The following is a 70,393-nucleotide window of genomic DNA, read 5'->3' on the forward strand; positions in this document are numbered from 1 at the left end:
AGCATCTGTAGCAGTGTTGGTGCCATTGTTTTACAATCTCTTGAAATACTTACAGTCCGGCCAAAAAGGATGTGCTCTTGATGCTTCGATCATGGCGAGGGAATCACTGAAGCAGACATCTCTGAACCTGCAAAAAGGGAGATAATAAACATTGTTTTAGATTAAGGAAAAAGAGTTCCATCCAAGAAGCTCTGCTGAGAGAGGTTTCAGGAAGAGTTACTTTCCAAAGACCAAGGTGGCAATGGCAAGGTTGCTGGCCAGTATTGTTTGATGTCAGAATTCATAAGCAATGCTGTGTAGGGCGAGAAAGATACTCTCTTTCAGAAAACGTTAGCAGTAGGAACGGAAATTAACAGAATGCACATTTGTTCCACGATGAGCAGAACAACAGACGAAGATCGAGATAATAATAAGATAACGCCCTTAAACGCTGATCTCTGTTGTCTGTTGGCCCGTGGTTGCGACACCTAAGCCTTGTAAAATTTGGTGGAACGTGGATTGCCAATCTCAGCACATCCACGACTTCGTGTTTATATAGGCGCTATGGCCAGGATATACATGAGAGTTTGTTAGGATTACATGCAGAAGATTCTCAACTAAACTCACGCCTAACAAACTCAGGGAGAGTCCGGAGCACTACTCCGTTTACATTGGATCACAACTACTTCTAACACCCTCCCTCAATCTAAACTCCTCTTCTTCTTGAGGTTAAGATTGCACTTAAAGTCTTCAAGCTTGCCGACTGATAATGCTTTGGCGAATCCATCTGCCAATTGTTCATTCGTAGAGATCAAACGAATTTGCAGTAACTTATTACTTACTCGTTCCCTGACAAAATGAAAATCAATCTCAATATGTTTGGCTCTTGCATGGAACACAGGATTCGCTGATAAATAGGTTGCTCCCAAATTATCACACCAAAGTGTTGGCGACTGTCTAAGCTTGATCCCTAGCTCAACCAATAACGACTCCATCCAGATGAGCTCAGCAGTCGCATTTGCCATAGCTTTATACTCAGCTTCCGTACTTGAACGTGAAACTGTTGCCTGTTTTCTAGCACTCCAAGAAATAAGATTAGATCCAAAGAACACAACAAATCCACTCGTGGACCTCCTATCATCCACACTATCTGCCCAATCAGCGTCTGAAAAGGCACTCAACAGAAAAGTATTCATCTTTTGTAGACTTAATCCAACATCACAAGTCCCCTTAACATATGTCAAAATTCTTTTCACAGCGGTCCAATGAGCTGTAGTAGGTGCATGTAAAAATTGACATACCTTGTTCACTGCAGAAGCTAGACCGGGTCTAGTCAATGTTAGGTACTGAAGTGCTCCAACGATACTCCTGTAGCGCGTGCTATCTTCAGTATTAAGTAAGTCACCTTCAAATCTTGAGAGCTTCTCAGACACCGATAATGGTGTAGGGGCAGGCTTACACTTTATCATATTAACTCTCTACAATATTTCGAGTGCATATTTTTCTTGAGAAAGAACCAAACCATCTCTATTTCTCTGAACTTCAATGCCCAAGAAATAGTGTAGATCACCTAGATCCTTGAGAGCAAAGTCCTCCTTGAGATCTTGCAGTAAGGCTGTCACGTCATCACTTGAGGAACTTGTAACAATTATATCATCAACATATATAAGCATATAGATTGTTACACCAGCCTTTTGATAAATAAAAAGTGATGTATCTGACTTTGAAGCAACAAAACCAAGATCAATGAGTTTAGAACTAAGTTTTGAGTACTAGGCTCAAGGTGCTTGTTTGAGACCATAGATAGCTTTATCTAACTTACATACCTTATGAGGTTGCTTGGCATTCTCAAAACCTGGAGGTTATCTCATATATACCTCTTCTTCCAGAACACCATGGAGAAACGCGTTCTGCACATCTAGCTGCCTCAAACACCATCCTCTAGAAACTGCAAGAGACAAAACAAGCATGACAGTAGCAATTTTAATAACAGGGCTAAAGGTATCCTCATAGTCAATACCATATCTTTGCCTGAACCCCTTTGCTACCAATCTGGCCTTGTATCTATCTATGGTGCCATCAGCTTTTCTTTTTACCTTATACACCCACTTACAATCAATCACATTTGTACCTTGCTTCTCATTCATCAAATGCCAAATTTGATTTTTTTTAAGAGAGCATTGTATTCTGCTTCCATTGCCGCTCTCCACTTCGGATCATCAAGGGCTTCTTGTTCATTTTCAAGCTCTCCCGTAGCACAGAAGTTTCCATATCATATAATCCCATCATAAAACTTCTTGGGTTTAACAATACTTGACTGAAGTCTTGTATGTCTTCTGGGAGGCAATTGGTGCACTGATTCTGGTGTAGCATCTTGTGTTGACGACGCTGCCACACCAGATTCAGAACTCGAAGTAGAGGACCCCAACTGCTGCTGTTCTGCCGCAGCATCAAGTGCAGCACCAGGCGCAGGAGAACCACTTGGCATAACTGGAGAGGCCGGAGAGGCTGGGCCGTGCAGTCCCTGCTGGTCTGTGGGCGTAGAAACAATAGGTGAACTGTTGTCGCCTTTGTCATTTGCCCCCCCTATGCGCCGGAGACGCAGCAGTCTGACCCGGAGGCTGATTCGCCTGAGATTGACCGCCGGCAGCACCTGGTCGGGCGCCCGGATCATCTGCAACCAGCGGGTCCATGACACGAGGAAGACCTGCAAAATCCTCATGTAATGCACCTGTAGCTTGCGGCACACTGTCTTCAGGTGAGGCATTAGTAATATCATGATCAGTACAACTTACAACCCCTAGAGAATCAGGTAGGAGGAGAATTTCTTTTTGAAGGAGGGCACCAGCATTTGGATGAAGGTGAGCAAACGGAAAGACATTCTCATCAAACACCACGTCTCTTGATATGTAAACCCGGCCGGATGTGGGGTCTAAGCATTTGAACCCCTTGTGCATAGAGCTGTACCCAAGGAAGGCACAACGAGTGGATCTGAAGGAAAGTTTTTGTGTATTGTAGGGCCTAAGGTTGGGCCAGCAGGCACAACCAAAGGTTCGAAGAGAGGCATAATCGGGGGTTTCATGGAAGAGACGCTGAACAGGGGTGTCATAGTTGATAACTTTGCTAGGTAAGAGATTAATAAGATAGGTTGCTGTTAGGAACGGTTGATCCCAAAATTTCAAGGGCATGCTAGCATTAGCAAGAAGGGCAAGGCCGACTTCAACAATATGACGATGTTTCCGTTCTGCATGCCCATTTTGTTGGTGTGCATGCGAACAGGAGACGCGATGAGCTATCCCAATACGCTGAAAGAAGGAACCAAGCTTTTCATACTCGCCTCCCCAGTCGGTTTGCATAGCATGGATTTTCCTGCCAAATTTTCGCTCAACCAAGTTCTGAAAGTCCCGAAAAACTTGGAAAACATCTGATTTCTTTTTAAGAAGATATATCCAAGTATACCTACTATAATCATCAATGAAGCTAACATAGTAGGTGTGTCTACCCACTGATGTGGGAGCCGGGCCCTAGACATCAGACGAAATCAATTCTAAAGGAGCAGTAGCAATTTATTTGATCTCGAATAAGGTAGCTGATGGCTCTTGGCCAACTGACAGGAATCACAAACCGACTTATTGTTCTCATCACTAACAAAGGGAAGATTATTATCACTAAGAATCTGATCAACAATGGAAAAAGCTGGATGACCTAAACGACTATGCCATCTAGACAGGGACGGCTTTGTGACACCAAAGGCTTCCTTCCTCAACTCAACTTCAGGACGTGACAGAGCTAGAGGGTAAAGGCCACCACGACATCTACCTTTGTGCAGAATTGCCTTCGTTGCCTGATCCTTGATAAGAAAGAAATTGGGGTGAAATGCAAGGAAGGCATTATTATCTCGAGCTAACTTATGGACTGAAACTAGATTTTTATTCGCACTAGGCACATGAAGAATGTTCTTTAGATGCAGACCTCGACTAGGGGTATGCAAAGTTGTATGACCAATATTACAAATGCTCATACCTGATCCACTAGCAGTGTGCACTTGATCTCGCCTGTGTACTTGTCATGGACTGTCATCTTTTCAAGTTCACCGGTGACATGGTCTGTGGCACCACTGTCTGCATACCAGTTGGTGTCAAAGTCATAATCAGTGGTCATGGCGCCAGCCACCTTGGTGTTCTGTCCCTCTTCATCTTCATCATACCGGTACCAACACTTGTCCGCCTCATACCCGACCTTCTTACATATTTGGCATCGAGGCTTGGAAGATCGATCTCCTTGCTTGGGAATATTGGGGCCGGAATTACCTTGGCGGCCACCACCATTGCCGCTGCGACCAGCACGCCCTCGGCCATGGTTACCACTGCGACCACGGGACATGCCACGACCATGGCCTGCGATATTGGCGGATGACTGGAACTGTCCCCCTTGTTGATATGCCGCAAGACGGTAGTCATAGGACATCATCTGGGAGTACAGATCGTCGATGGAGATGGGATCTGCCCTGCTGAGGATGGACGAGACAAAATGGTTGTAATCAATATCAAGGCCATTCAGAATGTAAGCTACCACTTCATCATCTTGGATGGTCTTGCCGGCGGCCGCGAGCTCATCTGTGATGGCTCGGACCGTGTCGAAGTAGTCGGTGGTAGATGCACCGCCCTTCTTCAGATTGGCGAGCTGCAGACGAAGGTTCGTGACCCGTACACTCGACCGCACCGAGAACATCCGTTCTAGCGCCGTCCATGCTTCAGCGGAGGAGGTTGCAGTCGCCACATGGCCGAGCACCTCCTTGGTGATGGAGTTCATCAGATAGCTGAGCAGGGCCTGGTCCTTGGTCACCCACGAGTTGTAGTCGGGGTTCGGGACCTGTTGCTTCTTGTCGTCCTCGATGGTCTTCGCCGGCTCCTTGGTCGACCCATCAAGGATCCCCAGGAGCTGTGCGCCACAAACGGCAGGCAATAACTGCGCCTGAGACACTCGACCCTAGTTGGATCGGCGCCTGAGAGGATGAAGAAGGTATGAAAGGCAGTTGATGTGTTTAGGAAGAAACGGCTCTGATAACCACGTAAAACTTGGTGGAACGTGGATTGCCAATCTCAGCACATCCACGGCTTCGTGTTTATATAGGCGCTATGGCCAGGATATACATGAGAGTTTGTTAGGATTACATGCAGAAGATTCTCAACTAAACTCACGCCTAACAAACGCAGGGAGAGTCCGGAGCACTACTCCGTTTACATTGGATCACAACTACTTCTAACAAGCCTCACATACGCCTCTCATGTTACGATCAGACACAAGGCTAGGCCTCTCCGTGCGTGTCATCTCGGTAATTCTCAAGTGGAAGAATCGATTCTCCAAACATACTTTGTGATGACTGATTAGAATACCCCTCCTGCCTCGAACCGAACCAACCTGCACGGAAGTCTAGCACTCCTCTGTCCGAATCCTCTGATCTCTTTCTAGCGCTCTCCGGCAGCATCTCTTGAAACCTTTGTGATGGCGACTAGTGGATTATATGCCACGTGCTCTATTCCGAGTTTGGTCGACTTTTTTAGCTGCTATTTTTTTAGAAACACAGTACAGACGCATACGCTTTTTTTAGCTGCTATTTTGATCCTCTCAAACTTTGCAATACGCTTTTTTTAGCTGCTATTTTGATCCTCTCAAACTTTGCAATCAAAATACTGTGTGATCATGTGAAAATATGTAAAAATATTAATAGTTACTCCCTCCGTCCTGAAAAGAATGTAAATCTCGCATCTTGAGGAGTCAAAAAATCTTAAGTTTGACTAAATTTATAGAAAATAGTATTAATATTTATTTTACAAAATAAATACCATTAGATTAATCATGTATTATATTTTTATACTAAATTTATTTACTATTAGTAATTTTTTGTATAAATTTGGTAAAATTGTTTGATTCATTGAGAGATGTGAGATTTACATTCTTTTTGGGATGGAGGGAGTATAACTGCATACTCCCTCAGTTCTATGAAAAATACAATTCTATTTCTTCAGTTCAATTAGTGGTGGTGTACTGGTGTGAAAAGACTCACCTTTATTTGTTGGCCGCATGCAGCTAGTTTTAGCATGCAAATCAAATCTGACTATTTAATTAAGCAGATAGTTGAGATCCAATTTATATAATTTACTTTTTGTTAGATTTTTTATCAAATACTAGGATTTACTTTTTATGAGATGGAGGAAGTATATGTACATACTACAGTACCTTCTCCATGCTGATTACGTGAGCATTAGGAGACACTGCGAGCAAATATTGATAATATTGGCAGCTTGATATCAATTGGCACACCAATATTATTACTGATTAAAAAAATAAATATTGACAGGAAAATCATCTATCATAAAAAAACAGCATCACTGATATAGAATTGAATCTAGAAGAATACAATCACCCCTATTGAATGTAGAATTTGGATATGGTTGGGCACACACCATAAACCTAATATAGGGTAATAGCACAACTAACATTTTAACCCCTCTCCACATCTTATTTTTTTGGCTAGACCAAAGTATTTGGACCAAGTTATCATGGTGGGTCCCATAGTAGGTGGTTAGTAGTTATTAGGGCACATCCAAAGGGCTGATACCAAGGTGCTACAAGAGCTCCACATATGAGAGAGAAGAGGTGAGGGAGAGAAATTGTGGATACATCCAGTGACTCTCTGTAGCACGTTCTTCCACGATAAGCAGGCCCACCAACATGGTTTCCAAGCCGAGCACAGGGAGAAGAGCGTGGGGGACGCGAGCTTGGCCTGGAAGGAGGCGGGCTCTAGTGCGCGCGTGCGCCAAAATTTGTGTCATGTGGGTCCCGTATTGATTTAGTGCTAAACTAAAATGATTGGATAGACTCTCTATAATATTTGCTATATGTTATGTGGATATAGCTATAGAGAGCATCTCACTGTAACCATTGCGGGTGCCCTTACACACTCTACAATGATTAGTTCAAAAGCTAGTAGCTGTGGGACAGAAAGATAAAATAGAAATGAGAGATATAGATAGTGATGGGTGGAATGAGAAGAATAAAATAATAAAATAGTATTTTTATTGCTTATGCACCCCTGGTCTCATAGATCAAGCTCAATCATTACCATTCTGTTCAGCTGACTGGTGGCTGATGCTGATTTACTGTGAAAGAAAAATACTGGTGGCTAGCTGGTGGCCGGTGCCCTCTGCTTGTTCTCCATCCACGAATCCTTCAAACATCAAAACTCTAAATTCCCAATCCTGGGTCCTTTTGAAACCCACAAATGCTTAACCCTAGCTAGCTGAAGAAACCTAATCTTGCTGTGGATGAAAGAAAGAGGTCGCAGATTGAGTGAAAATGAAAATTTATGATGCTAGAAGAGCAAATACACGATAACAATATCCGCTGCAATTTTCAAGTATAACCTCTTATTTTCTATGAAATTTATTTATGTTTAACTATCCTTTTTGTTGGCGCAAGTTGGCAGAAAAAGACATGAAGCAATGGACCCGTTTACTTTTTCGTCGTCATTTTAACCGGGCCCACTCCCCACTTCCCCATCCGTCCTCGCCCAAGCTCTCGTCCTCACCAAACGGCTAGACCCGCCGCCGCCGCGCGCGAAGAAACCAATGGCGGACGCCGCGGAGCTCGTGCGCCTCCTCCGCCTCCGGGCCGCGCAGCGGCCGTCGCCTCCGCAGCGCCCCGGACCGTCCCCGCGGGCGCAGCGCCTTCTCAGAGCTCTCCCCCGCCGCCGCCGCCCTCCGCTCTCGCTCCGTTGCCGCGCGCTCGACGCCAGCGGGCCGGCGGCGGTGGAGGGGGAGCGTGGCGAGGAGGACGTGTTCGAGGACGAGGAGGAGTCCTACTTCTCGGTCACCTCGTCGGGGCTCTCGCAGGTGGATTACCTTGGGCAGAGCACCAGGGGGGATTTGAACGTGCGGAGGGAGCGCCTCGAGGCGCTTGGTGAGCTCCAGTCTCGTTAATTTTGAGCTCATACGGTAGTTGATGTTGGTTCGTGGATGATACTACTGTGCGATTTCTGAGTAGGGCAATATGCGATAAAAGCTTGAGCCACTATATATTCTTATGTGATTAAGTAATGGCTTTTCGTAATGGGTGGAATATACCGCAACAGCATCAAAATTATATTATAATTTCTCCCAAGTGCTTCGATTTTACTAGGTGGGAATGGCGAGTCAACACTGCATGGTCCTATTGAAGAGATTGCATGGAAAGAAGCGGAAGAAGCTGAAACATTACTTCATGACTTGGGAATTGCAGTAAGATTCTATCCTTTTTAGCGTGATTTTGTCCTCGTTGTTGTTTGGATTTTATCTTTTGTTTCTGTTCATGTTCTTTGAGAGCAACCACTGATGTTTGATCACCACGAGTCTGTTAGAATTTTGTCTCTTTTCATCATATCTGATAGAATTTGATGGAGCAAAGATGTTTCATCATCCATGGATTTAGTCATTTAGATTTCTGTCCACTAAGACTCAGTTGTTCTCATTTACAGACTTCTGTCCACTATAATCACACAATTACTTCACTATCAAAAGCAGAATTAGTTTTGCAGTTCTGTTCTGTCTGCTAGCTGTCTAATATTATGTTCTGCAGCTCCCATTTTTGCTTGCCCCTTTTCCAGTTATATCTTGGTTGATTATCGTAATGATGTAAAATCACTCAGCTTTCAAACAACAAGACTAACGTTTCCTACAAACGCAGGACCCATTTTCAGTAAGACACTCTCCTCGTGGAATTTTCTGCACCAGGACACTAAATCTTCGATCCATCAGTGTGATTGGCTATGATATGGATTACACATTAATTCATTACAACGTGATGGTACTTCATTTCCCATTTTCTTGATTTGCCTATAAACTGTTCTGATACTAGGGGTTCAACTTATAGAAAATTCTGTAAACATGTTAAACTCATAAACTGATGACTGGTAATTCCAAGGTCTGATGTCAGGACTGATTTGATGTTATTTTCTAAGTGTTTTGTACTGTAGATTTATTTGAATATAAATGTACTGTTTTGCTACAACTACTATTGTATTGAAAAAATATTTATGCAGGCCTGGGAAGGGCGTGCATATGATTATGGGATGGACAACCTTAAGAGCATGGGTTTCCCAGTTGACGACCTTAAATTTGATCCTGATCTGGTAGTGCACGGCTGTGTACCTCATCCATAATACCTTGAAGCACATGCATCACCCTTATCGATACAATTACTCTGTCGCAGGTCATAAGAGGTCTCATTATTGACAAAGAAAAAGGAAACTTGGTCAAACCTGACCGTTTTGGCTACATTAAGAGGGCCATGCATGGTACCCAGATGCTTTCCACTCCTTCTGTGAGGTAGTGGTAACATTTTGTCAAAGTTTCCGCACTCCAGAGATGAGAATTCTCATTCATGTCTTTGCATAGTGAAATATATGGAAGGGAATTGGTGGACCTGCGAAAAGAAAGTCGATGGGAGTTTCTTAATACCCTTTTCTCGGTTTCAGAAGCTGTCATGTTCATGCAGGTTCATTACCTTTTTCTTTCATACAATAGTCATTTCATGTGTATGTCCACTTGATATCTAGACTATTTAAGTGTACGCCCATCTTTCGCATTTGCATATCCGGATGCCTAATGGTTTCTCTATTTATTTCTATTTCTACGTGATTGAGTTATATAACTCTTCTAGAGGCTAAGTGTTTGTCTGTATTAGTGAAAAACTTTGAAAAAGATTTGCAGAAATGGCAAAATCTCAGATGAAATACTATGCTAAGTAAGCCAGCTGAAATTCTGCTAGCGGTTTCATGTTCTTTTTCCCTTTTTTCCTTGAATACTATGCCTTTGAGCCTTTCCTTCCAAGGACTTGGAGCTTGTTCATATTTACATTATAGATTTGGACATTTATTTAGTATATTGATGTAATAGTAGATATGATATTCATTGAAGATGTATCACCCAGATTGTTATCATTATGTTTGGTGGTAGCGAGGTATGTGGTACTATCAAATTGGACTACTTTATGGTGCACTGACATTTGGATTGTTCTGAGAAAAGTTCATCTAACAAACATGTTGTTTACTCAGAACTGACTATTTATTCTTTATCCGTATGTATTAACACAATCAACCCTGTTTTATTCATTCAGGGAATAGTTGTAGTGCTTTTGAAATGATTATGTAGACCTTCTAAATCTTAAATGTGATCTCTCACACTAAACATTTTCTCAAGTATCTTAATATGAATATTGGCCTTTTCTTCAGATGGTCGACAAGTTAGATCAGGGGTTGGTGCCAGCTGAACTTGGACCACTGGATTACAAAGGGCTGTACAATGTATGTAATGAATACTGCCGCTGCCGCTTCCTTTTCTTTTCTTTTAGAAGGAAATACATCAGGGTAGAGACCTGCTATTAGTAATATTGTATTAAAAATAAAGGAAATGAATAAAAGTGCATCAATCTATACAGCAAGAGAAAAAAACCTAGCAGCCACCAAGCAATGTCTCTGCTGGCTTGTTGAACTTTTGTTCTTGATCACTTTTGCATGCTATAAAGTTTTGAGTCCTTTTGTCCAGGCTGTTTCCAAAGCACTTTTTCGAGCACATGTAGAAGGCCAACTTAAGGTACTATTTGGTTTATTTGTGTATGATATATGACAATATTGTTTCTGAAAATTTCTTTAGCTGGTTGATATGTAGAGAGAAATAATGGCTGAGCCTGAGCGGTTTGTAGAGCCTGATCCAGAACTTCCTTTAGCTCTTCTTGACCAAAAAGAGGTTAGCACAGTGCCACCTTATCAGCTCATGATCAACTAGAAGTAATAGAACCATTGTACTACTATACTGACTTCCCCCTTTCATATCTATCAGGCTGGGAAAAAGTTGCTTCTTATTACTAATTCAGATTACCATTATACAAACAAAATGATGAATCATGCATTCAATCGCTTTCTTCCTAATGATGTGAGTTGGAGAGATCTTTTTGAGATGGTAAGTTGTATGCCTCCTTTATGCCAACTATGTAGAAGTGACCACTTGTCAATTGTTGCTTACTGAACATACTGGCACCTTCCTTAAGATCATTTAATTCATTCTTACTGTAGGTTATAGTCTCTGCAAGGAAGCCAGAGTTTTTCCAACTTTCACATCCACTGTATGAGGTTGTAACAGATGATGGATTGATGCGCCCCTGTTTTAAAGCAAATTCAGGTTGAATTCTTTGCACTGTTACTAGTGTGTAATTCTTCTTTTTTTTGAAACGAGTAATTCTTCTTTTTTGTCTCTGTGAACGAACACATTCCTTTCATAATACAAATATGTATCATCGTCTAGCTTTATGTTTGTTATTGTTCAAAACTCAATGGATGGAAATCATAATATATCCTCAAGACAAACTTTAGATTGATCAAGAGGTACATGTGATCTTATTTGAATCCTGTTGCCTAGGTGGGTTATATATGCCATTGCCTCTATCGGTTGTGTGTGCTATTGCATAAGAGGTACATGCATGTGCACATGGGTTTGAGCTTATTTTTGTTTGGTATACAGCATAAAATTGGTTGTTGAAATGGAACGTGATGCATACCAAAGGAACCTTTTACATTTCTTTTTTGAAAAGAAGAGAACCTTTTACATTTATATGGTATGTTTGCACCAAAAGCTTCCAGATCTAAGATGATTTGTAGTTATAGTTCAATTGTTCATCAAGAGGGGAGTCTCCTGTTCACTTTTGTTATGCCAGATGTTTAGGTTCTCTGAGGTGCAGGCACCGTGCTGTCCCTCTAATTTTGCTGCTTGGATCTTATTTTTCTCTAGTACACATGATTTTCATTTCATGACAAGATGGAGAAGGGGGAGTTTGGTTTGGAAAAAGAAAAAAAAAGAACAGGAGAGCTACCTTTCTTTCTCTGCAGCATTTCTATGTCTGTGTCAATATCGGGGATATTTTTTCTGTATGTGTTTGTCTATTTTTTACTGCCAGCTTGAATGTGAATTGTTGTTTTGTACCCTTTTATCAATTGGGCATTTAGGTGGCCTATACTCTGGTGGCAGCGCTCAAATGGTTGAGAAGTCGCTGAACATTCATGGGGATGAGATACTATATGTTGGAGACCATATTTACACAGATGTAAGCCAATCAAAAGTTCATTTACGCTGGAGGACAGCATTAATCTGCAGAGAACTAGAAGATGAGGTTTGTCTGCTTACCTTTTCTCACTAATTCGAACAAAATGGCAATGTGTAGATCATTTGGCATTAGCATTTTAAATTTGATTTCGAGCTAGAGGGATTTAGCCTTCTCTTGACCATTTTACTGATTCTGTCTGTGATATTTTTCCTATCGTACATTTTTTTTCTGATTTCCAGAAAGCCTTTTTGAACAATGAAAAGGTTTTCGTTCTCTAACTATCATATTGAACACAATTCATTTTATTGTGAGTAACTTGCAGCAGAACTCCTTAGACTTTCCTTGTCTCACAGTCTCATATGGGTTCTAGGTAAGTTTTAGTTGGTTGGTTCCTACACTACAAGAATACCACTATCTACTGGTGATATGATGGTAAAATTGCATTAAAGTTCTGTACCATTTATATCATTTAATTCCGATGTGCTGCTGATACACTTGCACTGATTACTATCCAAGTTAATTTAAAGTCGTTTGATTCTGAATTCATCTGAAAGCAAACCTAGATAGGGCCACAATAAGTTATGGTGTATGTACTATGTTGCTGGTCAAGCTGTACTTTCTTGTTTTTCTAATTTCTTCTTTATTTGCAGTTTGATGCTCTGGTCCAAAGCCATGGTCAGAAAGAAAAGCTTGTGGCACTTATACAACAAAAAGAAATTGTTGGGGATCTTTTTAACCAGCTTCGCCTGGCTCAGCAGAGACGCTCTAATTCACGACCTGCACAGGTAATAGAGTGAAGCCCAGCTTTACTGAGCTCCAGCATGTTCAATTTCTTTCTTTTAGATGTTTGGAATTTTAACCTTTGTATGTATGAATTTTACATCTTAGTCAAAACTGAAGATAGTCTTGTAGTTTTGGCCTTTTTTTCCTGACCTCAGTGGAGATAAACAGTAATTTTCATTTTCAACGTTATGATATTATAGATATCTGCTTTTGTGTGCACGGCTTGATACACAATCTCCATATATCTCCAACCAAAATTTTGTTCAAGTATTTGATATACTTGTACTGTTATACACATTTTTCAGACACTTGCTGCAACTTGCATGGATGATCAGGAGCTTACAGAAAGTATGCAAAAGCTGCTCATTGTTATGCAAAGATTAGATGAAAAGATTGGACCTATGCTTGAATCAGATGGAGAACTTTTTAATAAGAGGTACGCTACCTACAATATTTTTCTGCTAGTGAATTTTGGGAAATCCTTAAAATTTGGGTGTTCATATCTATTTTCTAATGCCTATGATTTGAATTCCGTGCCTATGGAATCAAATTTTCACTCTTTTTCATAGCTTTCCTGCTCCATCTCTTTAGTTGTTAGAAAAGTAAGCTAAGCAAGTACCTTTTTTTACTCTTAAGGTGGGGTTGGCTTTCACGTGCTGGGCTATGGGACAAGAGTCATCTGACCAGGCAAATTGAAAAGTGAGTGGCTATGATTGTTGTAACGGTGAGAACAATATTTTATGGGACCCAAACTGAACTTAACTAAGTTACCTTTGCTGTAGATATGCTGATATATACACATCAAGGGTTTCAAATTTTCTACACTATACCCCATTCATGTATTTCCAATCTCAAGAACAGGTAAATACACAGCGACATACTGTCTGCATTTGATTACATCACATTGTTAAAAAATTCATGATTACAGGACTCTCATCTTTTGTTTGTAGGACACTAGATATTGTAAAAATTAAGAGCATCCTGCAAACAGGGTGCATTTTATAAGTGTCCTGTCAGCAAATTAACTTATGATCACTATTTTTACTTTTTAACTATTGACTTGCCAATCCTTGAAATGTATTTCAGACATTAGCTCATGATGCCCATTCTTATTTTCGCGAAGAAAGCATTAAAGTCCAATGAGCGTCTATTCAAGTCAATGTGGAGAGAAGACGGAGAGAGAATGAAATGATTTTGAGTGTGGCTATGGCTGCTAGGCTGCAACAGTTGTCCATTTAGATTGATGAGTGATGACCCAGAAAATCTTGTATAACTGTATGCATGTACAAGTAAAATCATTAGCAGATAGTACACAGAATAAAATCATGGAAAATGATTAGCTCATAGCACTGGATAAAATCGTGTCGCAGTTGTTTTGTCGTGGCCAACTAAAAGGATTTTGATTTAGTGAGGCACAACGGCCTTTTCTTTTTGTGTAGACCTACCATTTGAATTGTACATGTAAATTCTGAAGTGTGACAAGATTAGGCAAGAACAACGCACGCAGTAAGAACATAATACAGCATTTGAGATCAAACACTTTGTGAGGAAGTTTGGCCAAAATAGTCTTGCTTCGTTTGAACTTGCAACATAAAAAAAAAAACTTGCAACATAGAGGAATGGAACTTGATACAAAGTTCTGCAGCAAAGTACCGATGGTTTGATGTAATCAGAAATGGCGTTCAGGATCCCAATTTGACGATCAGCCCTATCTTTTTTTCTACCGTCCGGCTCCACCAACACGCTTTTTCTTCCTCCCGTCGCTTTCACCCTTCTCCTTTTGCTTCCATGGACCATGCTTTCTTCCTTATTTCCGAAATCCCTCTACAAATGGGCCTAAACAATTTTTTTTTTGAAACAAGGCCTAAACAATCTCGCAACCTTAACATTTGTTTTCCAAACGTGGCCCGCTCGCCAGTCCCCACTCGCCAGTCGCCACTCGCCACCGTAGTGCGTCGAGGTAGGCGCGCCTGCGTGGCACGTGACGTCACCCCTATCCTCGCCTCCCCGCCCGCCTCGCCTGCTGTATTCCAACTGCGTCTACGCCGTCGCCGACGCGAAATCAAACTACCCACTCCGGAAAAAGCGCGGCCCGGCGGCGGCTGCGACGGCGGCGATGTTGTTGCGGCGGATGCGGTGGATGTCGGAGGGGGACGGGCGGTGGGAGCTGGACGCGGAGACGCCGGCGACGATGGAGGGCACGGCGCGCCCCGTCCCGGGGGACCCCTTGCCGCTGGGGCTCTCCCGGGGCCCCCGCGTCACCCGCCCCAAGCAGCTCGACTTCTTCCACCGGTTCATGGCGTCCCCGCTCGTCCCCACCTTCTCCGCCGCCGACGGCGGCCTCTCCGTCCACCACGCCCACCTCTTCCACCTCACAGAGAACTGGTAACAAGCCCACATCTGTGCTGATATTCTGCTTGCAATCTTAGCGTAAGGCGCCAATGATAATGTAGGCTTGGTTTGCATAGTCGGATTGAGATAATCCTGATTTGACACATATTTGAATTACACTGTTTAATTTCGATCCTTATATATCTACCTATGAAACGACACACAGCTCTTCGTTGTAGTTCAAGGAAAAAAATTGATCCATATGTTAGTACTGACTGTTTCGACACATCAGTGTGATTCCAAAGAACATGCGCTTCTCTTGTCAATGTATGTTAGTAGTGATGTATCAGTGGATGAAATGTGAGTAGATTTGTTTAGTACTTGATTTTAAGTGCGGCTATCATTTCATCCTCTTGTTTATCTCTGAGGGAGAGGAAAGTCTAATTTTTGGTTTCTCTCTGATTAATTAATAGACGGACTAGCCTGCACAATTTAGAATTCTAGGAGAGATCATAGTATTATACTAAATGTTCAACAATCTTCGGACCAAACTCCTGTTAACTAACAGCTTGATGTATCTCTTCAGGTCTTTTACCATCTTGGAGAAAATTCATGTTCCGAAGCTCGTGTCTGTCGTGAAAGAGAAGTTTGCAAATCGACAGGAAGAGGCCCCATGGACCAAAGATTTGAAGAAACACTTGCATGATGTTATGTCTCTAGGTGTAGGCACAGAACTCTTGATCACACCAGACACCACTTTGCTGCTGGAGTTATATGATATCAAGAAGGGAGATCGAGGAAAAGCGATATTTCACCACAAGGCAAAAAATCTGGACGCTCTTAAGCTATTCGGTATACATTTAGTTATTTGTGGGTATTCTTGTTGCTTGCACTAATATTTCTCAACAAAAATAAAGTTCTTGTTTCAGTTTATTGATTAGAGCACCTAGTTGTCAATAGTGGTTTGTGGAAAATTTTTCCTTTTTTTTGGGAATATTTACTTCACTTAACTAGTTTCTGCTGTTACTGTTCTAAACATTTGGACTGAATGGATGCCTCTTTACCTATTGCAGCTTCCTCATCAAAATGTTACCATCCAAGCATCTTGTCCTGGATTATTTGTTGATAAAAAAGGAGTATATTGGGATGTGCCATTGTCATTATCAGCTGACCTTGCTTCAGTTGGCTCCAGTTCTGGATTGAGTTATCATCTATTTTTGCAGAAGAATAGTGGGGAACCAAAATGTTTTGGTGGTGATGAAACCAATGAAGTTCCTATTGCTCTGCTGCCCGGCTTATGTGCCAAAGCAGCTGTTTCCATCAAGAAAAGTATTGATGCTTGGAGGAAAAAAGAAGATAAGCTAAAAAATGTTCAGCCATATGATGTATTTCTCTCGGATTCACATGTTTCGTTTACTGGTATCGTTGGTAAGTATCCACTTTTCATTTGATGTTGACCACAGCTTTTTGCCAGTTGAAGCAACCACTGGGCTGTTTGCAATTTATTATCCAAGCTCCTTTAACGAATTCTCTGCATCCACTTGCCTGGAGGTTCTGTTGCTGCCCCTCAAATTACTTTGCAAACCTTCTCATTCACTCACCATGTTGTGATTTTTCAATTTTCAGATATCCAGAACATATCCAAACAATAACTTAGTTCATATGTTTCCTGTTGCTGAGGTCACTGTTTAAAAACTTGACCACCTAGTTGCTTGGCACCTCCCTCAATCCTTGTGTCTAATTTCCTCCTGGACTGCCTAGGGGAGGCACTTAGCCCAACACTTTGCCACCCGACTATTGCCTAGTGCCTTTTTAAAATTTTGTTGTGATGTATCTCAAGATTTGCAAGACAATAGTATCGTGTAACTTCATATGGATACTGACATACAGTATCTGAACGACTTGGTTTCCCTATATGCTTTACTGCCTGATTTTCCACTCATGAAAAAGAAGACAATTAATGCATCTCTGCATGGCTATGTGAAATATTATCTTTTGAGTTTTGTAGCAATCTTTTAGATTTATAGGTCATAAGCAATCCTCCAGACATTTCACTATTTTCTTCTTTTCCTTTGTTCAGGTGCAGTAGCCAGTGGATATTTGGGGGATTGTTCAAGGAGAGTGTCTATACGAGATGAAACACAGAGGAGTAATGCTTTTAGGATGTTTAGCGAGAGGAATAAATTTGCTGCCTTTGCAGACCTCTTTGCTTCTGTTACCTTTACTGCTCAATATGGGAATTTTCAGAGGCTTTTTCTGGATTTGACAAAGGCAAGTGCCCGATTTGATATTGCCTCGGGCTCATTGTTCTTATGTGGTGCTTCTCGCCTTGCACAAGATTTCTTCTTCTCTAGAAAACCTGACATCGAGACATTTTGTGATGTTTGTCCAGATGTTACTGTTTCTTTTCAACAGCAGGTAAATTATTTCTTTGTATTTGTTTCAGTGTGTATTGATACCTGTTGACTAGAATATCATTCTAACTGGTGGTTGGGGTACTGGCATATTTCCTATTGTTTCAGTTACTGCTTACATGTCAATCTGCAGATTTTGAAAAAAAAAAAAGGTTACTGTGGACTGACCACAATAATTCAGGAAAGCTTTCACACATATTAATAATACTAATGAATGCATTTCAGGAGAGTGTAATAAGTCTTGTGAAGACTAGCTATGCTTAGATATAGAAACACCTTAACTTTTCGTCTTCTATGTCATAATGTAAATTATTGCCTAATTATGGCTTATTAGCTACAATTTTATGCAATACCTAGTGCTTATGACTTCAGCCACCAACTGAGCTGTTGTTGAGGAAGAAATTTCATCTACTGCGTCAGGGGCTAAACATGCTATGATATATACAGCATAGGCAATAATGATTGATCTACTGTGTCAATAGAACATAGGGTTCATTATTGCTTATTTCCTTTTTGGCCATGTTTCTCTGATTGCCTGCGTTAGATAAATTCAGAGCAGATAAACAAGATGGTCATTGCGTGTGAAAGCTATTGCAGTAGAATTTTAGTTCATATTTGACTCTTTCTTATTCTTGTTACAGATAGTTGGGCCTTTCAGTTTTCGCATTGAATCCTCTGTTGCCATTGATCCTAGAAGCCAGGACCGTTTTGTCCGAGTGGATGATTCGATATTTGCAATCGATTGGGCTCTGAAGGTCCTGGGTTCCGCAAAGGCAACAGCATGGTATTCCCCCAAACATCAGGAAGCCATGGTGGAGCTCCGTTTCTTTGAAGCATGAAGTCTTCAGCTTGCCATGAATGGCCATATAAAATAATTCCAGGATTTCATGGTCACTCTGAATCACTGATGCCACTAGGATCAGATCACATAAACGTTGATGCTCTGATCGTCGAGCCAACTGATCCCCTTGTAACAACTATTTAAGATGCCCTCTTTATTTACCGGCTGAGTCATCAGTTTTCTGCATCAGGCTATGTAGCTTGTGCTGTTCTCGGCATTAACAAAAGGAGTTATACTGTGTCGAGTCTAGAGTAGTGCAGCTTGAGCTTGTTAGATGAACTTATGTGAGAATTTGTTTCTGGTTGTCTCATCGGTGTACAAATAAAATGCTTTTTTTAGACATCCATTTTGTTTATCGTGAATGTTTTTTCACGTGATTCTTCGAGACCGCATCGACTATCTTCTTTCCTTTTTGGTTAGCATGACTATGACTTTCACTCTGTTCACTGCAACCAGCCAACAATATTTTTTTTTCACACCAAACTAGCCACTAGCCATAGTCGGTCGAACAGAGTGTTTGTGATATGCTTCATGTCATACTCATACCTTTTCGCTACCATGAGTTTGTGATAGAGATGCTCCCAGCCTTGTAATTTTAAAATAATTTTTTATTATTCTTGTGACTTGCCCCTAAAGTTCAAATTCTTTTTTTTTTGCTTAAGTAAAGTGTTTAAATATGGTACCATTTTGGTTATCGAAATCGGAAAATCGGAAGAGAAAAAAGAAACGGAAAAATCGGAATCCCCAACGTAGTTCAGGCCCACTTGTAAACGAGCCCGCGCGCGTGCTCGCTTCGCCCCATTGGGCCATTTACCTGACGGGCTTGAGGCTCACTAAACCCTACTGGCTACTGCCCACCGCCGCAGCACCCACCCATCTCGCCGCGCCGCCGCGTAAACCCCGCTCCACCCATCTCGCTGCCCAGCGCCGCCGTCTCCAGGCGCAACCATGGCGGCCGCGTCGAGGGGCCTGCTCGCGCGCCTCCGCGGCCTCTCTCTCTCCGCGGGCGGTGGCCCGCGCCTCCCCCTCCTGCCCCCTTCCCGTCTCTTCTCCGCGGAGCCCATCGTCTCCCACTCCGACGACGACGACGCTGGGGGCGGGGGCGGGGGCGGGGGCGGTGGCCGGATCATTGATGCTCAGGCCGGTGTCATGGGACCCACCTCGCGGCGAACCGGCGTGATCGGCGTGAAGTGCGGGATGTCGGCGATGTGGGACAAGTGGGGCGCAAAGGTGCCCATCACCGTCCTCTGGGTCGACGACAACATCGTCACCCAGGTCAAGACTGCCGAGAAGGAGGGATTCTTCGCCCTACAGGTGCTGCGCAATTTCCCTGATTCTCTCTGCGAAACGTGGTCGATGATAGGTGGGGATCGCGAAATGCTACGGCGTTCCATGGGGGGGGGGGGGGGGGGGAATGAAGTATCGGGGGACTCTTGGTTTAACTAACTCGCTAGAATCGAAAGTGATCAGATCGTTTAAACCCAGATGATAATGACTTAACTTTGGAGTGAACTGTTGTAAAGTATTGTTGGGGATCAGTAACATCTGGTTGTTGACTCACTAGGTCCCAATATTTCCTGTTGTTAAGCGGTAATTAATTTGGTTTATTTCTCAACCAACGTAGCTGTGTTCTGGCCATGGCTCTTCCCGCAGTTCCTACAGAAAGAAGTGAAAGAAAATTAAGGGAAGATAAATTAGTATAACAATCAAGTTTTTTGGTGCCAAATTTCTTTTGTTCTTGCACCATTTTACTCTCTTCGGGAACATAATATTGGTGTGTGCAAGTATCCTATCAACTTTGTCCTTGACCATGTTAATTGTAACAATGTAACTGGGGAGTAGAAGGTTTTAGTAACCATAATCCATAATGCATATCATGCACTTGCACCATGAATAAGAAACTAGTGAGAACTATTCTGCCTTATATAATTTTCTAATTTGATTGATCTAATGCAATGCCGAGTGGTCAACTTCTATTATTTGTTTAATTGTATTCTCCATTTACTTGGCAAAAAAAATTACTAACTTCCAAATTTCTTTTTGTGTTTGTTAGCTTGGGGCAGGACAGAAGAAGGAAAAACACCTAACAAAGCCCGAAGTTGGCCACTTTAGAGCACAGGGAGTGCCTCTGAAGAGAAAGTTAAGGGAATTTCCTGTTACCGAGGATGCACTTCTTCCTGTTGGGACAACCATCACAGTTCGTCATTTTGTGCCTGGACAATTTGTTGATGTCACCGGAATCACGAAGGGCAAAGGTTTTGCAGTACGTATTCTTTCCTATCCATATCCATTTCCTATGACTTCACTTCTTTATAAAGTATCTACATTGCTGGAAAGCAGCTAAACATTCAACAGGGTTTTAGCGTGTGTTTCATTGTTTCTTACTTTCTTTCAGTAACAACTCACTATTTGATTAGTTGAAAGGAAAATAGAGGTAAGTTGGAAACATGTACTAGATACTTGTAATACTAACTTAGTTTCTGATTTATGCCTTTAACATAAGTTGTTCCATTTCAAATATATATTTGATTAAAAATGTTATCTTGGAATTAATGTGTGACTTCTTTCTGATAATAAAAACAAACACTGTATGTGTTTCTTACAATTGGTAGACTATGCAAACAGAGTGCTATAGCATTAAAATATGATCAGCGGCAACTACAAATCTCAGTAATGTTATATGAGAGACCAAATATGATTATTAAAAATGTCCACCTTCTTTCAAATATTATATTCTGATTTTCTTTGAGAGTAAAAGGCCATAATGTCCAAAGTAGTGTGCATCTTAGTAACTAGATTTATCCTTAGTGTTATTGTGAGTTCAGTACCTTTCTTTTTCCTGAGTGCCTTTTCTGTAAACTCTTAGCACATAAAAGAGCAGAATTTGGCTGGCCCTGTGAGGGGAGACAGTACCAGTGGCCCTATTTTCTGTGCCATTTTGTTAGCTACCGATATCCACAATGGAAAAAGGGCATTGAAATTTGAGAAACTAGGAGGACCAGTACATGGTAAATGGCTGATCCTCACAATAGCTCTTGAGAACAACTTTGCATGATAGTGCAAGTTCATTCTCTCCTATTTTCAAGATCCTAGATTAATCTTCTTGAGGAAATGTGTTAATGTTACAGAACTCGCAAAACTGGTCAATTCCACATTTAGACATTGCAATTACAGAAGTAATACAACTCACACTGTTGCCTGTTTTTAAAATGGCAATCTTTCTAGAACAAAGTAGTAGTGTCTACATTATCAATGTTCAACAATTTGACCTTCTGTCATTATTGTAGGGTGGAATGAAAAGACATGGTTTTAAAGGGATGCCTGCATCACATGGTGCATCTTTGTCACATCGCAGTGGTGGTTCTACTGGTCAAAGAGATGCTCCTGGAAGGGTATGTTATATAACAGTATATCGCATCTATATACAGAAATCATGTTATACTTCTTCTCTCAGAATAGTGGCACTGTACTTTCCATTAGGATAGGCAGCAGAGAAGTTTTGTTATAAATCACACATCATCTTAGCGCTATGAAATATGGATAATGGATTTTAAGTATTGCTCACAGATGGTTTTGTGTTCCTTAACAGGTAGGCTGATAAGACCTTAAGTATTATTGATATATTCTCATGTTTTTTTTAATTTGAGATGTACTATGAACAATGAGTCTATTAAATGATATGATCGGAGGGCAGTGCATTTAGAAGTGTTAAATTAAAACTGAAGTTGCTGTTTATTCAGATCTGGGCCTTCTTTGGAGAATGGAGATGCTTCGTTTACATCTACAAAGCCCTTGAACTAATGTGTTCTCATTTTGTAAAATATATGATGCCAAAGTGCATTTTGGTTTCTTGGCTAACGGTACTTGAAATTGGCTAGGTCTATATTTTAGAACTTAGAAACAATTTTCTTCGGTAAAGAAGTGGTAACTGGTTATATGACGGCATGGTGGAATGGCAAGGCAACAACTGCTTTATTAATTTAGCCCTATGCATGGTTCATTTTAAACCTACTTGCTTGGTGTTTTCCTTGGATTGTGCATAACACTAATAATTAGTTTCCTTGGGTGGAAATGAGACCGTCTTAAGTCTTTTTCTCAGTTGAAACCACATTGTAATATCTGTCATGCAGGTAGACACCTGGTTTAAATTTTAACGGGCATTTTGGAGACTCAAGCTTGTGATAGGAATGTACTTTGCTAATATATGCTGATAGCAGTACTGCAACAGCTACCTTATATAGTAACATAGCATTGGAAACTTTCAGGTTTTCAAAAATAGGAAGATGCCTGGACGCATGGGTGGTGTGCAACGCACAGTAAAAAATGTATGGGTTTACCAAATAGACCCAGCCAGGAACTTACTATATCTGAAGGGCCAGGTGACTCGATCATTTCTGACGTTACAACATATTTTGCTCAAGCATAGAAGCTCTGATATGTGTTGTGCCATTCTATTTATCTCTTGTTATCCTTTTTACAGGTTCCTGGCCCTCAAGGTAGCTTTGTTTTCGTTAAGGATTCTATATTCAAGAAACCTGACACGGCTTTGCTACCGTTCCCTACATATTTCACGCAAGAAGGTGAGCCAGAAGTCTTGGAGCCCCTGATTGCTGATCTTGGCGACGTTGACCCGTTCATAGCAGCGGATTAAAAACAGTGGACAAACTTGGAGGATTCCTTTTGTGTTCTGTGAGCTCGTCTATTCCACAAGATTGTTAAATTTTGTATGGATATGTGAGCAGTTTCTGAATGACAAGCTTCATCCAGTTACTGGCCAGCCTGATTAATGTTGTTCCATGTACATTACCTGGCAAGTAAACCAGGGCCCTAACACAATTAGGGTTTTAGCTGAATGTTTTGATTGATCTGAATGCAACTTCTTTTGTTTAATAAGTTGTGTAAGCGAAGTCTCAGGTAGATATATAAAATTGGAACATTTTAGTCCTAAGAAGACGAGGTGCTCTGCATCTGCTGCTTATATTTAGTGCCAGCTGTTAGTTTCCTTCGACTTCAACCTCTGCTTTTGGTTTAAGTTAGAACATTATATGTTAAAATTCAAAAGAGGGAGCTAACTATTTTATTCCGAGTATTAGTCTTTTTGCTTTTAAATTTCTGATATTGTTTTTCTTAAAAATCTGTACTTTTGTTTTGCAGTATCAGCTTTTTGCACACATAACATTATGCATGTCCAATTGAAGAACCATAACAACATCTAGCTCTGTGTTAGTCTGTTAACTATTATATTTATGTTTTTTCTTTAAAAGTATGTTTGGTGCTATTGTTGTGCATTGCTGCATCTTCTTCTTCATCTTTTTTTTTCCTACAGCAAGCTACTATTGCACTTAAAATGCGTCACCACGTAAACAGTCTTTGATCTACCCAGTTCATGATGCAGTGGGCCGGGAGCAGGCTGCAATTTAATATAATATTGTTGGGAGTTTGACAAATTTTAAGAAAATATATCGTGATAATGAAAAGATGCCATATATGCTTAGATTACAAAGAAAAAAGAACAATATTATCTGCAGCGTGATAGCTCAGTATCGACATGGTAAAAAATAAAAGTAAAAAATAAAAATAAAAAAGGCTGAAGCTACACGGGCGCTGTGTGCTCCGGTGAGGTGAACCATGCGAGACGACCACCGCAGCCGATGGTGTGGAAAACGTGCCGGTACAGGAAGTAGCGTAAGCCGATCATGAGGAACGCCGAGGCAATCTCCTTGGAGCTAGCTTTAAAAATCGAAGGCTTTGCAATCTCCCTCGCGACGTGGCGGCCGAGCAACACCGCGGCGACGGCGTCCACCGCCCACATGGTGCCAGCGGCCGCGGCGACTGCGACGAGCGTGCCACCACCACCACCAGCTCGTCGCGCGGTGCCCGTGGCGATCGCCGCCACGAGGCGGCCCAGCACGAGCCCCGTCGGCGCCAGCAGCGCGAACCACGCCGCTATGGGATGGCGCTTGAGCAGGCCGCCCACAACGGTGGGGTAGGGATCCATCTGATACTCCGGGACGTACAGGAGGCACGTGGGTAGCGCGAAGAGAACAGCGGCGGCCGGGAGCCCCGACGAGAGACCGCCGCCGGACGACAGGGCGCCCACCGCGGCGCCGCCGGCAGCCGCGCAAGCGGTCGACACGGCGGCCACGAAGCGAGCGGCCTGGCGTCTCGCGGCTAGTAGGTCGCCGACGACGATCAGGGGTACCCTATCTCGGGCGTCCTCGTCACCGCGTCCAGGAAGTTGGCGAACTGCATCTGCCGAACGCCACCGCCGTGAAGCCGCCGTTGGTGAGGCACCAGGCTAGCGCCGCGGTGGCCGCGGCGTCGACGGCGGACGCGGCGACCTCGACGGCGCCCCGGCCGCCGGCGCGGGCGGCCGCGCAGGGCACCGCGAGGACGGCTGCGAGGAGCGCGACCGGGGCGGCCACGGCTTCTGGTGAAGGCTTATTGTGAAGGCGTCGTGGCGGCCGCAGGAACTCGAGCGCGTAGACGGAGAGCGGGAGAGCGCGCTGTAGCCGGTCACGAACGCGAGGGCCGCCACGGCGGGTGCAGCGGCTGGGTAGGCAACCACCGTTCCCCGAAGAACGCATAAACCGCGTACGAGCTAGGCTGCGGCGATGTCCGCCGCCGTACGGAACTTTAGCACCATTGTCAGATCCCTCCTCTTCCTCCCTGCACAAAAGAGACGGTGGTAGTACTAGGTTTGATTCGGGCAAGCTGATCTTAGGTTCATTTAATTAACATATTTATTGCTCCATCTGTTGCAAATTGTAAGTTGTTTTAGGAAATCTAGATGCACATCTAGATATAGTATTTATCTAGATGCATATACAAAGAAAAAAAATATATATATATATATATAGATTTATTAAAATGATCTACAATTTAGAATGGAGCCGAGTATATAAAGCTATAAACCCATGGACACTGACAGTACCTTAGTTTGTTTCCGAACCGAATTTGTATGATCGGGATGCAGGAGCTGTACGAACTGACTTCAGACACCCTGGGATGGATTCATACACGTACAGTAGTTTTACTGTCAGTAAATCCCGCCCGGGCAAGTCTGAATTATTTTTTTTATGTTTTACTAGACAATTATATCCATATGTTGCTACGAACAAAGTTTGTATAAGTATCAGATACTTATTGGTATTCATGTGTTAATTTATAGAGATCTACATGATCAAGTGGTGAACGAAGAGGGTTGGTCCAACTCGTATATGGGATAGACTAAAACTCACATTTCAATAATACGAGATGAACCAAATCAAAAATTTAGATAGAGAACTTATTCCTTTAGAAATAGGTACTCCCTTCATATTGTAAAGAAAGTCATTTCGATATTGGCACGGTCTCCAAAAACAACTTTGCCATAATTTTTTTGCTATAAAAGATTGTTAATATATGCTTTTACTTAATAATAGGTATTCCCGCTATAAAATATAGTTAATATATATATATTTACAAAACTACATTTCAAGATGAATCTACTTACATTGCTTTCATATTTTTTAACTCAATCTAAAAAATTTATTTATAGTCAAAGTTTAAAATGTTTGGCTTAAGACAAACTCAAAACGACTTCCTTTACAATATCGAGTGAGTAGAGATATAGATATACTCCGAAACTATAGCTCGTTTTGATTTTTATAGATTATAGAGAGATGACATTTTTATGCACGTAAATATATGTTATATCTGGATACTTAATAAGTAGAAAATATGATGTATAAAAAGGTAAAAAAAACTATAATTTGTAACGATAGGGATACTTAATAAGTATGACTAAAGTCTGAATAACCTAATAAACTATTTTTTTACTTTTACTCCAACAACTAGGTCAATTACTCCAATTTACCTTCAATAAATTTTACCTTATTTTTTATTTTTTTTCTATGCATATTAAGTTTTATTAGATTTTCAAGGTGATAACAAACATCATATTATATGCAAAAAGGTTAAATGATGGATTTTCCTTCATTGTTTTTTATAAGGTTCCAATTAAATGCTTAAGTAGATATTACTTTCTGGTTTCAATGCACATTTGCGTTTATTGAGGATCTAGGGAATCAAATAAACAACACGGACTTCAATCATACTTACTTTAGTTAAATAGGAGTAAAATATTATTTTTCACTAGTAGTAGTATGTCTGAAATTTTCTAAACGAACAGTCTTAATGAGACTAGACGGAGTACATCAGTCTTTGGAGGCCATTATAACCGGACAGAAAATGATTTGACGACATCATCCCAAGCAATTACCATATATATACGAACAGAGCAGACCCTGGCAAACCAAAAACACTTCCACTTATCGCCCTCAGTCTCTACGAGCAACATGCATAAGAAACATCAAAGAAGATGCCCTATTTGAGATGCTGATTTTGTAACGTGTCTCCAAAACTAGATCGCTGACGCACCTGAACAGATGCGTCTCCAATATATTATTTTCTCCGAAGCTTCTTGAAAACAAAACACGTCTCCTATTACAAATCATCCAAGACACGGTTTAAAAACAAGTGTCTGCGATAATATTGCCGACATGGTTTAACAACCCACGTCTCCAATAATAGCCACTCTAACAGCATGTGCATCTTGTTTCGGAACGGATTTACAATGCAAGGGATAGGGGATGCTTGAGATTAAAGGACTTCAACTAAAACCACTCCCTATGAGATTTTCATTCTCACTACAACTTGGGTGATGTAGCAAGAAATTAACAAAAAGAAAGATGATAGGGTTTTATTTAAAGATAAAATTGTGTCTATATTGTCTTCAACATAGCTGGTCGCTATTGCCTACCCCCGATGACCATAGATATAAACATTTCTAATTTTTTCAAGGTCAAATATTTTCAACTTTAACATTCATTAGCAAAATTTTGATAAAGACTATCAATGCAGAGATGTAACTCTTTATGTTTGAAAATTATTTATTCTTACAGATATTGTTGGTCAAACTAGTGTATCATATCAAAGACTGGTGACACTACTAAAAAAGTGATATGTAAGAACATCCCTTTTTAGAGACGGCCCAGATGGTAACCCACCTCCGAAAATACATTTTTAGAGACGTTTGATGCCGTCACCCACCCCTAGAATTTGCCACCATTTTTAGGGGATGACGCCACCACCCATCTCTAGAAATGGTGGCCCACTTAGAAATAATTTTTAGGGACGGGTTACTACAAATAGTCCCACTTAACAAAGTTTATAACTTTTTCGTATGATCTCGTATGAAGTCAAATTCTATACAAAATTGTAGAGGTTGACAGGACCTAAAACTTTATAGTTGGTAACTTTTTCGTTTAAGATCGTTTAATACTCTAAATTTTTTTTATAAGTTCTCTAATTTTAAAATCTAGAAGTTTTGATTTATTTTTTTGCAAAAAACCTTAGATGTAGTGTAGCTCCATATCAAAGTTGTAGTGTTAAGAATAGTTATGCCCTACACATGGCCACGACTATATATAGTATCTTATACAACTCATTCTCATGTCATACTTTGATGTTTTCACAATTTTAATCTTTATATACACTGAAATATATGTGGTATATTTTTTATCTATATTTCACAATAATCATAGTGTAGGGCCACATGCTTCATCCGGTTACTGGCCAGCCTGATCAATGTTGTTCCATGTACATTACCTGGCAAGTAAACCAGGGCCCTAACTCAACAAGAGTTTTTAGCTGATTATTTTGATTGATCTGAATGGAACTTCTTTTGTTTAATAAGTTGTGTAAGTGAAGTCTCAAGTAGATATATAAAATTGGAACATTTCAGTCGTAAGATGAGGTGCTCTGCATCTGCTCAAGCTGCTTATATTTGGTGCCAGTAGTTAGTTTCCTTCAACTTCAACCTCCGCTATCATGACATTTATGACAAGCTTATTAGTTTATTTTTAAAACAAATTATCATGTTAGAACATTATATGTTAAAATTTAAAAGAGGTTAATAGAACAAATTATATTAGATGAAACATTTATCAAACTCCATGGAAAGTATTATGGTGCTAGTGCCCGGCGCATTCATTGGTACTTCTTATGGGCTAAAAACCCCACCCGAAAGTCCTTTTGTACAAAGACATTATGAATCATTCACATAAACACTGGAATATCTTGTATCCTCAATAGAATATCAAGTTTTATCACCAGAATGTTCATTTAAATAATTTTTATGTCACACCCAGTTTTAAAAAGGAAACCGAATGCATAACTATCTGCATGCCAAGATCAAGTTTCATATATATAGCGACGTCATAATGGAATAACGAGCAACAATATCACGTAAAAGAGACTTACAACACTACCCGACTATCAGAGATGTACAGCTTCTCCTGGAAACGAAGGCTCCACACTTCACAGGCAATCGACCGGGGGTTGCGTACGCCTAGAACTCAGCAGCATCTTTAGCTTCATTGCAACTTTCTTCTCTGAGCAGTGTTGGTATAGCAAGGGTGAGCACATGTCGTACTCAGTAAGTATATTGAAAAACAAATGACATGCAAGGCTTAAAGCAAGGATATAGGCTGGCTGAATAAAGCGGTAAGCATTTTAATTAACAGTTGAACATTAGCAGCTATTTACAATACATGCATGAATCCATCCCACATTTATGAAAAAGAGTATATATGTCTGAATAAACAAAAAGCTTGGAACATTTAATAACTGATAACTGAATTAATCAATGATTTCCATTAAGTAGACATGTGAGGTTCCGAGCCGCTCTTGACCGTGAGCATAGTTGATATATCCGTTTTCACTCCGCAGAGGTTGCACACTTCACTCACAAGTCGTGTAAAAGTTCAAAAGAACTTTGGACCCAACCATGCTGTGCTAGCTAGACACAATACTACACTTTCTTAGGTGTGATTGCATAGGGACGCTATGAGGTCTTTACAAAGACTCCCTAACCAGTAGTAGCCCGCTAATGTTTCAGCAGCTGCGTGAGTGAACCTCCCCCAAGGCGTGACCAAAACCAAACAAATAATGCACCCTTGGCAGGCAGCGAACCCCTCATCACAGGGCCCCCTCATGCGCCTTTCGATCAGCTACTAACAAGCTACAGACATCTAATTAATCAGCCAAGACCAGAGCTATGTAGTCCTTGTGGTTGCGCTGTTTTCCTGGGTGGTTCTCCATGGTTGATTTTAACCAAGTTCACAAATTCATCATATTATTCCAAAAGATATTCATTAAAGTCTGAAGTCTCAAGTATCATTATTGTAAACCACTCATAACCATTGTTCAGCAGCTAATCAAACTACCCAAAAGATTTTATAAAAGAATCCGGCTAATCAAGGACATGGATAATCAAATAGGATAATGGGTACCCATAAATTTAATGCATGTAAGCATAAATAAAAGTTATTAGGATAAAGCATGATCAATAAATATACTTGCCTCAAATCCAGATAATAACTGCTCAGAGTCTTAAACTCTTGTTCTTGCAATTCTTCATCTTCATAGCTCTCAAACTGCGTTTCTTTCTACTCACAACAAGCATCGGGACAAACATACAAGAAACAAACAAAACAAGCACAACTAAGAAAAAAAAGAGCACTAAACAGAATAAAAGTATTAAAAGAGCACAATAAAGGATAGAGCTCGAAGCTACGATCGCGAGAACGCAAGAAACACTAAAAATAGAGCTAAAATGGTGAATCTATTGAAGAAACAAAGTTGCAGGAACCTACTTGCGATTAGCTGCAGATTTCAAGGACCAGATTGCAAAAGCTCGGGATCCTCCATTGATGGCGAACAAAAGCTCGCTGCAGGTCAAATTACCGGTGATTTAGGACACAGAATGCGAGGAGCGGGGCAATAAAAAAAGATGATGAGAGAAATCCGTTTTACCGCTTACCCACGGCGGAGATGGATTGTAGTGCCGGGAATCGAAACTGGAAGGGGGCAGCGGTGGTCTGCTCGGTCCTGGAACAGAAGGGGCGGCGTTTGTGTTCACGATGGCGGTGCTGGGCATCACGAGTACGACGCAGGAGGAGGTCGGGGCGACCTGCTGCACGTACGGGGGACTCAGCTCCAGAACCGTCGCTGCTCCCTGCGCTTGGGCGACAGTGTGCTGCGCGAGACAGGGGGCGACGAGCTCCTCTCCTTCGTGAGCAGAAAGGGGCGAGGGGTGGCGGCGCACAGAGGTGCATGGAGGCCTGCGAAACTGGGCAGATGCGCGTGGTGCAGGGAGCTGCCAACGCAGGGGGATGGAGCCTAGGGCCGGCGATGCAAAAGGGGACGCACGGGGCTGTAGGGCGAGGAGGAGGAGGCACGATGGAACAGGTTCGCGGAGGCTAGGGCCGGCGGAGGGGATCGAGTGCTCGCGACGTCCACGGCTTGGGCTTGGTTTCACTCCAGATTGTCCACGGGAGTGCCAAGATGGAGCTGACCAGTGGGTCCTAGAATTCAATGAGAAAAGCAAGGAGGGGAGATGGAAAAAATATGGAGTAAACGGCTTCACGTCGGGACTAGAGTATCTTAGTAAGTTTGATTATGGGACGAAACCTCTAATATTCTGCTGACTGCAGCGGACTTGGTTAACGAGTTGTAGCTCGCAAGCGTAGGAAAACCAAGCATTGTGTGGTATATATGGTTGTCGTGGTGAAAACAACAGGGACAAGAGAAGATGACAAGTGGGACCATGTCATCGTAGAGTGCATGAGAGGAATGCTCGATAGGGCCGACATTGATTCGGGCTGATGGAAAAGAATTCGAGTCACTAAGAGGAAGGTAAAAAGAAAAGGTAAAAGTCTGGACAACCGAGAGGGATTGAGTTGGAACTAGTATTTTAGAGTGATGGTACTAGTCGTCGGAACTAACAGTGATGATAGCGAAATATCGTCGGAAAACGCCGAAATTGAGATAAGACTCTATTTCGAGCGTGATTTGATCAAGGTCAAAGATTAGAAAATTGGAAACTCGATGGGCAACCCAAGTTGAAAATAGTCCGAAAATAAAAGATAAAAGAATTTTGATCGCTCAGAATATATTTTTCAGGCTTACAATAAATCTAGAGAAGTCTAGATAAATCTTTAATCCATGAAAAATATATCCTAAAAATTTCAAGAAAAATCATGGAGATAGTTTGGGACACGAGAAGTCCAAATAAAATACTTGAATCTCGTGAAAGATTCTAGAACTTTACATTAAATGGATTTAGCCCTAGGAAGAATGAGAATTATTACCAGAAAAATCTGGAAAATTCTCGAAATATTCCGAAGATGGATAATTATATCCAGAATTTTATTCACATCCCAAAATTGAAATTTTGGGGTGTGACATTTTAGCACTTTACCAATTCCTATTTTGGCATACGTTTTGCTCCAAACCACAACATTAATGGTCTTTGATCTATTGGAAGGTTTTTGAAGACATTTACAAATTTATCCTAAAACCCTGAGTCCGTATGAATCATAACAAATTAAAGTTCATGGGACAAGTCCAATTTATCCTTTTTTTGTCCTATTCCTTTTTTTGGTCCTAGGCTTTGGTGGCTTCTTTTGCTTTTATGTATTGTGTCTTATTATGTTCTAATATAATAATGTGTTCAAAATGTATGTTTAATATTCATATGAGGTTTATGATCACCCAAGTTCATTACCATGCATTCACATGAGACAAAACTCTGTAGTCTAGCATACTATGCTAGTCATACCAACATTACAAGACCAAAATCCCACTAAGTCCCTAACTAGGTCATTAGAATTAAAATAAAGGATCATTAGGGGGTTACTTACTTTAAATTTAGGACATATCCACAATAGATGATTGACTTTTGTATCCTTATAGTCCACAGTAATGGTTTGTCGCAAAGTTAGGCTTTGGAGAGTAGGGTTTGCCATCTAGATGTTGATGGATAGACCTAGATGTATCCATCGAGTGGTAAATAGATTTGTAGCAGGATATGATCTGGTTGTGATACTACTGCCACATGTGCTAGGAGGGCAGTGCAAGTGGCAAGGGGGTCACATCTTTGTAATTTTGTCTTAGAATTGCAATGGGAGGATATATCATAGAGGGAGGTGGTGCTAATAGAATATGATGTGGTAGTGGAGAATTATAAAAGGATTGGACACGAGTGTAATACCACATTGCATTAGATTTTTGGACTATGTTAGTTCACGTGCACAACACAAGTGTTCATTGGTATGATTTGGTGAGTTTGGATGAGCATCAGTGGTTAGCGAGCCTAGCTTTACATCTCATGCCCCTTTATTTCAGGTATATTCCATAGCAAATGGTAGCCTCAAAATTATAGTGGTATTAGTTTGAGGTGATGGATACAATGTCGTGGTTTTAGGTTGGGTCGCGATAAGATCATACTATCATAGTATATATATATATATATAGAGAGAGAGGATTAGTTAAAAGATAAGCAATTGATAAGTATGAAAATCCATGCATTGCACACATGGAGACTCTTGGATGAGGCGAAACCCAAGGATAAGTGCAAGTTGCGGTCACTTTTCTTGGTGAAGCTACCGTATGACTTCAATCGGCCTAGAAAACACATGGTCATTTGTATACATGGCAATGTGAATCCACGGATTGTAGCACACCTTTATTAAATCATTTACACAAATTAAAAACATAAAAGGAAAGAAACTCATGCATGGATGCACAAATCAAGAAATAGCCGCCGCTTGTCTCTCCCTAGATTACTAATAGGGAAACTACTCGTGGTTTTTAGGGCTAGCGCGAAGGTGACCCCAAATAGCATAGTTGTACATTTATTGGTTTGATATTGATATATCACAATTACAATACGATAATAACCATAGGCCAAATATGACCCAACAGATATATGTATCAATCAAGTGTCTACATACACAGCAACAGATAGCTCATACACACAAACAACCACATAGGACAATGCAACACACATGTTCTCTTTACATAGAAACTGGTCGAATGAAGAACATGACACTCTGCAATAATGCAAACCACATCACAATGACCCACCACTAGCCTTGTCTAGATGGATGTCCACATACCCCCTCTAAGAGCAATGTGAAACCCATGCTAGATTGTTTACTTTCGATCACGAGGGCCTTGCAGAAGCCGAAACACCTGATAATGCGTGCACATCTTGATGAGTTGGTTGGCTGCCAATTGTGTAATACAGCTCTACATTCATCCAAATCTTGATCAGGGGCAATGCATGGATGACTCATATGTCCACTGGAACCACAAACTGTGGCAGGCAAACCGGAGGAGGATCACAACAGCCACGCATCAAAGAGCTTCGATATGCGGGGTACCTGTCACCAACAGCCGCAGTTTCTGCACAAAAGTGACCTTGTGATGTGTAGGACAAACATGGCACAGTTGGAAAGAACAAGCATCCAATGGCTAGAAGAAACATACAAAACTGAAAAGGGTGAAGTTGGTGAGAGCCTTCTGTAGCAAGTGTCTTCCTCACACACGCCTCTTACCTATTTAAGCCATTGTTGTATCTTGCTAGTATCACAATAGCTTGGCCAGTATCCTCCTTTGAGCTCCGCCTGAGAGATCTAGACTGATTGTTAGATCAAGAAGTGTTTCACAAATGTATGGTTCGGTGCTTTCTTTTCAGTATCATTCAATTCGTTGTTGTTTATTATAGTTGTGTGCTTAGCATGAGGGTAACTCTAAACATTGAAGGAACACCAGAACCATGGGAGACCGCCAGGAGCAACCAAAGGAGATTAGCAGCGGTGGCGGTAGCCTCGAGCTACCTCCAGGGTTCCGCTTCTACCCCAGTGATGAGGAGATAATCACTTTCTACCTCATGCCCAAGGTGCACCAAAGGAACTTCACTTGCACTGCCATGGGAGAGGTCGATTTTAATAAAACTGAGCCATGGGAACTGTCTGGTATGCACTCTTTGCACCTATGCATCCTATACATAAACATCTTGTTTATATGGTACATGGTCTCATGCTTATGAGTATTGAGTTTAATTCCACTATGTAGACAAGGCAAAATTGGGGGATAAAGAATGGTACTTCTTCTACAAGAAGGACCGTAAGTACCCATCTGGGACGAGGGCAAACCGGGCCACAGGGGAAGGCTACTGGAAGGCCACCGGCAAGGATAAGGAAATCTATAGGGATGTAGTAGGGCTAGCACTGCCACAACTCATTGGCATGAAGAAGACACTTGTATTCTACAAGGGTAGGGCACCTGGGGGTGAGAAGACTGACTGGGTCATGCATGAATTCAGACTCGAAGGTAGTAACAGGCTCTCCTGCCGGACATCCAGCTCAACCTCCTCAACCACCATGAAATCTTCTAACTCTAAGGTTGTAGTATAGCACTAGCATATACACACATCCATACTACTTGTTTTACTTATCCTAACCTAATTTGGTTGTGGGTTTTCATGTATCAAATTTATGCAGGATGATTGGGTGGTTTGTCGTGTGTTGTACAAGGCCACTGGAAGTAAAAGGACAACTACACTGCCACAGTACAACCTGGACACAACTAGCCATGGGACTAATGAAAGAAGTACCCCTGTGGCTATGCCGCTACAATTTCCTATGCTATCGGACTTCACAATGAATCCACAGGTATCCTACTACTCAACTGCTAGCGCAAGCTCCTCGTTGGTGTCACCTATGATGCCGCCGATGCCAGACATGGGCACCATGGATCTTCAGATGAACAACACCCTATTTAGGAACCCGATGGCCATTGTGCCACCAATGTCCTACCACCAGATGGGCATGGGAGTAGCAAGCGTTGACAGCTTCATGGCTGCACCGAACAATGGGCCTTTGTTGATGGTATCACAAAACGAGAATGAGAATAATCCTGATCACACCAATCCTATTGAATTATCATCCATGGTGTCTGCAGTCCCAGAGTATCTGGCCACCATAGACATGGATAGCATCTGGGAATATTGAAAGAGTGAAGAAGGAAGTGAAGACAATGGGTTGCATAAATGTAGTATCTATAATTGTATTGCATTTTGCCAAATAATATGTGTGTGTGTTTTTGTTACTAGCTAAGTTATTTGTGTGTATGCTTGTACTAGTATGTGCACCTTATTACTGAATGTGTGTATCTATGTATTTGTTCTTACTAATTTATGGGTATGCATGCAAGTATGTGTTTGTATATTTCAGAAACTAGCTAAGCTATATTTTGCTTCATGTAAGGTAACGAGCATATTGAAGTCTACGACATATTACAATATGTGAATAAGCATGAACTTGATTGTGTAATATACTTGGAATTGGAGGCTATTTAATTCAAATTCTATGAATTCTTTAGGATATGGTGACTTGGCAGTCTATAAAAACTACATAACTGTATTATTTCAAGGTTTTGGGATCAATTTCGGGAAAAAAATCGGTCCCAACCGAATTGGGCGAATTTCGGTCGGTTTTCGAATAGATTCCTGGGAATATTCAAATTTTGAAGCACTAAATTCGTTTCAGACCCTTTGAGATGGGTGAATTTTGGTGGACCGAATCCCAAAACCCTGATTTATTTTTTATAAAAGTGCATTACTTTGGTTTGCAACTATATATGATATATTAATAAAATAATGGATAAATTAATTTTAGAAAGAAAGACAAAACAAAAATATGTTTTCTATTCTTGAACGGAGGAAGCATTTGCATTTGATTCCTATTCTACAGGCGTGGTCTAGGAGTGCATTACCACTATCGTGGTAACTTTTTACTTTTATCACGTGGGTCTACCTTTTTCTTTACTTGAAAAGGTTTTCTTAAATACCTCCTATATGAAGTTCTCCCAACTTTTTCTAAAGAATTCTTTAAAAATCTTATGTGAAAAAAAATTTCTAGGTTTTCTAGAGTAGAAATTTGGGAGGGAGTAGGCATACTACATACTACTTAAAAGCCTTGCATTCTTGCCCACATATCTTACCACCACCTACGTCTCCATCATTGTTTTAAGCAGCCGCACAACACTTCCCCAACTTGAAACCCTACAGATTCTTAATAACCCTTAAACCTAAGCCGAATCGGAGCTCACCTAATTTGAATTCGTAGTTGAAGAAGATGGTGTGCTTGTCAAAGAGTAGGTGGCCACCAGATCCAAACTTGGGTTTTGGATTTTGTTTTTTTTTATTGTGGCATTCCTTCTTCCAAATCAAAATGCTCATGAGTTAGGATAAATTGAGAGCCCCCTAGAGTTAGTTATACTTCTTCAAATATGTCAAGGATCAAGATAAGATAAATATTTATTGTCCGACAAGTTTTTTTTATTGTGGCATTCCTTCTTCCAAATAAAAATGCTCATGAATTCATATGTTTTAGTTATTACCATCCTATCCTACTATTACTAATTGGAGGCTCATTTTGAAGTCTTTAGATGAAGCCACCTAGGATCATAGGTGGACAGTCTAGAAAAATAGAGAAATCCTACAAATTCTCACAAAAATCAAAAACATCCGGCCATCAATTCGGCAACTCTAATCATAATAGCCATTAGATTTGTTTTTAATAAATTACCCACCTTTGCCATTATGAAAATAGACTAAAGTAACCCCCTAAACATGTATCTAAATTACCCACATCTGCCATTATAAAGAACTAATCTGAAGTAACCCCCTAATCTTCATGTAAATTACCCACTTATGCCACTATAAAATAATATCAAATAATCCCCTAAATTTTTATATATATTATCCAATAATAACATAATAAAAATTTAAAATGAACTCCAAATCTGAATCAAAATTATGTTATTATAATAAAATCTTAAAGCGCATCAACATAAAATTCTAAATTGTTATTCCTATTATTATTATTATATTATTTATGTTGTTATTTATATAAACATACTAACCATAATGTGTTTGTCACTATATATTCATGTATAAGAGAAGAGATAAAAATATCAATTTTCATGTTGTTCACATATCTCAAACAAAGTGTTCAATTAAACAAATATCAAACATATATGGAGGTGTGATGTGAAGTGAGAAAAATTGTTAGTAACTAAACCTATCATATTTATTACAATTACATAATGATAAATATATATCTTTGTAGTACTGGATTAGAATTTTTAATTGATTAAAGATAGTGTGAGATAGATAATTATTAGATATGTCTAACTAGCTCGTGCGAGATTACGAGTTGATAGACTAGTTGCTACAATATTGAGTCCTCAATGGACTAAATGTATGCAAGCCACCCTTTCTACCCAGCCACCGCACAAATGCCCCCCCCCCGCCACAACCAACATCGACATGTGAAGCATCGACCAATATCAAGCACCTCTTTGATCGAGTCAAGGGCCATGTTGCCGTCGGATCGACCTATCCCCACTAAAGAAATGTAGCCCCAATCACGATGCGGACGTCGATGGTCTTTGTGAACACCCTGCCCTTCAAATCTGCTATGCACATCCCTTTTCGAGAGATCAGCTGCTTGTATACAGGTAACACTGTTAATATAAATAGAATATATCAGCTGCAAACCAACCTCTCCGTGCAAATCATGTAAACTTCAATGTTCAATCTGAGCCATCAGATCAACATCTAAAGGGGCGCGCAGAGAGTGAGAGGGGAAATTTGCAAAAGTGTGATTACCTAGTCCAAAGACGGACAGTTAATTGTAAATTATCCAATCTCCCTGTGCCCTCATTTGTTGCGACACGTCGATTTCTCCGCCGGCCTGTGTTCCTCAATATCTTGGCTAGGTTTGGAACTTTGGATACGAGTCGTCTTCACCGGCATTTAATTTTTGCTTTCTAACCCTTTTCGCAAAAGTTTTTCATATATAGGTCTTTTTTGTAACGAATGGTAGAAATGGACCCTGGGGTCGGCGCCGTAGTCTACAGCGCCGAGCTAACACGTCTCGGCGCCATTGTATGCGGCGCCGAAGTGCCACGCCTGCATGCCGAGCCGTACCGAGCTGGCGCTGATGTGACCTAGGTTCGGCGCCATAGATCTCAACGCCGAGCTCGGCGCCAAGATCTACGGCGCCGAGCTCCTACCATTCTCTGCTTTCTCACTCCACGAGCTCCTCTCACAATTTGCAAAGATGCAAGAACGGGCGAGTCACTGACAAGGAACAAGCTAGAGATAACGTCATGACAATCTGTGGAGAGGAGTTATGGAGCCCATTGGATATCACTTGCTTTCTATTTGATAAAAGATTGTAGCTTTCTTTTTCCTATTAGAACAGAAAGGTCCTGCACTGTGATTATTTGTGTCTGTATGTGTCTTTTGGTTGATGATTTAAAACCATAAAAAGATTAGATCTACTAGATGAAAAAGAAGCAGAGTGTCGTTTCTACGTGACTAATTCCATGCAACGAGAATTAGTATAAGATTAAAACATGATCGCGCAGAGATGACATGATATTCGTAGATGATAAGCAACAAAAACACGATGAATCTACTAAAAATCATGCTACGAATATCAAGATAACTAGCACTACTCGCAATAAAAAATGTTTCAGTACGAGTAGTACCAAGGTAAAAGCAAGAACAACGCTGCCCTGATCGCAAGAAGCGATCTGGGCAGCATGGCGCTTACTTGGACGAAACCCTAGAATTGGGGGTGGCGGTGCGCCGAGAGTTGTTGTTTGCGAAACGTGATGACGTTCTTCTTTTTACAAATATCATAGGGTACATATTTATAGTCCGGAGACTTGGAAAACAATCTAAACTAACATGTCCATATCAGACTCTATCTCTAACTCAATCTGAACTAAATCTAAGGATACATGGCCCACATGGCCCAAATGCTCACGCAGGAGCCGATTCGTAAGCCTCCTTCAATTTCTTCATTAAGCCCAACTCACTTGCGGCCCATTAATTAACCTCTTAATTTATGGCGATAACACATGCCCCCTGATTTTGGCAATGATAATTTCAAAACCACTTCGCCGCTTCATCTTCCCATTGATGCTCATTAAAACGCACCACAACCACCACGGAAGACACAACGTTTCTGCAACTGGCTTCTCGTGGAATGTGAAAGTGTCGATTCATCTTCCATTTTTTCCTTATTTAACCTTACCCTGAACCGACTCCTTTCGCCACAAATTCATCTTCCTCCCTCAGCCAACAGCGCAGAAAACCCCAACTTCCTGTAGCCATGGCGATCTCCTCCTCCTCTGGCTCCAACTTCATCGGTTCTCCTTCATCGCCCTCTTCTTCAAGCTCCTCTGTCTCCTTCCTCGACTCCATCCCTGAGAGCCAGGAGCCGACGCCGGAGTACGACCCGACAGCGGCGTACGAAGTGCTCGCCCCTTTGCACTGGGATGCAGAGGAGTTCGACTTCAGGGTCGTCTCCGAAGACGACGAGCCCAAGATCGACGACGAAGACCTCCGACTCCTGTTCCAGGAGGAGGCGGAGAGCGACAGCGACAACAGCTTCTCCTGGGATGGAGCCGATTCCCCCTCGGAAGAGGAGATCGGCTCCTCCACCAGCGGCAACGACCCGACTGTTGGAAACGCCTTCCAATTCCTCGGGTCCTCCGAGGAAGACGGCGAAGAAGAAAGCGACGGCGGCGGCGGCCAGAGCAGCGACGACGAGGCCTGCAACGACAGCAGCGTTGACGACGACAGCGACGACAGCAACGACGGAGACGGCAGAGACGCACCGGCGTGAAGCCCCAAGCGTTGTAGGTGCTAGGTACCTACGAGCGGTAGATATAGGTAGTACTGTAGGAGTAGTACTGTAGCCGAAGGATTCATCCTTTGTCAAATCGGCTCTTTTGCTTGTAAAATTCAACTTCAATGAAATCCCTTATTTTCTAATTCGCTCGCTCGAATCATCCCCCAAAAGCCGATGGCACCGCATCTGGCTTCATTAATATCCTAGAGCTGAGAAAATTCAAAATTGGAAGTAACCCGCACAAGAACAGAACATCACTTCCACTATGAATCCAACTCAAAATAGACACTCTAGATCCGAGCGCAATTCGAAAATCCCACTCCATAAGTTCGAGCGAAGATTCACAAAGCATCCAAGATTCGAACCAGAGCCCGCAAAATAACCAAACCCTAAGTTATCAGATCCGAACCATGGCGGACTCTGCAGCTCAAACAGCGAGTTCTTCAAATGACGATACGGCAATTTGCGGCCTGAAGGTAATATTCAGCCTGTCCTTTTAACTTTCTTCAGTTCATTAAACCTCGAACGAACTAAACTCTGAAATATGACACCATATATAAACTTCTGAATCTCTGAACTCCAGGTGTCAGACATCCTTCTGCCGCATCCTTCCAATCCCAAATCCTTTTGTCTTGGCCCACGAGTTCATGAAAATCCCACAGATTTAATCTCCTGTGAAGCGAATAGAATCCCTTTCATGAGTCAAGACATTAATTTAAATTCCTGGGCCGACTGCTTAAGAGCCTGGCCTAATCCACACGAAAGCTGGACTACATGGTATAACAGAGTAGCAAAAGCTCATATGCCCTTGTGGCAGGAATTGAACATAGCTGATGCACATAGTTTATCACTATCACCCCTTGATAAAGATGAAAACCTTCTGAAGACCATCAGCTATTTTTGGTCCGACGCTCTGAACTGCTTCCTCTTTGGTCACGGACCCATGACCCCCTACTCTGCTAGATGTTACCATGATCACTGGCTTTGACATTGGATCCCCTGATCCTGCAGCTCACAGAATGGTAGAAGTCCCCTTCAAACTTTCATCTAAAACAGACTTCACACACTGGAGCACTTACATGAACCAGCACATGAAAATGAAAGGTCTAGTAGGTAAAAAGGAACACACAACATTTCTAAATCTTTGGTTAGAACATTTCATCTTCTGTGGTCCTTCCTTAGCCCCAACCAAGAATTATCTTCCTTTGGCTTACCATCTAGCCCATGGCAACCGCACCAGCCTAGGCAAGCTTTTCCTCGGAGAAACATACAGATGCCTCCATTTGATGACAACTAGCTTGCTCAGCCAAAGGAAACTCAAAACTGGAGACCCTTGGTGGTTCATTCAGTTATGAGCACAACTATACTTCCAGCATCAGATTCTAAACTTTCAAAGCTTAGCCAAGAATTCCTTCCCTGACGAGAATGGCAAACCAATTAGATGCACCAGCTATGGCCAAGCCCTATTCAGCCTCTCTGGTAGTAAACTGAACTCAACAGATGCAGCAAAATGGTTTAGACTTTTCTACAAAGGCCTAGAGAATCCCCTCTTCTTTCCATTCACTGAATCTGAAGCCTTTGAAAATCCATCTACCTTCAGGCTGGATAGCTTTGCCGATGACAACAGCACTCGGCATCTATATTCTCTAATGATCCGACCTGGCTTCCTTCCTGTCGGCATAAGCACTTCCAACAGAATCATCAAATCAGGTTATGAAAATTATGAACCAGTCATAGCAGCTTGGCAATTCGGCCTAGGACAAGTCTCTCCCCACTTCCATATTCACCACTTGGTGGAGAGTAGAGCCGATCTACCTGACGGTCTTACCAGTTCAAGATGCTACAGCATGTTTGACAATCTCCACATTCCAATACCAGCCGATCTATCCTTTACTCCCTCATCAATCGGTTTTAACACTTGGTGGGAAATGTGGAAAACTCATGTATTCAGAAGAGCTTTAAGCCCTCTACTATAGTAAATTGATCCTGAATATGCAATCCCCGAGGAGGAGGTACTGAACCCGTGCTCTTATTCTTTCTAAGCCCTCTCCTATTTCTCTTGGCTAACCTTGCTCACCTTGCTTGCAGCAACAAGATGGTCCAGAACCCATGACAAATAACGGGGAGCCATTCCACTTTCTCCCAACCGCCCCTGATGTTCTCTTTTGCAAGGGATCACCGCCAATGAAGAAAGTGATAATGACTGTTCAGCCAGACTCACCCCAGTCGGCCTCTAAGCGGAGACAAACTTCTGGAAGTGCTGCCACCCGAGTCCCAACCAAGAAAAGGAAGATCTTCACGAGATGGGTCATTAAGAAGACAGCACAACCTTCCCCAAGTCCATCAGACTCCAACACCAACCAGGTAATTTATCTCTCTGAAATTTCCTGAATGTTTTCCCCTTTTTTATATATATATGCACATATACTCTGGTTGATTGTAATCCTTTCTCCAGGACGCAGCTGAAGACATCCTTAGCACTGGAAGCCCATCACAACAGGGACCCGTCGTTCATGAAGTCAATACTGGAACAACTGAAATCCCTGAACAGCAAGAACCAACCATCGTCCAAGCAGAAATTCACAGCTAAGAAACTGCAACAGATGATGTGACAATGGAAGCCCAACCCAGAACTCCAGATGCTCCGATAGAGGCGCGTGACGAACAAGCTGACATAGCCGATGCTACTGTCACTGCCCAACTGAGCCGATCACATTCGGACCGACCATCGCTTCTTCCTCACAACAGGTAACATCGCAGAGCCGGTTTAAATCAGCCGATAACTCTGTTGATATAACTTGCTCCCAAAACTAACTCTGATATCTCCACAGGGCTTCAATATTTCAGATTTGCTCTCCTTTGACCGGCATCAATGGGTCCGATTGCCCCCAGAGCGAAGGTACCACCACCATAGCAGCCGATTAACCTCGCGGATCAGCTTCAACACATAAAAAATCTGCTATCTGCTCCAATCAGTACCCTGGTTGATGACTCCAGCGAAATACAAAAAGTCCTCGAGCAGATATAATCCCAACTCCCAGAGTCGCTTCGGGTCAAGCTCTGGCCAGCCGGCCATCTTCCCTTCTTTCGGGCAGAGGTGAAAGCAGCGCAACCGAGGATAGAACTTAAGGCATTCTCAAATTCCTCTGAAAGCCGACATCGCTGAAAAGTGCAAGATGCTAAACCAGAAGAAGGCAACTCTGGATGCCAAAGCCGATATCTCAGCGAGTACAAGGCGACTCAGTTTCCTGGAGAAAGAACTGGCAGAACTCGAAGAAAAAGTCTGTACTACACAGAGACTGATCCAAGAGGAGAAAGTCTCGATTGCAAACTCCAAGCAAGAAGCCCAAGAAATAACCGAGCAAATAAGGGCAGAGTTTGCAGAAATCAACACCTTGAGTCAATAGATATTAACGGGCGATGACAAAGACAATGAAGCAGTCATAGCAAGAGCCGACGCCATACGCGCAGAAGCGATCCATGCCATAGAAGTATTCCTGAACTAGTAGAATAATTCAGAAAACATTTAATGTTGCCTGTTAAACAGAAACTCGTATCTTTTCAAAACATTTTAAGTCGATGGCTACACATCGGCTGCCTTGCTTCTCATATAATTTTTACTTGCTGGGCAACTCAACGTGTTGGCCTTTTTCACTTTTGCCCTCTTTTTTTTACTGGCCAACTCAACATGTTGGCCTATCTCATTTTTGTTTTTTTTACTGGCCAACTCAACGTGTTGGCCTTTTATAATGCAGCCAGATGGATCTCATCGGCTTTTGTTAGTCGTCTTCCCACATGCTCGGAAAATATTTCTTGAGGTGTTGGCCATTGACGGCTACAGGAAACTTGACACCATCTAATTCTTCAAGCATGTACGCATTTCCAGGCAGGACCTGATTAATCTTGTACGGTCCATGCCAAGTAGGAGACCACTTACCATACTTCCTGTCTTTAGTTCCCAATGGTAGCACTGCCTCCCAAACTAGGTCTCCAACCTGGAATTCTTTCGGCTTGACCTTTTTGTTGTATGCACGAGCAACTTTAGCCTTGTTTTCCTTGATCTTCTCAAGTGACCAAAGTCCTAGCTCTGTAAGATCCTCCACATTATCGCTCATCAAGGCTGCATACTTTTCAGCCGATAGATCATTTTGAAACTCAACACGCCTTGATCCGGCCGTAATCTCCCATGGCAACACAGCATCTTGACCGTAGACCAGATGGTATGGTGACGTCTTGATGGATCCGTGACATGAAATACGATATGCCCACAAAGCCTCTGACAACACCTCATGCCAGCGCCTAGGATATTCATCGATCTTCCTTTTGATCAGCTTGATAAGGCTCTGGTTAGATGCTTCAGCCTGTCCATTAGCCTGGGCATAATATGGGGATGATCTGATCAGCTTGAACCCTGTGTCATCGGCAAACTTTCTAAATTCCTCCGATATAAAGACCAATCCTCCATCGGTCGTAATGGTCTGAGGAATCCCAAACCTATGGATGATGTGCTCTTTAACGAAACTGATCACATCTTTCGATGCCACCGACCTCATGGGTACCTCTTCCACCCATTTTGTGAAATAATACGTGACAGCTAACACCCATTGGTGACTTTTGCTAGATGGCGGGTTAATCTGGCCAATCATATCCATGGCCCAACCCCTGAATGACCATGGCTTAATGATATGATTCATTACTGATGCCGGCACCATCTGAATCTTGCCGAATCTCTGACATGCCTGACATCCCTTGTAATATTTAAAGCAATCCTCAAGCATGGTAGGCCAGTAATATCCCGATCGTCTAATCAGCCATTTCATCTTATGAGCCGATTGATGAGTACCGCAGGCTCCTTCATGAACCTCGTGCAAGAGCCGATTCAACTCCGAAGGCCCCAAACATTTAAGCAGCAGTCCTTCCAAAGTCCTGTAGAACATGTCGTCCCCTATCAGAACATACTTCATAGCTTTGAGTCTTATCCTTCTGGGTGCCCCCCGAGCCGAATCCTTCAAATAATTGAAGATATCGGCTCTCCAGTCTCCAGGTTCTAGAAACTGAACCTCTACATCGACCCCATCGGCTGTTTCCTTGTATCCGGAAGCCATCTGTACCAAGTCATTGGCTTCACTGTTCAAAGTCCTTCGTATCCAGTGGAAATTAATGTACCTGAATTGTGACATCAACTCACGGCACTGCATCCATAACGGAAAAAGAAGCTCGCTCTCACATTTATATTCTTCCGTGAGCTGAGAAATCACCAGTTTCGAATCCCCAAATATTTCCACCGCTTCTGCACCAGCTTCCAGGAGTAATTCCATCCCCTTGCGAATGGTCTCATACTCTACTAAATTATTGGTGCATGGAGTAGCCATCCTGATGGAAAAAGAATAAGTCGCCCCACGAGGTGATACCAAAAGAATTCTTACGCCGCACCCATCATCACAAGCCGATCCGTCGAAAAACATGGCCCAGGCACGTACAAAAAGTGCAGACACATCAGTGTTGACCCTGTCTGCAATGAGATCCGCCAGTTCCTGTCCCTTGACTGCCTTTGCAAGTTGATATCGGATATCGAATTCTGACAACGCAAACATCCATTTTCCTAGTCGGCCTTTTAGAATAGGAGCCGACAGCATATGCTTGATGACATCCGATTTATATATGACGATCGTTTCCGCTGAGAGCAAAATATGTCGAAGCTTTGTCCATGTAAAGAATAAACAAAGGCAAAGCTTTTCAATCTCAGGATACCTGGTCTCGGCGTCCAACATGCGCCTTCTGAGGTAGAAGACAATCCTCTCCTGATCGTCATGTTTCTGAATCAGAACCGAGGCAATGGAAGTGTCACCCACAGACAAGTACACGTAGAAAGGCCTGTCCTGTTGAGGCGGAACCAATACTGGAGGCTTTGACAAATATTCCTTGATTTCATCAAAAGCCTGCTGGTGTTCTGCCCCCAGTGAAACTCATCCTCGGACTTGATCTTCACCAGACCCATGAACGGCTCGATACGCCCAGACAGATTGGAGATAAATCGTCTGACAAAGTTGATTTTGCCGATAAGCTTCTGTAACTCCTTCTTCGTAGTAGGCGGCTTCATTGTCTTTACCGCTTCTTGACTCTTCAAGCCGATCTCGATTCTTCGCTCATGTACTAGGAATCCTAAGAACTGACCGGCCGATACGCCAAAGGCACATTTCTTCGGGTTCATTCTGAGCCCAAACTTCCGAGTCCGCTCCAAAACCTTATGCAAATCTTCCAGATGCCCCCCAGCCGATGTGGACTTGACCACGACATCATCAATGTAGATTTCTACCAGCTTGCCGATGAGATTATGAAAAATGTAATTCATGGCGCGTTGATATGTTGCACCAGCATTTTTCAATCCAAAGGTCATAACCAAGTACTCGAACAAGCCAACCGTGCCCAGTACTCTGAACGCGGTCTTGCTTATATCCTCTAGGGCCATGAAGATCTGGTTGTAACCGGCGTTACCATCCATAAAGCTCAGCATTTTGTGACCGACAGCGGCGTCGATCAATGTTTCTGCCACGGGCATCGGATATTCGTCCTTTGGTGTCGCTCTGTTGAGGTCTCTGAAATCCACGCAGACTCTCCATCGGCCATCCTTCTTTCATATAGGGACCACACTAGAGATCCATTCTGCATACCTATATGGCCTAATGAACCCTGCGTCCACATCTTTTGCACCTCTTTCTTGACCTCCTCCAGGACTTCAGCCTTCATCTGCCTTGCTCGTTGTTGAAACGGCCGAAATCCTTTCTTAAGCGGGAGCCGATGTTCGACGATGCTTCTATCCAGACCAGGCATTTCAGTATAATCCCACGCGAAACAATCCCGGTATTCCTTAAACAGTGCTATCATCGGCTCACGCAGGCTCGGGTCTAGCTTCTTGCTGATAAATGTTGGTCGCGGCTTATCCCCGGAACCGATATCAACTTCCTCCAAATCGTCAGCTGATGTAAACCCGTACCCCAACTTGCCATCGCCTGTAAAATCGACTGTGGACGCAGGTGGCTCGTCATCATCTGCCACGTCGACAGCAAACACGGGGAGACGACAAAAGAAAATTTTCGGCCGACCGCACGGGCCGGCCATCTCTATATTACCCCTCGAAACTGAATGCTCATTAATTAACCAACTGCCAGAGCAGGCTAAAGTTTGTCCGCAATGTAACAGTTTCGACTCTAAACAAGAATTGTCTATTTTTTGGGGCCGGTCGCTTGGACTGGCCTCTCTAAACCTGCTAGGCTCCGTAGCGTGCCAGGATGTATTTATTCTGTGAGGCCAGTGGATAAGACCAGCCTCAATCTGTTTTTTCTCGCTTCGATCCGATCACAGTCTTCCAGCGCGATCCCTGAGATCGGCTCTTGCCCTTTCGCGTCCCAGGCGTTCATGTCTGCGAGCGAAACCTCGCTGGAGTCATCTGCACGGACCACCTCCACTTCATCGCCATCCCATTGGACCAAACATTGGTGCAACATGGAAGGAACACAACAATTGGCGTGAATCCAATCCCTGCCAAGCAGCACTGTGTACGTACTCTTACTGTTGACGACGAATTACGAGGTTGGGACGGTCTTGCGACCAACTGTCAACTCCACATTGAGGATGCCCTGTGCCTACGACGGCTGGCCATTGAAATCATTGAGCATCACGTTGGTCTTGATAAGATCAGCAGCAGAACGACCCAATCGGCGCAGTACTGAGTACGGCATTAGATTGACCGCGGCGCCAGTGTCGACCAACATCCTATTCACAGGCTTGCCGTCGATGAGGCCCTTGAGATATAATCCCTTCAGGTGCTTGTAGCTTTTCTCCTTGGGCTTCTCGAAGATGATCGGCTATGGGCCAAGATCCAGCTGCGCGACGGCCAATTCCTCCGGTTGGGATGCCCGAAACTCCGACGGGAGCACGAACACCATATTCACATCAGCCGATGGCTTTTCATCGGCTCTTGGCTGCTTGGGGCGCCACTCCCTCCTTGGAGGGCGCCTTTCCACCCTTCGCGGGTGCTTGACTTGCTCCACGAGATCCGGACGCGCTTTCCTCAGCACGTCGAGGTACCTTGCTTCTGCCTCCTCGAGATTGCGTAAGCGCTACACTCTGCGCTTCTGTGATCATCCCCTTCTAGCTCAAGATCATCCCTGGATGGCCGCTCAATATGGTCGTCGTGAAGTGCTTTGCGCCCCAAGCGCTGGAACACCGACGTCTCACCTGGCTGGCGTCCCCGAGGCCTGCACTCCAAGCAATCATCGATAGTCGGCAATCGGCTCATGCCGGAATTCCAACAGTACCTAAAGAACGGGCAATGCCAGTGGTCGCATATAGCCTGGCGCCTCCCCGGCATCCTCCCTGTGCGGTGCTCATACTCCTCCTCTTCCGATTCATATCGGCGGCGCAACTTGAACTGATACTGGTATTTTTCCAGAAGCCAATTGGAAGCTGGGAGTTGATTGTGGATGTGACGCACTTGTTCTTCAGTAACATGTTGCTGCTCCGGCTCGCCTTCATCCTGGGGGCGTTTGCCAGAAGTGGCCTCTTTCCTCTGCTCGTCACGGCGGCGCATGGGTCCCGCCATGTTAATCTGGAATGCCAAGTTCTGGCCCTCAGGTCTAGAATCCGACAGCTCCACCACATTAGCTTGTGGGAATGGTTGACTGTCCACCTTCATCGTGTGTTGGGTCAGAATTAATCGGCCTTACTCGATAGCCGATTGGATCTGCCGATGCAACTCCTTGCAGTCATTCGTGGCATGGGTGAACGAGTGGTGCCACTTGCAGTACAGCCTCCCCTGTAGCTCTTGCGTTGTTGGCAGCTTGTGATTCTCTGGGAGCTTCAACTGCTTCTCCTTGAGCAGTAAGTTGAATATCTGATCTGCCTTGGCCACGTCAAAATCAAAGCCCTTCACAAGCCCCTTCTGATTGACCCACTTGCACGGGACGGGGTTTGCCCCCCGGGTCCACTCTGCCACATCCACTTCTTGTTCCCCGCTAGAATCATCAGAATCATCTGCTTGGGCCATATTCACATGGCGCTTGAATCTTTCCTGGTACAGATCAGGGTGATAGTGTTCATACGCCGTGAGCTTCTGTACCATATGCCCCAGAGAGGTGAATTCCAACTGAAAAGCCAGATCCTTGATCAGCTTAGCGAGCCCCAAAACTGTCAAATCGACTGCCTCCTTTTCTGTGATGCGCGATGAGTACCATCGATTCTTAACCTCTCTGAAGCGCTGCACATACTCCGACACACTTTCCCCTCGCTTCTGCTTGACTTGGGCGAGGTCAGCAATCCCGGCTTCAGCAGCCTCTGAATGATACAGGGTGTGGAACTGATCTTCCAGCTGCCTCCAAGTCCGGATCAAATCTGGGGGCAGTGACGTATACCAGCCAAAGGCTGAACCCGTGAGAGACTGGGAGAAGAAACGGACCCTTAGAGGATCCGACACTGAAATCATCCCGAGCTGCGTTAGGTATCGGCTCACATGCTCGATAGAGCTGGTCCCTTCTGACCCACTGAACTTGGTGAACTCCGGGAGCCGATACTTGGGTGGCAACGGGATCAAGTCGTAATCACTTGGATACTGCTTAGAATAGCCAATCGCCTTTCTCTTAGGCAGGATGACGAACTGGTCCCTTAATATTGCACTGACCTGCTCCACACTCAGAACTCCTAGGGCCGAGGGCTCACCACTCAGCCCGGTAGCGTACTTCGCTACCCATGCCTGCTTCTCCGCATCTGTCCCTGAAGCTCCAGTATTCGCCAGCTGTCCCGCGCGCATTGGGTTGATGTTATCAGGTATGTACACGCATGTGTAGCTATGCGGGATCTCCTTAGGAGGCTCGCTCAGGAACTGGCCTTCTCCAGGGTCACCGCCGATCTTGTAGATGACGTAGATCGGCGAACCTTGCGGTCCTGGGGCCGTGAGCGAGTACGATACTGGTGGCCTAGAGTGGATCAAGGCTTCTCCCCTGTGACTCCCCAGGATTGGTCCTTGTTGGCGCTCCTTAAGTACCCGTTTTATCCCTTGTTTATCCTTGATAATGGCATGAATTCAATATCAAAATCGCTAACCGTCCTAACCCCGGCCTAATTATTGGTCATTTTCACACTTGCACATATATTTTGGAGGAACTTCATTTTTGCAGGTTTTTGACCTATTTTGGAGCATGAAATGATGAGGCCCGTGATCGAGCGCTAACACGGAGAAAGACGAAGGCCAAAGCCCAAAGGAAGGACCAAAGCCCATGTTGATTCGAAGCACATTCATGCACATCCATCCTCCAAGAGAGCCCAAAGGACCGAGCCCACGAAGATGAGATCAAGATACTTCGAGATTAAGCAAAGCAAATGAAGATTTAAGGAAGAATTCCCTATCCTATTCTTTCCTCGAAGATATCTCCAAGATAACAACGTCCAAAGGGGTGCAATCGTGAAGGACAGAAACTCTAGAAGATGCGAGGAGTCTACACGCCAAAAATGAGACCGAGGCGAGCCCGAAAAGGGGTAGGCCGGCCGGCCTAGGCCCATGGGGCCGGCCGGCCCAGCCCTTTTCTGAGGCGGTTTGCCTTCCCCTTCGACCGGTGGCTTCCTCGGCTTATAAATAGCTCGCACCTTATTCAACTCGAAGCATCCATCCAACCAGAACTCGACGAAAACCTAGGGCCAAGACCGGAGGGAGACGACGGCCGCCGCAAGTCTTCGAAGTTGTTTAGGAGATGGCTTAGGTCATCCCTAGCCGCCATGGCCTCCCTGCGTGGTTGTGTCATGGTGGAGTTCATGAGCTAGTTGGAGTCGTCAATGGTGTATACGCGGTGGTGGCGATCCAAACGAATCTATTATGTGAGTAATGTCTTCATGTCATCCGATCTATTTAGCGATCATGTCTCTCCTCTTTCGATTTCGTTCTTGCTTTGGGTGCGCTTATTCCTAGATCTATTCTCGAGATAGATTGCATGGGGTGTTCTTGTAGCTATGGTGGCTAGGAGTTCATACCGGATCTACCCAAAGGGGGTTCGACTTGCTTCAGGGTATCCCGTTGAAAAGGGGGGCGTCGTGACAGGCCGTCTCCACAGAGTAGGTTGGGTATCGAGGGATCGGATTGGAGGTTTTGATTTAAAGAGGCTTTGGATGAGATGCATGTTGATCTTACTCGTTTAGCTAGAACTACAACTAGAATGCGTGTGATAGGTTTAGTCATGCCTTCGGTCATGCTTTATCCTTACCGATGTTCATGGATGAGATCAACCTTCATACATCACTCATATCTATCAAAGGTTCACCTTTTATATGCAATTAATGCTTCATGTTAGGATAGATCCGTTAGATTAGATGGAAAACCCTAGTAAGTTCATTGTCGATCCACGGATTGATAAACCTTGGGGGAATACTCTAAGGGAAAAGCTACCACGAACCGTGTGCTTGCGGTATACAAATCGGGGGCGTTAGTGAACGTCAACAGTCCTGATGGGGAGTACTGGTTCTTGATCACCTCCTAGACGACACGATGTGCCACACGCTCGAGCTCATTCACCAGGCTTTCTGAGTGCCGATGAAGCGTGTGAGCCACCATGTAATTCATCTCCTGGCGCAGGGCTCTGGTGCGCTCCTATGATGGCACGGACAAGTCAACGTTGTCTAGAGCGCCTTCGGGTGAGAACCCCTTCCACCTGATGCCGTGGTTGCGGGTCCTCTCGAAAGAGCCGATAAGATCGGCTTCGAACTGAGTTTTGACCTCATCGTATTTCTGCTTGTGTTATGGAGTCAGCTCTTCATATGTGACAGGTTTGGTGACCGGCGGAATCGGTGCTTGGTCCTGAGGTCCTGTCATCTCTGCGGCGGGCATTGTTGCTGATGAGGGTCCCACCGAGCGTGCCAGAATGTGTTGTCGGTCAAAACCCACCGGCGAGTAGAGACAGGCAACATGAAGAGCCGGGAGGTCGCCGGGGCGCTGGCAGGCACAGCTCCCTCGTCAACGGCCCGCAATCCTGGCACACGCCACGGCTTTCTAAGACGCAGGGCGTGCCACCTGACCTATACCTCATCAGGAAGGTGCGAACGTGCCTTCGATGATTTGCCTATAAGCACAGACACGAGTAAACATTAGTCCGAGCCGTGGTCGACTCCCCGGGACGACTCTTGCATCAGCTTTAAAGAGCCGATCGAGTCCCGGTGTCAGATTGGATCTGCATATCCATATGGTAATGGATAAAGCAAATAACTGCAAAAACTGCTTCAATTAAATCTAGCTAATCTAATCCACGACGGTAAAAGCTTCACTGCTAGATCGGAATATCCTACACTTAGTTAGGCCTAACGAACGTAAAAGATAACCGAACCTTAACCAGAAAAGAGGGCTAAGAACAAGCGAAAGCCGATTCCCATATCAATCCCTATTAAGATCAAGGCGAAGCATCTAATACATCGCCGGATCGTCCAACCCGTTTGCAAGGCCTAAACTAGCAGATAATTACGCCAATTCTTAAGTATAAGAACAAACCATAACAGATTAGATCTACTAGATGAAAAAGAAGCAGAGTGTCGTCTCTACGCGACTAATTCCATGCAACGAGAATTAGTATAAGATTAAAACATGATCGCGTAGAGATGACATGATATTCGTAGATGATAAGCAACAAAAACATGATGAATCTACTAAAAATCATGCTACGAATATCAAGATAACTAGCACTACTCGCCATCAAAAATGCTTCAGTACGAGTAATACCAAGATAAAAATAAGAACAACGTTGCCCTGATCGCAAGAAGCGATCAGGGCAGCATGGCGCTTACTTGGACGAAACCCTAGAATTGGGGGTGGCGGCGCGCCGAGAGTTGTTGTTTGCGAAACGTGATGACGTTCTTCTTTTTACAAATATCATAGGGTACATATTTATAGTCCGGAGACTTGAAAAACAATCTAAACTAATGTGTCCATATCGGACTCTATCTCTAACTCAATCTGAACTAAATCTAAGGATACATGGCCCACATGGCCCAAATGCTCACGCAGGAGCTGATTCGTAAGCCTCCTTCAATTTCTTCATTAAGCCCAACTCACTCGCGTCCCATTAATTAACCTGTTAATTTATGGCGATAACAGGGCGCAGATGCCACCGGCATGTGGACGGGCGCGTGACAGGTCAGTGCGCGGGCATCTGAGATGCGCCGTTGGCACTGGACGCATGAACGTGGCACAGAGACCGTTGGCACTAGACGCACGGACGTGGCACATGGGCCGTTGGCACTGGACGTACGGGACGCGGCCAAGAGAGTATGTTCCTAGCTTGGGATTGAACGACGGGGACGCCGGTTTCTTATGTGACACCCCGGCCCTGGGCTTAATAGGTTTAATAGGATATTCATACCAATAAGTTGCAACTTCTTTTCCGGAAGCTGGTCTCCAAAGAACTCCGAGGTTAAGCGTGCTTGGCCCGGAGCAATTTGGGGATGGGTGACCAACCGAGAAGTTAATCTCAGGTGCGTACGAGTGAGAATAAAGTATGCAGAAAAGATATGTGTTAGTCTGTGAAGGTAATCTATGTTCTAAAAAGCTATCAGATGTAAGCGGGACGTTACGCTTGCGGCCAGAGTTGTTTGAGCAATCAATAATCAATCGAGCAGATCATGACACCAAGCACGTGGCGGAGCAGATGGCCGAGCATCATCATTTATGGATTTATGGAGGCACGCCACGAAGCAGGTCCTGACACCAAGCACGTCAGTCGCGAGCGGCAGGTGGCCGTGTGCGGCCAGCGAGCGGCGCGAGAAAGCAGAGGCGTTATGGCAGGAGCTCGGCGCCATAGATCTTGGCGCCGAGATCTGTGACGCCGACCCTGAGCCACTTCAGCACCAGCTCGGCACGACTCGGCATACGGGAGTGGCATCTCGGCGCCGTTGCGTGGCGCCGAGATCTGTGACGCCGACCCTGAGCCACGTCAGCGCCAGCTCGGCACGACTTGGTATACGGGCGTGGCATCTCGGCGCCGTTGTATACGGCGCCGAGACATATTAGCTCGGCGTCGTAGGCTACGGCGCCGATCTCCAGAGTCCATTTCTACAATTCGTTACGAAATGGATTTATATGTAAAAAAACTTTTGCGAAAAAGATTAGAAAGCAAAAAAAATGCGGTTCACCGGCATAGTCATTCGGTGAGGCGTGAGCTACCTCGGAGAGAGAGGCAAGATCGATTCCATATGCCCAGGCCATTGCCATATGGGTAGCTCATGCTGTGGCCAGATATTACTGGTGGGAAAATACAGACATTTTTACTTCAGGTCAGATCGATTTATCTCACCTTTACGGACAGCGGCGTGGACAGATGCAAGCGAGGGCAGTAACTGCACCACCTAGAGCAGTAAATTGCTGCAGCAGTACTTGTCCTTGGCTTAGGCTCTGTTTAGTTTTTTACATGCACACGCAAAAACACCGTAAACACATTATTTTATAATAGAATTTTGCTAATTTGAAGTACTAAATGAAGTTTATTTACAAAACTTTTTGCATGGATAACCTGTAAATCGCGAGACGAATCTAATGAGTCTACTTAATCCATAATTTGCAACAGTGATGCTACAGTAACCATCCGCTAATTATTAATTAAACATGGATTAATTAGCATCATTAGATTCGTTTCGCGATTTACAACTCATCTATGAAAAAATTTTGCAAACAGACCTCATTTAATACTTCAAATGACCAAGATTCCTTTGCAAATTTTTTTTGCAAAATAAACTAAACAGACCCTTAAAAGCAGTCTAATTTTCACCCTCGAACTATCGCAAAAGTCTGATTTTCAACCTTCAACTACGAAACCGGGCAATATAGGCCATCCAACTGTCAAAACCGGGCAAATTTGGCCCTTGAGGTGGTTTTAAAGGTGGTTTTGCATTTTCTAAAAAAATTAAATAAATCTAATTAGATTTAAAAAATCAAAACTAATTCGCTTTAAATCAGAAAAATATGAAACTAGTACCAATATTTTTCTAAAAATATAACATATCTATTGTTGTTCCATTTGAATCTTAGTTATTAAAAATAATAGGCATAACAGCAAGTAGACAAATATTATGAATATAAAAAAAATTAGATCTGAATAGCTCACAAGTCATGTGACAATAGATAGGTTACATTTTTAGAAAATTTTTGATACCCATTTCACAATTTTTTGACTTAAAATGAATCACTTATAATTTTTTTAGTGTAAAATTGAATATTTTTAATTCTCATAAAATGGAAAACCACCTTCAAAACCACCCACGGGCCAAATTTGCCCGGTTTTGACAGTTGGATGGTCTATGTTGTCCGGTTTCGTAGTTGAAGGTTGAAAATCGAACTTTTGCTATAGTTGGAGGATGTAAACCGGACTTTTCCCAAAGCAAACCGGACTTTTCCCAAAGCTTATTGATCATACTGGCAGGATTTAATTGCTCTTGGGTTTTTTTTTCTTTGCTTGCTAGAGAGTAGACTGTATGTTTCTGATGTCTAGCTCTTCAGCATCATGAAGGTCTGATATCCAGCTCGGTCGGTGCATCTGCTTTCGACTTGTGTAGCAGACTAGCAGTGGCAAGAGAAGTCCTCTCAAATGAGGAACAACGCTTTTTCAGAAATAATCCCCCGAACTCCACGTATTTTAAAGTTTAGCAACCCAATATCAGTATGTAGTTCAAACTTCAAACTTCAAAGTGAGCGAGCCAGCTCTTTCCAAGTGATGACGTTCAAATTTTAAATCTGCCAACCATTCATATAGCACAGAATGACAACGAAAACTAGCTTACATTACACCAAATCCCACAACACACAACATCACATGAGCATTATTCACGCCTGAAGAACATCACCAGTACAACACCAAGAACACAGACACCATTGACGATACCCTTAACCTAACAACCAAGCAACAAATCAAACACAATAACCAACACATCCCCAACTCTCTCCAATGCAATGCGAGAAGGTAACTAGAAGCAGTAGAACACACAAGTTATAGCTAGCTAGACGTAGGGTGCAAGCCTAACTGCACAGATGAACGGGGAAGCCGACCGGCCAACCAAACCAGCCACGCATGCACGACGACGGCGAGGAAGGAACTATAGCCCGGGCTCCGGCGAAGGACTTCAGGGCTTGGTGGCGTGCTCGGGGACGGAGCCGCCGGCGACTGGGGAGCCAGGCAAGCCACCGAAGCCGGGGGAGCCGCCGCCGAAGAGGGGCATGCTGCCGATGCTGCCGGTTCCGGGGAAGAAGCCCGGGCTCATCCCGCCGCTGCCGGGGAGGGAGAATGCCGGGATGCTGCTGCCCGGGAGGCTGCCGCCGCCGAGCATGCCCATGCCGCCGCCGAGGCGGTCGAAGGGCGGGAAGGTCTGCGGCTGCACCGCCGCGTCGTCGTTCTGCTGCTTCTTGTCCTCCGCTGTCTTGATGTTCCTCGCCTCGGCGGTCGCCGCCGCCACGGCCAGGACCAGCAGGGCCGCCGCCATCATCTTGGTAGACCTCGCCATCGCTGCTGCTCGCCTCCTCTCCTCTCCTCGATCGCTAGACCAGAGATGCGCGTGGGGCTGCTTCGCTGTGCTGCTGCTGCTGCTGCTGTGAGTGCAAGGATGGAGTGAGGAGAGGGGGGTGGCGAGGCCTGTTTTTTATAGCGGGGGTGGCAGTGGGCATTGAAGGCGGCGCAGCGAGCTCATCGGCCGGCCGGGTCGCGGTGACAGGGCGCCGGGGCGGGGCGGCGGCAGGGAGGGGTAGGTGGGGGGCGTTAAAGGAGACGCTTAAAGGAGAGGCTGGGGTACGTACCTGCTGCTGCTCTTACTGCCATCCTGTGACCGCCATTAAATCCCCTCTTGCACTCACAGGTCACTGCTGCACCCTTGCTGCGTACGCATGGAGCCATGGAGCCATGAAGACGAAGGAAATTTTGGCGCGGTTGTTTAGTTCCACCCCATAAAAAGCTCGTAAATGCAAAAAAAAAAATCATCACACTGAATGTTTCAACACATGTATGAAGTATTAAATAAAGTCTATTTATAAAAAATTTTGTATAAATAGACTGTAAATCGCGAGACGAATCTAATGAACCTATTTAATCCATGTTGCAACAATGATGCTACAGTAATCATCCGCTAATTATTGATTAATTATGAATTAATTAGCATCATTAGATTCGTCTCGCGATTTACAACACATCCGTGCAAAAAGTTTTATAAATAGACTTCATTTAGTACTTCAAATTAGAAAGATTCCAACACAAAAAGTTTTTGCGTTTGATCTGAAACCTTTGTGGGGGAGACTTTTCAGATCTCGACGACGCGGTTGAGCCCGGCCCGGCCGGCTAGCTGTGCCGTGGCTTCAAAAGAGTCAAAGAGAGATGGTGGAAGAGCATCTGCTATATAATTCTTTTCCGTTAGGCTGGAGATGGAGGGTGTGTTTAGATCTGTAAAATATGGGTAAAAAGAATCACATCGGATACTGTGGCATACTGTATCATTTTTCGTTTGTTTGTGGTAATTGTTGTCCAACCATGACCTAACTATGCTCAAAAAATTCGTCTTGTCGTGTACATCAAAACTATGCAATTAGTTTTTTTATTTATCTATATTTAATATTTGAGGTAAAAGATTTGATGTGATAGATGAATAGTGAAGTTTGGATTCAGAAATTTTAAAAGTGAACACAGCCGGAGAGAGTAACTTGCTGCTCTGATTCATTGCAGCAGGTAGAGGAATTGAAGAGACCGTGAGAAGACGTGAAACCGTGTTCATCATCATCATCCCAACAAATAAGGGCCTGGTGATGCTGTTCATTGGCCAATCGCCATGGCAATTAAGAGTAAAGTACTGCGCGGATCGGGTGAATTAATCCGAGCCGATTTTACCGCGGCTGACAGAGATACGCTCACTTTTGTTTTACTGTGCAGTTCTACTGTTGGAGGGGGCAAACTGAAAGGCTATGCTCATTGAGGAGGGATTGATCCTATTAATAACCCATCAATTCCTCCAAACTCTCGGGGAGGAGATCATTAACAGAACAAGTCTTTGAAGGGGCAAATTGTGTTTGGAGCACTGGGTTCTCCTTTGATTTCCATGGCGGCTCAAAATAAAAGACTGCTTCTACTATCTCTTCATTTTCCGTTGTGCTTAACTCGGCACCGTTGGTGCATATGCATGCCAGTTGCCAGATGGTTGGGCCGTTGCACTCGCATGAACATTAAACTGATTCATGGTTTGTGGTAGGGATGGTAGTCGTTGGTGACATAATGTTATGGGCACGGACAACATGCCCTGAGAGAGGGAATAAAGAGAAAATAACGCAGCACCTTCTATATATAATTCTTTTAGAACAAAAACTAATCAATCGTTTCATCACGTCTTTTTTAAAGTGGTGGTACATGTTTGAAAAAAAACTGTTATTTCGCCATTTATTATTGTGAACAGGTTTTTTCAAGAAAAAAGTCGCCGTTCTTCCCATTCAGCTGTATAATGATTGCATTCCTTTTGTTTTATTTATTTTGTTGCTACCTGCTCCCTCTTGATTACACTGCTCACTGTGGACTTCAGTGTTTCTCTGCTCTTTACATATTTATTATTGCCAATATTGCTACTTAAGTTTTGACCCAATTGTTTAGCTCTCTTCATCCTCATGTTTTCTTCCATGGAATGCAGGGATGATGCTGGATAGATAAATCAGGTAAGACAATGTTGGTGTGTGGTCTTGCTCTCTCGAACTGCCCAGAAAAAAATAACTGTTTGGACCCAATAATTCAGATATCACTATTTTTTCGCAGTTTAATTCCATGCCAGGCCAGCAGCCAGCTCCAATAATCCTTAAAGCTACTCATTGCTGCTTTTTATCAAGGTTAGTACCTCTGTCGTCTGTGAAACCAAAGGAGAATAATGCCCTATAGAGTTTCAGAAAAGGTCGTACTATACATGCGTGCAATGCAATGCAAGACGAATGGCACTAGCTCGGAGCAACTCGTGCCCATGGCAGGGTTAAACTTTCCGGCGGAAAGCTGTTTTCCGGATTGGACCGGAAACGGGAAAAAAAACCGAAAACCGGATGAACAGTGCCAGAACAGAGGACAGGGGCGGTTGTCGGATGAACAGTGCCGGAAACCGGATGAACAGTGCGGACCGGAACGGAAAAAGCCCGGAACCCCGGATTTTCCGTCCGGGAAATTTAACACTGGTCCATGGACGCCTTCTCTCGCCCGCGACCTACCTTTTCTCTGAAGAAGTAACTTCGTTTTTTGGTGACACTGCTCAACCGCAGGCTCCCTCCAGCATCCTGCATTTACTGTAACAAAAAAAAGTAAAGCATATTTCGCACTGGACTAACGTGAACATTTATTGATGGCTCGAATAATCATCCAGATATATCCAGCCCTGTGCATCGTACGATTGAATCGCTGGCTCGCTGGCACGCATACGGTGCATTGCATGTGCTGCAGCAGTGCGTTCGTTGCATACTGAAGCGCATCTAGGTCGATAAATGCTAATGGTAAGTTTTGGTGATTAATGACAATTGTATGTGACTAACGTGTGTTTTTGAAGGAAAAATTAGCGATTAGTTTAGTCTCATATGAAATGTGAAAGGAGACACCTCAATTCGCAACAATCATGTGTGCCAAGGACTTAATTTTAAAAAATTAAGGATCTTTCTAGTCTCAAGTGTCACAAAGAGATGAAGGACATTTGATTTAACTAGAATTTGTAGTTTTTAGTTCTTGACCGTACTATTAAGAAGGGTTCATGAGTTAATAGCTTGACCAAAATTGAGTTGGTCTTAGAAATCTTGCACACTCGCTCACAAACAGCCCAAGATGGTCAATAGAAGTTAACACAATACTTGAAAAAAGAAACAATCGAAGTTATATTTAAATCCAAGTCAATTCATTTGAAAATGAAGAAAAACAGCAGCACCGGTTTAACCGATGCCCCTAGCATCGGAGCATCCGATTCTTGGCGGAAGTTCCGACGCCCTGTCGGTCTATCTCTCTGGATCCAAGCAGAAATCAAGTCAACAATCTCTATAGCACTGGTTGAATCGATGGTAAAAAAAATAAGCACCGATGCAATGGACATACTTTGTTCTAGAAAGAATGTTTTGGTGACTGTGATTCGCCTTTAGCACCGGTTGAACCGACGCTTCAGAATCAACCATCGGTGCATTGGATGTACTATGTTCCAAAGAGCTTGTTTGAGTGGACGTGAGAACTTCTTCAACACCGGTTGAATCGATGCCTCTTTGGAGCATGCACCGGTGCAATGACGCAAACCAAGATACCGTGTCAGAACCCCTAACGGCTACTATTTGGACACAGAGAGACCGGTTGAACCGACGCCTTCAATTTCTCACCCGTCGGTTCTTCCGATGGTCACGATTTTTCTGCAGTGGACTTCCAACGACTATGTGAACCTCTCCACTCTATATAAGGGCACCCCCTGGCTCATTTGAACTGCCTTTGACGCATTGAATACCTGAGGCTACCCTTGAGAAGAAGAGAGAGTGCTTTGAGTAAAAGAGTGAAGATCTAGTGCATTAATTGTGCTTCAACCTTGAAGAATTCAACCTTTGCAAGTGTAGCAAGTGTGCTTGAGTTAGGGCCAACTGAGTGTAGGTCAAGTGAAGGCTTATGAGCTTGTTACTTTTGGTGTTTGACGGCACCTAGCCGGTCTCGGTGATCGGGAGGTTCTTGGTGAGCTTTTGGAGTTTGTGGGAGCCCCAAGACAAGAAGTTTGTATACGGTGTGAAACTCGCCGTTTCAGAGATGGAGAAGGAGCATTCTTATTGATCACTTGCTACTTGGGGAAGCAAGGGAGCGATACCCTTGTGTGGGTACTCCAACGTGGATTAGGGGGGAGCGTCAACTCCTCGATACCACGGGAAAAAATCCAGTTGTCTCGTGTCCTTCGTATTTACATTCAAGCATTAACTTTTCTTTATTGCGATCTTGCTTTTTGTTGCTTTTTGTTTGACTAGGACAATGGCATGATAGTTTGATCTCTTGACTAGAACTTGTTCTTGCTAGTGTGGTTCTTCCTAGAAAAGATGATCATGTTAGTATGTTCTCCTACCTAAGTACCCTTTGCAAGTGTGCTCTAGTCAGTAGATTTCAAATTTGTAGATTGGGCAATACTAGTCTAGGTTAAGGACTCTCTAGAAATTTGAAAACTGCCCAATTCAAACCCCTCTTCTTGGGTCTCGATCCTTTCAATTGGTATCAGAGCTTAGACTCTCTTTTCATAGGCTTAAAATCCTAGAGATGGCCCCGGGGAGTAGTTGACTGCCCAAACTTGATGGGAGAAACTATAGCTATTGGAAAGCCCGCATTACGGGTTACCTAGAGGCTCTCCATGTCATATGTTAGGAGGTCACCGAAAAACCTATTGTTGGTGATTGGAGTGAAGACCAAATTAAGTACCATGCTAGAGCCAAGAATGCTTTATTTTATGCTCTTAGTGAGGACATCTTTGCGTGTGTCCATAGCAAGAAAACGGCTCACGAAGTTTGGAAAGAGCTTGAGACCATTCATGTTGGGTCTACAAAGCTTCGTGAGGAGAAGTATCAAATTCTTAAGGAAAAACTCAATGATTTCTAAATGTTCCCCAATGAGTTAGTTGAACAAATGTATACTAGATTGAATGTACTTGTTAAGGACATTAATGCTCTTGAAATTTCTCATTTGACTACTAGTGACATCATCCAGAAGGTCCTACATTCTCTACACAAGCCCAATTACAACATTATCACCGCATTGCTTTATGAGAAGGATCTTGCAACACTTGAAGTTGGTGGGGTCATTGGAAAAATTCGGTCTCATGAGATGTTTCTCATGAGTGAAGTTGATCCTCCAAATACCAAGAAGAATCTTGCACTTAAAGCTAAGAGTGATCACAAGTCCAAAAAGAAAAACAAGTGCAAGGCTCCCTCACCAAGCTCAAGTGATGATGAAGCTAGTGAAGATTCAAGTGATGAGGATGGTGATGTTGAGCTTGCACTCCTCATGAGAAAGACCTCCAAGATGATGTCAAGATTAAATAAGAAAGGGTACAACTATGATCCAAAGAAGAACAAATTCCGTACCCGGAAAAGCAATAACAATGTCAAGAAGATGTGCTATAATTGTGGCAAATATGGGCATCTCTCCTATGATTGTCCTGAACCCTCAAAGCTCAACAAGAAGCAAGATGATGATGACAATCATAACAAGCACTCAAAGAAAAGCCATGAGAAGAAGAACTTCAAGAAGAAAAGGTATGTCAAGAGAAAAGAATATATCAAGACTTTTCTTGGAGAATGGATCACTGATGGGGAATTCACAAATGAAGATTCAAGTGATGATGAATCCAAGAAGAAGATAGTGGGGATTGCCATGCATGATGACGGTGATGATGAGCCACCTCTACCTCCACCACTCATGTGTCTCATGGCAAGAGGTAACTCTAAGGTGAGTGATGATGACAACTCCTCTAGTGATGAAAGTAAACACGGTTTATCTCCTAATGAAGTGCAAACCATCCTAGATGAGTACCAACAAGTGATCAAGAAGTATAAATCTAAATTCAAAGTTCTTAAAAATGAATATGTTATGCTTAAGGCCTCGAATAATGAGTTGCTTATTAGACACAATGAGATAGTAGAAACTCATGATACATATATTGTTTCTAGCAAGTAACTTAGAAACGAGCATGACAAGTTACTTGCTAAGCACAATGAATTGAATGTTACCTTAAGCTTCATTATGCCAACTTAAGTATGAAGTATCAAAACTTGACCTTACCTTTGATGCCTTTGATGAAGAACTAAAAGAAACTCAAAAAAATCATTAAAGTCAATATATCTACTTCTTGTGATGATCTTGTGGAGTTGTCTCACTCTACTATTTGTCATCATACTTCTCCTTCTTGTTCAAAGACTAACCATGATAGGGAGAAACAACTTGAGGAGGAACTTGAAAGCACGACCAAATGCATGTTAAATGTGACAAGGGGAGAATACTTGCATAAGGAGATTCTCTTTCACAATACAAGGCACTTTGGGACAAATGGACTTGGATCATTTCCCAAGTCTCCGGAAAATTGTGCCAAGTCGCCGGAGCTCAAGGCATGCTTCAACAAGCAAGTTGGCTTATATTGCCAATATTTTCAAATCACCGGGCATCATACAAGGGAGTGTCCAATTCCTACTCGCCCACCTCCTACCTTGCCTCCTAATTACAAGTCTCAATTCAATGAACATCATGTCTTGTTAAGCAAGCTTAAAAGTGGCAAGGTTGAGGCAAAGTTCATTGGCACTCACATGAAGGGAAAGCTACCACGACAACTATGGGTTCCTAAAACTTTAGTAACTCATGTCAAAGAATCCAAACTTGCTTGGGTTCCCAAATTTCAAAAGTGATTCATTTGTGTGTAGGTGAACTACAAAGCCGGTGGCAAGTATTGGGTGCTTGATAGCAGATGTACACAACACATGACCGGCTATGTAAAGATGTTCACCTCACTAGATGAAAATGTGGGCGATCATGAACATGTCACCTTTGGTGATAACTCAAAAGGAAAAGTGTTAGATTTGGATAAGGTAGCCATTACCAAGAATCTTTCTATCTCTAATGTGTTGCTTGTTGAGTCGGTTAGTTTCAATTTATTATCTATTGCTCAACTTTGTGATTTATGACTAATATGCACCTTTAGTGGTAGTAAGGTTGTAGTGACAAGAAAGGAGGATAAGAGCTTAATATTCAAAGGATTTCGACATGGTAACATTTATCTTGTTGATTTCTCATCTAATGATGCAAGCTTTGCGACATGTCTCTTCTCCAAGAACTCCATGGGTTGGCTTTGGCATCGCCGTATTGCTCATATTGGCATGAGCCAACTCAAGAAGGCCTTCAAACGAGTTATGGTGGTTGGTGTCAAAGATGTTACATTTAACAAAAACAAATTGTGTAGTGCTTGTCAAGCCGGGAAGCAATTTGCATCATCACATCCCATTAAGGCTTATTTGTCAACATCAAAAAGTTTGGAGCTACTACACATGGATCTCTTTGGGCCAACCACCTACAAAAGTCTTGGCGGTAATCTCTATTGTCTTGTAATTGTTGATGATTACTATAGATATATTTGGACTTTCTTTTTAGAGGACAAGAGCAAAACTATGGGGAATCTTCAAGACTTTTGTCAAGAAAGCTCAAAATAAATTTTAGTCAAGTGTTGTGAAGGTCCGGAGTGACAATGAAACGGAGTTTAGATACACTCAAGTTGAAGAGTTTTGCAATGACATTGGCATCAAGCATGAATTCTCATCAACTTACACACTCCAACAAAATGGAGTGGTGAAGAGGAAGAATAGGACCTTGATCACTCTTGCAAGAGCAATGTTGGATGATTATGGCATCTCACAAAGATTTTGGGCGGAAGCCATCAACACCGCATGTCATGCATCCAACCGGGTCTATCTTCACCGCTTCTTAAAGAAGACGCCCTATGAACTTCTCATTGGGAGGAAGCCCAACATTTCATACTTTCGGGTCTTTGGTTGCAAATGCTACATCTACAAAAAAAAGGAAGCACCTAGGCAAGTTTGAAAGTAGATGTGATGTTGGTTTTCTTGTTGGTTACTCATCAAACTCCAAAGCATATCGAGTATTCAATAATGCCACACGCATAATTGAAGAAACTTATGATGTGGAGTTTGATGAGACTAATGGCTCCCAAGGGGAAGAATTTTCTTGTGATGATGTAGGTGATGAACCACTAAGGGAAGTCATGAAGAACATAGCCACTGGGCAAGTCAAGCCAAAAGAGGAAGTTAAGGAGCTACCAAGTTCATCCACTCAAGTTAAAGCCACTTCCAAGGATGACTCCAAGGTTGAAGAGAAGAGTATACCATCACATCACCATTATGAGTCATCCGATGAAGAAGATGGCGCCTCACATCCTCCTCATAACACCCAAGATGAACAAGTGGTTGAAGAACAACTTCCATTTGATGACACACACATCACAAGTGAACAAGCCCAAGCTCAAGCCCAAGATGTCGAACCACTAGAAGATTCATCGTCTCAATCACAAGAGAGGCTCACAAGAACTTCAAGGAATCATCCCATTGACTTGGTCATGGGTGACCCCTCCGGTGGAGTAAGAACTCGTAGACATCAATATGCCTCTTTTTGTGAACATTACTCGTTTGTTTCTTGTTTGGAACCCACAAATGTAGATGAGGCTATTGAGGACCCGGATTGGGTGATGGCCATACAAGAAGAGTTCAACAACTTCACTCGCAATAAAGTTTGGGTTCTTGAAGAACGTCCTCAAGACAAGAATGTCATTGGTACTAAGTGGGTCTTCCGCAACAAACAAGATGAGCATGGTGTAGTGGTTCGCAACAAGGCAAGACTTGCGGCAAAGGGCTTTGCACAAGTTGAAGGGTTGGATTTTGGTGAAACATTTGGCCCCGCTGCAAGATTTGAAGCCATCCGTATCCTTTTAGCGTACGCTTCACATCACAAACAATATGAAACTCTTTCAAATGGATGTGAAGAGTGCATTCTTAAATGGCTTTATTAATTAGTTGGTGTTTGTTGAACAACCTCTCGGATTTGAGGATCCTAGATATCCTAATCATGTTTATAGGTTGCACAAGGCGCTCTACGGGCTCAAGCAATCGCCATGGGCTTGGTAGGAACACCTTCGTGACTTCCTTCTCAACAAGGGCTTCAAGATCGGGGGGTGGATGCAACTCTATTCACAAGAATCATCAATGAAGAGCTATTCGTATGTCAAATCTATGTTGATGATTTTATTTTTGGTTCAACTAACCCCACTCTTTGCAAAGAATTTGGAGAAATGATGGCTAGGGAATTCGAGATGTCCATGATCGGTGAGCTCAATTTCTTCCTTTGGTTTCAAATCAAGCAATTGAAGGAAGGGACTTTCATCCATCAAGAAAAGTATACAAAGAATAATCTCAAGAAATTCAAGATGGATGATTGTAAGCCGATCAAGACTCCAACGCCAACTAATGGACATCTTGACTTGGATGAGGGAGGTAAATCGGTTGACCAAACTCTCTATCGTTCCACGATTGGGTCACTTCTTTACCTAACCGCATCTAGGTCCGATATCATGTTTAGCGTATGCATGTGTGCCTGTTTTCAAGCTAATCCTAAGGAATCACACCTTAGTGCCGTTAAGCGGATCCTTAGATATCTCAAGCATACGCCTTGCATAGGCTTGTGGTACCCCAAAGGTGCTAGTTTTACACTCTTGGGATACTCTGATTCGGACTTTGCCGGATGTCGTGTGGATGGCAAGAGCACTTCGGGTGGGTGCCACTTGCTAGGGCGTTCCTTAGTCTCCTGGTCGTCAAAGAAACAAAATTTTGTGGCCTTGTCAACCGCGGAGGCGGAATATATTGCCGTCGGGGCTTGTTGTGCTCAAATCCTCTATATGAAGCAATGCCTCTTGGACTATGGTGTAATATTAGATAGGATCCCGCTCCTTTGTGATAACGAGAGTGCCATTAAAATTGCTAATAACCCGGTTCAACACTCTCGCACCAAGCACATAGATATTCGCCATCACTTTCTAAAAGATCATGTGGCAAGGAATGACATACTACTTTGTGGTGTTCGTTCTGAAGATCAATTGGTGGATATCTTCACCAAACCTCTAGATGAGAGTATCTTTTGTAGGTTGCGAAGTGAGCTTAACATTCTAGATGCTTCTAACGTCATGTAATTGTCTTGTCATATAGATGCATTTCATATGTACAAATGCTAGGGGCTTGTCTAACCTTGTCAAGATAGTGATGAACATGGATCTTGCATGAGCCGGTGGTCTTCGGTTTCACTCATGGCATGAAGAATGGTTCATCATGAAGAAGCTTGCCAAGGGTTCAAACTTGACAAGATAGATTTAAATTCTTGCAATGTATGTGCTTGTCATATAGAATGCATTCATGTTTAATTTCTAGCTTTGCATTGGCATTGCATCACGTTAGTAGCATCACAAGGGAGCAAATCACACTTCGAGAAAGATATTCATGCTAAATATGATATATCAACTCTACAAGAGTGATAAGATCAATGTTGCGCTTCCATGCCTATTGAGCCACGTCCTATCGAACTTAAAGTTTAAATCTCTAAGTTCATAGGCAAAGTGGCTCATACATTTGGTTTTTGTATTTAAACCTCGCTTGGATCTTAATTTGCCTAAGTTTATATAAAAGCTTGCGAGCACTATAAGTATGAGTGTTTGAGGGGTGAGGTTGTCTCTCGAAAATGGTCCAAATTGAGTGTTTATGGCTTTGGTTTTCGATATTTGGATCAGAAGTAGAGTTTGTAGTTCTGCAGCAAATTCTCTTAACCACCGGTTAAACCGACGCCCTGTTTTCTCCTGCATCGGTTCAACCGGTGCTTAAATTTCCGTGGCTCGTTTTCTGCATCATCTCTAGACAAAACTCCGACAGTTAAACCGATGGCCACCGGTGCATCCGATGGTTGGCGGATGGCCACCGGTAACCGACGCCCCTGCATCGGTTCTTCCGGTGCTACTGCGTGGAGTTTTGGCCCTTGCAGCGTCTCTGGACCTTCCTCCTGCAGTTGCACCGACGCCCATCGGATACTCCGATGACCATGTGGCGGATCTTCCGATGCCTCTCTGTTGACCAAGTTTCAAACTCGTTCAAATCCGGTCAAAGTTACTCCGGTGCATACACCGATGCTCCATTCTATGCACCGTCGGTCTATCCGTTGCTTTAGGGTTTGATGGCCCGCGCTCACCTTTTCACCTATCTTCTTGCGGGCCCGGCTCGTCAGTTTCACGTCCTCTTTCTTCTTCCTCGCGAACCGCCGCCCCCGCACTAGACTCCGCTCGCCGCGTCTTCGCCCGTACGCCGCTACACCGCCGCTGCTCCTAGCTCGTACGCTCCGTTCGCCGCCGCGGCAGCACCGCGCGCCCACACCCCACAAGGATCCCGCGTGCCATCGCCCACGCTAGCGCCGCCGCTCATCCTCTGCACCGCCATTCGCCTGCAGCTCCGCCGCGCCTTCCTCACACGACACCACCATACTTCGCGCGAGGACATTTCCTTCCTCTGTCCTCCACGCGTAGCAGCCTAATCTCTGCCCATCCTTTACACCTCTTGCTCAAGCGCCCTCAAGGTGTTCGAGGAATTGCCCCTTAGGCATTTTCTTTGATTCCTTCACGGTTCCTTCACTGCTCTGCAAGGGTATGACCTGAATGACCTATACATGTGTTACGTCTTCGTTTTCTCATCTTTTACACACATGTTCATAGAGTACTCTTGCCTTGCACAACTCACCTTGCCCTTGACACTTCTTTTCATATATCTTTTAGTGTGATATGTCGGCAGTTGTCCACTAGAGGCTCATATTTTAGACTCAATCAAATCCATGCTTTGCTTAAGGACATTCTCACCTCTAGTATATATCTCGTATATGCATAATTCTTTGTCTCACTCTATTATCTTCCACCGACTCTCTTTGACATATGGCAGGTGACAAGAAGGGTAAGGGCAAGCAGGTGGTGCAGCAGAAGAAGAAGCGCACTCATGAGTACCGAGAGCGAGTGAGAGAGCAGAGGCAGTTGCAGATGCAGCAGACAGGCAGGGTTCACTCAGGATCAGGGATCCTCAGGCTCAGGGGGAGCCACAGCAGTAGTTACGCCGCTCAGGGCATACTCGTCAGCCTGAGGTCACTAGAGATGGCAGCGGATCGGGTTCGGTGCGGATATCCGCGGGTTTCGGTTTTTCGGGTTTCGGGTTTGGTGTTGGTTTTTCGCCCACGGTTTTTAGGTTCGGGTTTGGGTTTGGTTTCGGGTTCGGTTTCGGGTTTTGGTTTCCACCCGTGGATATCCAATAGATATCCGAAATAAATTATTTGGAATTAAAACTCATGTTTTATAATATGTTAATGATAATTTGTTTACTTAGACTATTAAATTTATTGAAAGTTGAGTCATGAAAATATTTATTATTTGTTGCCTCTTGTTTATACATGTGAATATGTGTATATTTATCTGCGGGTTTTGGGTATCCATTCGGGTTTCGGATATCCGCGGGTTTGGTTTTGGTGATGGATTTCCACCCGAATCGGTTTCGGGTTCGGGTTCGGGTTTCGATTTCGGGTTTCGGTTTTGGGTGCACGGAGACTCCACCCGATCCGAACCCGACCCATTGCCATTCTTAGAGGTCACCCAGACCACACCTCAGCCCCGCTCTGGACCCCGGACTCGAGGTGGTGGTACTCAGAGGGGAGCAGGCCGTGCACAGCAGCAGCACACCGGCAGTGGCACCGAGGCAGGAGGTCAGGACAGTGGTGAGGAGCTGCCCGAGGTTGAGTTATTAGATCTCAGGGGTATTCCAGGACCTAGGGTCAAGAGGTTGAGATATGTCACCCCTGAGACGTGGTTTCCTGAGCAGAGGGATATTGGAGTTGACCGTCGCTTTCACACTCTGCTCCAGGAGTTCTTTTACCACGCTTATTGCCAGATGGACATCAAGATCAGTGAGCACAAGATGCTTCACTGGGTGGCTATGCGTGTGGCAGCCGGTGGAGTTCCAGTACTCCCCTTCTTCGATCACTATGATGGGCTGCCGGCACTACTCAGTGAGAGGTCCAGATACATCCGCGAGTGGGTACGCGTGTTCTACGCTACCTTGTTTGTGGAGGAGGACAGGCAGTTTATTGATTTCATGTTCCAGGAGAGGCACTATCATTTGACTCGCGCCAGATTGGCTACCCTGCTTAGAGTTCGGATTGCCGAGGAGCCCCACTACTTGCACTATCAGACTTATGGCAACACGGTGCCCCCTCGTTGCCCTCACGAGACCCACTTTCCGTCTGACGAGGAGGTCAGTGTGCTTTTCCAGCAGCCATTTTTGCCTGGCACTCCTAGGACTCCGGACAGGCTGACTCTCGTGGCACACACTATACATCTTGCTCTGAGGAAGAGTCTGCTGTTCAGGATAGGCTACAATGAGGGGATCACAGCTCTGCAACAGTGGCTATTACTGTACATCATGACAGGTCGAGACTTTGACCTTGTCGACTTCTTCATCTGCGAGCTAGAGTACGTGATCATGGATGGGATGACAGTTCACCGTCGCCACCCTTTTGCTCACTGGATCTTGTCGTGGTGCTACAAACCACAGCTGGGTGGCGGAAGGCACCCGCCCTAGCCCAGAGGGTGTATACTCGGGGGTTAGCTAGTCTAGATCGATCTCGCTCAAGAACACGATGAACACAGCAAGATTTAGAGTGGTTCGGGCC

General features: G+C 43.5%; 6 protein-coding genes, 1 long non-coding RNA gene and 1 other non-coding gene across 10 annotated transcripts; 4 read left to right on the forward strand and 4 right to left on the reverse strand.

The window, feature by feature from the left end:
- Positions 1-4,433: 4,433 nt before the first annotated feature.
- Positions 4,434-4,572, reverse strand: LOC120710882. Its single transcript, XR_005690051.1, has one exon. It is a non-coding gene; the product is annotated as a small nucleolar RNA Z247 (small nucleolar RNA).
- A 2,945-nt stretch (positions 4,573-7,517) lies between these two features.
- LOC120706348 (5'-nucleotidase domain-containing protein 4-like) lies at positions 7,518-14,434 on the forward strand. 3 transcript variants are annotated; one of them, XM_039990966.1, is made up of 17 exons: positions 7,518-7,941; positions 8,161-8,258; positions 8,704-8,823; positions 9,059-9,148; positions 9,229-9,347; positions 9,414-9,513; positions 10,250-10,321; positions 10,563-10,610; positions 10,686-10,763; positions 10,857-10,976; positions 11,090-11,195; positions 12,017-12,180; positions 12,765-12,899; positions 13,203-13,333; positions 13,534-13,596; positions 13,680-13,758; positions 13,984-14,434. In XM_039990966.1, the coding sequence occupies exons 1-17, from the start codon at positions 7,611-7,613 to the stop codon at positions 14,038-14,040; spliced, it is 1,911 nt and encodes a 636-aa protein (XP_039846900.1). In that variant the 5' UTR covers positions 7,518-7,610; the 3' UTR covers positions 14,041-14,434. The 3 variants fall into 3 exon arrangements, with proteins under 3 accessions (XP_039846900.1, XP_039846901.1, XP_039846902.1); XM_039990967.1 differs by having other exon boundaries at positions 9,229-9,344; XM_039990968.1 differs by lacking the exon at positions 13,984-14,434 and adding an exon at positions 13,848-13,966.
- Positions 14,435-14,825: 391 nt separating this feature from the next.
- On the forward strand, positions 14,826-18,845 carry LOC120706350 (protein TRIGALACTOSYLDIACYLGLYCEROL 4, chloroplastic). The gene is made up of 5 exons (XM_039990969.1): positions 14,826-15,282; positions 15,815-16,049; positions 16,302-16,656; positions 17,309-17,646; positions 18,284-18,845. Exons 1-5 carry the CDS (start codon positions 15,014-15,016, stop codon positions 18,479-18,481), a joined length of 1,395 nt encoding a protein of 464 aa, XP_039846903.1. The 5' UTR covers positions 14,826-15,013; the 3' UTR covers positions 18,482-18,845.
- Positions 18,846-19,341: 496 nt separating this feature from the next.
- Positions 19,342-23,461, forward strand: LOC120706351 (50S ribosomal protein L3-2, mitochondrial-like). The gene is made up of 5 exons (XM_039990970.1): positions 19,342-19,797; positions 20,537-20,746; positions 21,771-21,875; positions 22,749-22,862; positions 22,964-23,461. Exons 1-5 carry the CDS (start codon positions 19,432-19,434, stop codon positions 23,132-23,134), a joined length of 966 nt encoding a protein of 321 aa, XP_039846904.1. The 5' UTR covers positions 19,342-19,431; the 3' UTR covers positions 23,135-23,461.
- A 615-nt stretch (positions 23,462-24,076) lies between these two features.
- Positions 24,077-25,070, reverse strand: LOC120709692 (RNA-binding protein Nova-2-like). The gene is made up of 2 exons (XM_039995361.1): positions 24,731-25,070; positions 24,077-24,654 (listed from the first exon to the last, which is right to left on the reverse strand). Exons 1-2 carry the CDS (start codon positions 25,068-25,070, stop codon positions 24,077-24,079), a joined length of 918 nt encoding a protein of 305 aa, XP_039851295.1.
- A 4,814-nt stretch (positions 25,071-29,884) lies between these two features.
- Positions 29,885-30,760, reverse strand: LOC120710517. The gene is made up of 3 exons (XR_005689916.1): positions 30,343-30,760; positions 30,183-30,257; positions 29,885-29,975 (listed from the first exon to the last, which is right to left on the reverse strand). It is a non-coding gene; the product is annotated as an uncharacterized LOC120710517 (long non-coding RNA).
- Positions 30,761-34,150: 3,390 nt separating this feature from the next.
- LOC120709693 (protein CUP-SHAPED COTYLEDON 1-like) lies at positions 34,151-35,387 on the forward strand. Its single transcript, XM_039995362.1, has 3 exons — positions 34,151-34,349; positions 34,450-34,778; positions 34,878-35,387. The coding sequence occupies exons 1-3, from the start codon at positions 34,151-34,153 to the stop codon at positions 35,385-35,387; spliced, it is 1,038 nt and encodes a 345-aa protein (XP_039851296.1).
- Positions 35,388-55,823: 20,436 nt separating this feature from the next.
- On the reverse strand, positions 55,824-56,752 carry LOC120706352 (MFS18 protein-like). The gene has a single exon (XM_039990972.1). It carries the CDS (start codon positions 56,604-56,606, stop codon positions 56,229-56,231), a length of 378 nt encoding a protein of 125 aa, XP_039846906.1. The 5' UTR covers positions 56,607-56,752; the 3' UTR covers positions 55,824-56,228.
- Between the last annotated feature and the right edge of the window lie 13,641 nt (positions 56,753-70,393).

This window comes from Panicum virgatum, chromosome 5K (assembly GCF_016808335.1).
Source record: "Panicum virgatum strain AP13 chromosome 5K, P.virgatum_v5, whole genome shotgun sequence".
NCBI lineage: Eukaryota > Viridiplantae > Streptophyta > Magnoliopsida > Poales > Poaceae > Panicum > Panicum virgatum.

Bases quoted from the DNA above. Each gene is read 5' to 3' on its own strand.
- LOC120706350 (XM_039990969.1), top strand. From the start codon at position 15,014: ATGTTGTTGCGGCGGATGCGGTGGATGTCGGAGGGGGACGGGCGGTGG. The intron at 15,283-15,814 runs GTAACAAGCCCA...GTATCTCTTCAG, and splicing joins TTCCACCTCACAGAGAACTG to GTCTTTTACCATCTTGGAGA. The intron at 16,657-17,308 runs GTAAGTATCCAC...TCCTTTGTTCAG, and splicing joins TTCGTTTACTGGTATCGTTG to GTGCAGTAGCCAGTGGATAT.
- LOC120706351 (XM_039990970.1), top strand. From the start codon at position 19,432: ATGGCGGCCGCGTCGAGGGGCCTGCTCGCGCGCCTCCGCGGCCTCTCT. The intron at 19,798-20,536 runs GTGCTGCGCAAT...TGTGTTTGTTAG, and splicing joins AGGGATTCTTCGCCCTACAG to CTTGGGGCAGGACAGAAGAA. The intron at 20,747-21,770 runs GTACGTATTCTT...TCATTATTGTAG, and splicing joins CGAAGGGCAAAGGTTTTGCA to GGTGGAATGAAAAGACATGG.
- LOC120706352 (XM_039990972.1), bottom strand. From the start codon at position 56,606: ATGGCGAGGTCTACCAAGATGATGGCGGCGGCCCTGCTGGTCCTGGCC.
- LOC120709692 (XM_039995361.1), bottom strand. From the start codon at position 25,070: ATGCGTTCTTCGGGGAACGGTGGTTGCCTACCCAGCCGCTGCACCCGC. The intron at 24,655-24,730 runs GTTCGCCAACTT...GCGACCTACTAG, and splicing joins GGTGGCGTTCGGCAGATGCA to CCGCGAGACGCCAGGCCGCT.
- LOC120709693 (XM_039995362.1), top strand. From the start codon at position 34,151: ATGGGAGACCGCCAGGAGCAACCAAAGGAGATTAGCAGCGGTGGCGGT. The intron at 34,350-34,449 runs GTATGCACTCTT...TCCACTATGTAG, and splicing joins TGAGCCATGGGAACTGTCTG to ACAAGGCAAAATTGGGGGAT. The intron at 34,779-34,877 runs GTTGTAGTATAG...AAATTTATGCAG, and splicing joins TGAAATCTTCTAACTCTAAG to GATGATTGGGTGGTTTGTCG.
- LOC120706348 (XM_039990966.1), top strand. From the start codon at position 7,611: ATGGCGGACGCCGCGGAGCTCGTGCGCCTCCTCCGCCTCCGGGCCGCG. The intron at 12,181-12,764 runs GTTTGTCTGCTT...CTTTATTTGCAG, and splicing joins GCAGAGAACTAGAAGATGAG to TTTGATGCTCTGGTCCAAAG. The intron at 13,759-13,983 runs GTAAATACACAG...AATGTATTTCAG, and splicing joins ATTTCCAATCTCAAGAACAG to ACATTAGCTCATGATGCCCA.